Source organism: Camellia sinensis, chromosome 15 (genome assembly GCF_055761805.1).
Source record: "Camellia sinensis isolate YWXY chromosome 15, ASM5576180v1, whole genome shotgun sequence".
NCBI classification, from domain to species: Eukaryota; Viridiplantae; Streptophyta; class Magnoliopsida; order Ericales; family Theaceae; genus Camellia; species Camellia sinensis.
In genome coordinates this window covers 7,626,930-7,699,018 of record NC_138975.1, presented here as the reverse complement: position 1 = coordinate 7,699,018, position 72,089 = coordinate 7,626,930, and the positions used below count along the sequence as shown (strand labels likewise).

Genomic DNA, 72,089 nt, shown 5'->3' with positions numbered 1-72,089 from the left:
ATATGAAACCATCTTTCCTATGTTTATCATTACCATGTTTCCTATAGTGAAATTGAGAACACAAGAAATACTGATGAACTTGAATCATTTGAAGCAAAAACGGCAAGGTTGGAAAGAATGGTTGACCTATTGACCGAGGCTCTGAGGCAACAACAGAACCAACAGCCCCCACCTCCTCCAGTACAGCCAGAACCGAATGTCAATGATGATGTAATTGCCTTGACACAAAAGTTTAACAAAATGAAGCCACCAACATTCCAGGGAGGTCTTGAGCCACTAAAGGCCGAAGCACGGGTTTTAGAAACTGAAAAGCTGTTCGATGTATTTCCCTGCTCAGAGGCACACAAAGTGTTACTGGCTACATTCACTTTACAAGAAGAGGCCAGACGGTGGTGGATGCTCATTTGTGATACCAACAATGCTATGACTTAGGCTCAGTTTAAGGAAGCTTTTTATGAGAAGTATTTCCCGCAGTATGTCAGGGATCGTAAATTAACTGAATTTGAACAATTGAAGCAGGGTACCATGTCAGTAGCAGAATATGAATCCAAGTTCACTGAACTCGCCCGACATACACCACACATGGTTGATGCTGATTATAAAAAGGCTAGGAAGTTTGAAGGCGGGCTTAATGTGGAGATACTTGATCGAATCAATGTCTTGAAACTGCTCTAATATGTGGATGTTCTTGACCGAGCAATTATGGCCGAGGCAAATGTTGCTGCGTTGAAACAAACTAAGACACCAGTGACTGAATGGTGGGGTAAGAGACAATGTTTCAACTTCAAAAAAGGCCGAAACAACTCATTGAATAAAAAACAAAACACAGGGTCAACAAGCGGCTCTAGTCAAGGAAACAATTCTATACCACCTTGTCTCGAATGCGGCAAAAGACATAAAGAGGTTTGCTACAAAATTTCTGGGGGCATTTTACAGGTGTGGCAAGGTGGGCCACATGGTCAAAGATTGCCCTTCCACGTCTCAAGGCACTAGTAGAGCCGCAGCTAGTGCCGTAGCATCAACTGTTACACCAAAACCCAATCCCAAGGCTACCGGAAAGGAACCTTTAAGGCAAGGCCGGGTGTTTGCACTTGTACCGGGAGATGTGCAGAACACTGAGACTGTTGTGTCAGGTATACTCTCAATTTGTGCTCAAAATGCTTACATTCTGATTGATTCGGGGTCTACACATTCGTTTGTCTCGCATGTTTTTTCACGAAAATTAATTAGGCCACTGGAACCCATGAATTATTTATTAGCTGTGTCATCACCTCCTAGGGGATCTATGACTTATGCTTATGTGTATCGTGCATGTGCGATTGTTATTGGAGATGCACTTTTGTATGTTGACTTGCTACCATTGAATATTGATCATTTCGATGTAATTTTGGGAATGGACTGGCTAACAAAATATCATGCCTCTATTGACTGTGTAACAAAGCAAGTTGTTTTTCACCCACCTGGATTGCCTGAATTTTTGTTTAACGAAGTTGGTGTTATGCCTCCCCCATACTTAATTTCGTCTATGAAAGCATTCAAATTGATTAAAAAGGGGTGTAAAGGGTATTCATGTTGTATACTGACTGTACCCACTAATACTAAAGCTAATGTGGACAGTATTCCTATAGTCAGAGAATTCCCAGATGTTTTTCCAGATGACTTGCCAGGGGATTTGATTGATAAGGAGATTGATTTCACCATTGAGGTGTTACCGGGTACACAGCCAATTTCCAAAGCTCCGTACAAAATGGCACCTACTGAATTGAAAGAATTGAAAATCCAGTTACAAGAAATGTTGGACAAAAAGTTTATCAGACCCAGTACTTCACCGTGGGGCGCACCAGTTTTGTTTGTGAAAAAGAAGGATGGCTCATTGAGATTTTGTATTGATTACCGCGAATTGAACAAGGTGACAGTGAAAAACAAGTACCCACTGCCTCGTATTGATGATCTATTTGACCAATTACAAAGTGGTCAGGTCTTTTCCAAAATCGACCTTAGATCCGGATATCACCAATTGAAAGTCAAAGTAGAGGACATTGAAAATACAGCCTTCCGAACAAGGTACGGACATTATGAATTTCTTGTTATGCCTTTCGGAGTTACTAATGCGCCTGCTGCATTTATGGATCATATGAATAGAATTTTCAAACCATTCCTTGATGAATTTATGGTTGTTTTTATAGATGACATTTTGATTTATTCCAAGAGTAAGGAGGAACATGAACATCATTTGAGAATTGCTTTACAAACCTTAAGAGAACAGAAACTATATACAAAACAAAAAAAAAAAGTGTGAATTTTGGCTAGATAGCGTTATGTTTTGGGGGCATGCAATTGGTAAAGATGGTATTTCAGTTGATCCACAGAAGATTGAAGCCGTGGTGAATTGGCCTAGACCGACAAACGTTACCGAGGTTTGGAGTTTCTTGGGTTTAGCCGGGTACTACAGAAGGTTTGTGAAAGATTTCTCCAAAATTGCTTTGCCATTGACTCAGTTGACTCAAAAGGGAATGCCATTTGACTGGACCGATCAGAAAGAATCAGCTTTCCAAGAATTGAAGACTCGACTTGTGACTGCATCGATTCTCACCCTACCCTCAGGTACGGATGGATTTACTATTTTTAGTGATGCTTCTTATAAGGGTTTAGGATATGTGTTAATGCAAAATGGTAAAGTTATTGCATATGCTTCTCGACAACTGAGGCCACATGAAAAGAATTACCCAACTCATGATTTATAACTTGTCGCGGTGGTGTTTGCATTGAAAATTTGGCGTCACTACCTATATGGGGCAACATGTGAAGTGTACACCGATCACAAGAGTGTAAAGTATTTCTTTACACAGAAAGAGTTGAACATGAGACAGATGAGATGGTTAGAACTGATAAAAGATTATGACTTACAAATTTTATACCATCCGAGGAAAGCTAACACCGTTGCTGATGCACTTAGTGAGAAATCAATTGGGAATTTAGTCTGTTTACTCACCGGACAGAAAGAACTGCTACATGCCTTTGAGAAATTTGAGGTTGAGATTGTTTTGCGTGAACAAGGTGGAATATTGGCTGTTATTTCTGCTCAACCGGCACTTATTGGGGAAATTAAATAGAAGCAACAACAAGACGAATTTCTAAAAAAGATCATCGATGAACGGGAATTCAAATCAAGGCCAGATTTCAGATTTGAGAATGATGTGTTAAAATTCTAAGGGAGGTTGTGTGTACCAAATGATCCTGAATTGAAAAAGTGAGTTCTGCAGGAAGGCCACAGTTCGAAACTTTCTATCCATCCAGGAAATACAAAAATGTTCCAAGATTTGAAGCTTAATTTCTGGTGGCCGGGAATGAAGAAAGAAATTGCCGAGTTTGTGTCGAAATGCCTACATTGCCAACAAGTCAAAGCTGAACATCAACGACCCGCAGGTTTACTTCAACCCTTGCCAATACCAGAGTGGAAATGGGAACATATCACTATAGATTTCATTATTGGTTTCCCTCACTCCAGTAGAGGTATGGATTCTATTTGGGTTATTGTTGATCGACTAACTAAATCTGCTCATTTCTTACCTGTCAAAACAATTTACAATGTGGATAAGTTGGCTACAATTTATATTAATGAGATTGTTAGACTGCATGGAGTGCCCGTGTCCATTGTTTCTGATAGGGACTCAAAGTTTACATCAAGAATTTGGCAAAGTCTACAAACAGCATTGGGTTCCGAATTGAGATTGAGTAGTGCCTACCATCCTTAGACAGATGGACAATCAGAGAGAACAATCCAAACTTTGGAAAACTTACTGCGTATGTGCGTGCTTGATTTCCAAGGGAATTGGGAAAGTCATTTACCTTTGGCTGAGTTTGCCTACAACAACAGTTTTCATTCGAGTATTGGTATGGCGCCTTTCGAGGCTTTGTATGGAAGAAAATGTCAGTCTCCTATTTGTTGGGCAGAAGTTGGAGATGGACCCTTACTTAGGCCCGAGATTGTGCATGAAACAACGCAAAAAGTGAAATTAATTCAACAAAGACTGAAAACCGCGCAAAGTCGACAGAAAAGCTACGCGGATGTGTAAAGGTGAGACAGGGAATATGAAGTGGGTGATCATGTTTTTGTTAAAGTGACACCGATGAAAGGACAGACTTGCTTTGGAGCTAAGGGTAAACTAGCACCAAAATATGTTGGGCCGTATGAAATCATTGAAAAGATCAATCCGGTGGCATACCAAGTATTACTTCCTCCTAAAATGGAACATATGCATAATGTCTTTCATATTTTGATGTTACGGGATTACATTCGGGATCCTTTCCATGTTATTGAGCCTACCCATGTAGTATTGAGTGATGATTACACTTATGAAGAACGGCCTATTCAGATTTTAACCCGACAAATCAAAAGGTTGAGAAACAATGAAATCCCGTTAGTGAAAGTGGATTGGAAAAATCATAGTGGCATGTACGCGACACAGGAAAGGAAAGACGATATGATGAAAATATATCCTGAATTGTTCCCCCTGAATCCGGTATTCTTCCAAAATGAAGGTAATTCGAGTTTGGAGGACCAAACTCTTTTTAAGGAGGGAAGACTATGACAACCCTCACCTCTGATTAGCGTTAACTCTTGATTAAGCATGATAAGTAATTGATTAGGATGACATCCTAAATTCATTATGTGAGTGCGTTGTTTGAATTGCATTTCTATCTGTTTGTTACAGAAGATCTGTTCATGTCTTGAGTTCAAATTACGAATTGAAAGCCCTATCGGCAACCGATTCAGAAATTGACTTGTGTTATGTGCTAATTAGGATTTATATAATTTTATGGTAGGTTAAACCGAAATTTGATTTGGAATGAATAAATTAGAATAAATAATGCTAAATTAATTGAATATAGGTTATCTACATTTTTGCCATTGAGTGGATTAGTACAAGATCAACTCTTATTACACTTCATATATGTTTGACACATCATCTTTGGCCTCCTCCTTGTACACACACGTAAGAGAGGGAGAGACTTGAGGGAAATGGAATTCAACAAGAGTTTTTGCCTGAAATTTAGAAGAATTGAAGAAAATTTTGAAGACTTGTCTACATTGTTCAAGGATTTGGCTTAGGTGAAGTTTGATTGAGACGCCTAAGTAAAAGCTCAACCTTTTAATCTTGTTATTGAACCATCTAGGACTTGTATGTGAATTAAATAGGTGAATTAATGGGAGAATTGAGCTAGAATTTAAGGAAGATAAGTTAATTCATGAATGCATGTCCATACCATGGAGTTTGAAGTTTATTTTTATGAAATTCTCATATGCATGTTCTTATCATAGTTAAAATCCAAGAATTCACCATGTTTTGAGTTGAATGTTGCATATGATCATGGTTTGAGAAGCTCAAGATCAAGAAACTTCATGCATGTTTTGTTCTTGTATTGTTCATAAAAGTTACATCGAAATTGTATTCAATTGGCATACTTTTGGGCTTTGATTTTATAAATGATCTTCAAAACATGTTGTATTATGAGTTTCTAAGTGTTTTCCAGAAATTTGGTCCAAAAGGATGAGTTTTGGCATGTTTGATTCTTAGTTTGAGGCTTGGAAGCAAATCTGGAAAACCCAGAATTTGGCTTCCTCACTCGAGCAAAGGATTCCACGCTCGAGCGACTACCTTTGTTTTCAGACTTCTGTTCGAGCAACGGAATGCTGGCTCGAGCGTAAATTGCAAGCTCTCAGGTTTTTGCATGTGCAGGCGCACGCTCAAGCGACAAGACCTATGCTCGAGTGAAGAACTGTGTCTCACGCTCGAGCGAGCATCGAATGGAGAATTTCATCAACTAGTACTTTTCACACTTTTGCAGATCGCTCAAGCGAGGGATTCTACGTTCAAGCGACCTCTCTCATTCGGTAAGCTCGCTCGAGCGAAGAAGTCTACGCTCGAGCAAGACCCCTATTTTCAGCAAGTTTTGAAAAATATTTTTATGTACCTTTTTGCATCCTCATCCCACCCTAGGCATTCCTAGGCCATGTTTAAGGCTTCATAATGAGGATAATGATATAGAACCACACCAAGCAAGATAGGGGCTAAGTTATTAATCCCGAGTGTGTGATTTAGTGTGTGTTCGTTCTGTAGCTGTGTATGTTTGGCATCCAAGGACGCTGATTAGCCTACCTGTAGCCCAGTAATCTGTGAGTAACAATGTTGTAAAGCTGTGTTCAATTATAATTATTTTCTAAACGATTGACTGTACTGTTTTCTGAAATGATATAGTTTACCAAATGAATGTTTGTCCTATTTTGTAAACTGTACTCGTGGCATCCATAGCAACTGACTGGTACTGGTACTGGTACTGTTACTGCTACTGCTACTGCTACTATTACTGTTACTGTTACTGTTACTACTACTGTTTACAGAGATCTCTGTTAATTCCTATCATTGGAACTACTGTTACTGTATTAATGGCCATCAACTGACTGTTCGGTCTATTAAGACCTACTGTACTGTTTTGCTATTGGATGTACCACGTATGACTGTCATGATTTCTAAATGACTGATATTACATGAAATATGAGTCATTGATTAAATGACTGATCTACTGATGTAAATGATTGTTTCAAATACTGAAAGGGCATCCATTCTAAAACTCTTTACACATTCATTATTCACTGGGCTTTAGCTCACAGTTTATATATGTATGTAGGTGGCCAGGCACTGGACCCAAGCTAGAAGCGTCAAGTTAAACTCATGTTTTGTCTAGCCAACCATTGTGCCTCACTTCGAGGTTCTGAGTCTGCTCGAGCCAAGGCTGTTTTTGGGGTGTTTCGGATTCACCATTTTTGTCCCTGCCAATGTAATGAATGTTTATGACATTGGACTATACAGTTATGGTGAAAGGATTAGGTCCCTAACCTGTATGTTACTGAATATAAGTGTTTTGATATGTATATATATGCGTATGGCTATGAGTATGGTTATGTTCATAAAAGTTTTTCCCATTCAAGTTTTCACAGCTCATTGGACATCTTTTTATTACTGATTGGCTTCCGCCAGCCTCTTTATATTGTATTACGGTTAATCAGGCCTTCGATAATCGCAGAATACTGGCCGGTTACGGTGCTAAACCCCTAGGCGCGGGTTTGGGTCGTGACAGAACCCCCCGAGCCATAGGTTCACACATTTTTCTGACAATATCAGCAATTTGGTCCCTATAAACCATATTTTATGCTTGTTGGACTACCACTGGAGAAACAAACACAGGATTTGGTGGAAAACCTTGTCCTGGGGTCCTCTTGGTCCATAGGGAGGTATATTTGAGACTGGTTGTCCCTGTGGTACTGCTGCTATTGAGAGTATGGTTAACCTCTCTGAGCCTGTCTTGCGAAAGAACCTGCGAAAGGTGCTATAATAGGAGGAACAAGTGTTGTTTCTCTTCCAGCAGCAGGAAACCTTTCCAACCCCCCGGGTGTGAATTCGAACAAGGGATTAGTAAACCCTCTTGTGCCAGGTATGGCTTCGAACATGGGATTTGGAAACATTCTCATGCCATTTTCTTGTGTTGGCTTAGATCCACCAATTTGTATGGCTTCGCTGTTAGGTAATGAGGCATTTTGATTTACCATAGGTCTTGAAAAAGGCTCATACCAAGACTGAGATATAGGTGATTATCTTTCATAATTTTGATTACTAGTCTGACTATTAGTATATCCATTACTTTGCATAGGTTGTTTATTTCTAGTCAATCTTTGCTGAGGAACATTTGAATTTTCCTCCATATGCCTTGTGTTAGTTGGTTGATGGGAATTCATCTAATCCATAAAGGATATTGCCCATATTTCCATTGTGTTCATTAACTGTTATCCCATGGCATCTACTAGGCCTCCCCATGGATTCATTGGCTGAGTAGATGGAACAGTGGATGGTCCAATTCCATAGCCTCGTCCAATATTTTGAACATATGTTGCATGTTCTAAATTACTAGTCTGTTCGACCATAGGTTTTGATGAGGTAGGTGTTGGAAAAAAAATAGTTTTTTGGTGACTTTAATTAAGTATTAAAGTGGGTCCCAACCATCTATTGAGTTGGGTCTAAGTGGGTCTAGATACTTTGCAATGAGATCTTTACACCACAAATAGAATTGCCAAAAACCATTGAGATTTGAATGAGAAATTGCCTCATGAAGTTAGCTTCATGAAAGAGGTAATGGGGTTTGTAACTTCTGGCTTTATTACAGAGTTGAATAGAGCATTAATGAGGTTTGTAACTCCTGCATTAATGGGGTTTGTAACTCCTGCCTTTATTGCAGAGGTTAATGATGCATTAATGACCAGCCATAAAAGGCTGGAGGCTTCTCCTCTCTCCCCCATACATATATAAATTGAGACCTTCCTGTCAAGTCTCAAACACAGAAATTGTTTCTTCCATTTTTCAGTCAGTTTGCTAGAAATTTCTACAGTGAGAGAGTACTGCCACTGTTTTGTTCGCTAAGCTAGACAGAGAGTGCTTCTGCCGTAGCTAGTTTTGACCATCGTATCCTGGGAGACAGACGCCGGGATTCCTCAAGCACTCGACCCGTGAGGCAGCGAAATCTGTTTTAAGGAAACTGCTATCGTGCAGGCTTCAGTTTGGTTTCTTTATCATTTTATTGTTTTGTATTTTTCTGTTGAAATTTAGTTGTAATTATCAGCATGTGTTCTTAGTATATATTTAATTATGTTTTCTTCATAAATTTATTTATTAATTTCACAAGATGAACAATAAGCTTAAAACAAATTTCTATATATTTTTTTTATGAAATTGATCGAATAGATTTATATAGACAATTGTATAATGTTACTAGGAACTGTTGCGGAATTGCTCCCTATTTCAATGATTGTAAATTATGCAATGTGATTCTCTAATTGTTTAGTTTAATTAGAATGCTCTATCATAATTTGTATACTTAATTGTATTAATCTGATCTTATTTTATGCGTATGGTTCATCATTCCACTACCATGATTTGCATGATTTAATCTTTAGAATTTTTTGCATGTTAATTGTTAAATGGTTATATACTTGAAGTGCTTGGTTATTAGTTTATTACATATAAACAATTCAAATTATTTACATAAACTGCATGCTACTTATTTGGTTTCATCCTATTTGACTAATGTTGCATATGTATATTTTGGTTTTGCATGCTTCTAGCTTTACTATCTAATTTGCATGTAAAATTGCTTCTAGTTTTCTAGAGTTATACACATAAGTTATTTCCATGTTTATTATTTAAATTCTTGTATAATTTTTAAGATTTGTAATGTGTGGTTTTATTTCCATGAATAGTGTGTGATGTAATTGGATGAATTAAAGTTTGAATTAAATGTAGTTCTTTGGAATTATAAAGTTTGTGTAACTTGCCTATATTTATTTACATGGTTATTGTGAATTAAATTCTTATATAATTTATGGCAATTAATTTTTAATTTAATGTAGAAGTTATAAGGTTTTGTAACTTGTATAGTATCTTAATTCCTTAGTTATTTTGTTATTCTATGATTTGCTAGAAGGTTAAAAAAATATATATATATTTGATTGTATGCACAATTGCTTTAGATTAGTTGCCTTATATTATGTTGTCGTTTGCTACTAACTATCTTTGTAGGCATACCTAAGCGTAGAAAGGAATTGTATGGACTACTTATAATCCTCAATTGGATTGGTTTATTTTTCCTTTATATTTGAAGAACTTTTTTGCCAGAGGGCATGAGTTGAACAAAGCCAGTAGGCTTCATTTTAGCAAGAGGGCTTCATTTTCTACAAGAGAGCATGAGAACATTTGAAGTTTGCAAATAATGCATTAGACGGAGGGCTACAGTTTGCCAGAGGGCTTCAGCTAAAGTGTCTTAAGGTTTGAGTTTGCTAGAGAGCAACAGCCAAGAGGGCTTCAGAGATTTAGTTGGTTTGTTTACCAATTTGAAGAAGCAAGTTTTATTTGCTTATATTATTAGAAGCATTTTATATGCATGTATTTGGTTGTAGCAATTTTTAAATTGCTTGTAAGTTTGGAACTTAGTTTGGTTTTCTGGAATAGAAACCAAAGTGTTTAGCCTTGGCTAAAGAGTAGTTCTTATTTGTTCAGAAATGATAACTAAGACAGATTTAGTTTCAAACTTTTGGAGTTTGAGGAAGTCTTTGGTTTAATCATTTTATTCCCAAAGTGTTGGAAAACCATGTTTGGAGAAAGTCTTTGGTTATAATTTGATTATGTCCAAAGTGGTTTGGTTTTTGAGAAAGGAAACCAAATTTTAGCATTAGCTAAAATATCTCTGATTTTTATTCAGAAATCATGGGCTCAGTTTCGGGAGTACCGGTTAACTTTCATGGGCTCAGTTCCGGGAAAACCGGTTAATTTTTATAAGTGGTGTAATTCTGGTAGCAAATTTTATTTACTTGGGAATTGGTTTGTTATAACCTATAACATGGTTTATCCCCTGGAAATCTTAATTTTAAAATTGTTTCCTATGGACTAGGAGTCAGCATGCTCTTGAATGTGTTGTCAAAAGGTTAACTGGGTTTTAAGTGGGACCGATGTGATCCCTCCAGTCTTCCTGGGAACATTCCTGACCATGTTCGATTCTAGGTTAAATGGTGAGACTAGTTTTGAATTAAATTTCCATCTGAGGGATTTTCTAAGGGTTAAGTTTAATTTCTGGAATCACAGAAGTGAAATTCTGTTGTGATTTTTCAGACATGGCTTCAAGAGGTGACAACAGAAATGTTGTTCGACCTGACAACGTTAAGCCTTACGAGATTCTTAAAAGAAGATCTAGAGAGATCGAGTATGATTAAAGGAAATCATAAGATTACATGATAACATTTCTAAATTAATCAGAGGCAATTAGTATGTTATCCTTGTGTCAATTATAGCATATATGATTGCTATGTGACTTTGCTTGAAAGCAAAAATGAGACAACCCATTAGGGTGGGTGAATATATTTTTGAATTTTTAAATTCCAAATATATTCTTAAATTGGTGGCTCCTAGTGAGTATAAGATCACTGATCACAGAGATAGAAAACTAGTAGTTCCTAGGAGGTGTTAGACCACTGGCTACTCAGTTATGAGATTGTGATTCCTAGTAGTGAACAGATTACTGATCACATGTCAAGACATGATGGTTCCTAGTAGTAGAGAGGCTACTGATCATATGTCAAGACATGCTGATTCCGAGTAATGAAAGAGTCTATTGATCCTATGTCAGGACGTTGTGATTCCTAGTAGTAAAGTGACTACTGATCACAGGTTAAGACATTGTGATTCCTAGTAGTAGAAAGTCTACTGACCACATGCTAAGAAATTAGTGATTCCTAATGATAAGACTATTGGCCATGTTATGAAGTTTCATATGGTAGACTATTGAACATTGGATTTGTGTTTCCTAATAGTAAGGCTATTGGCTTCAGAGTGATAGGTTGGACCAAATATATTTGGGTGCCTAATTCGGTTGATGACATTCTGGGAATGTATTTACTGTGATATGATTTTGAGAGTTTCATAATCATTGTGACACAAGGAATTGTTTAAAGACCCTGTATGAATTTTCAAAAAAAAGGCCAAAAGCCTTTGTATAAATTCTACAAATGTGGAGGTGTCATGGAAAAGGTAGGGTTAGGATAAGCCTAAAAATCCGTTGACTTTGTATTCAACAGTTATGCACAATATAGCAGTGCATATCGATTTCTTTTGGTTCAGTCTTCTATTCCAGATATACACAAGAATACTATCATGGAATCAAGAAATGCATCTTTCTTTGAAAATGTATTCCGAGTTCCATGAAAGAGGTTGAAGGTGACAATGATTACATAGCTAATCAAACAAATGATCACTTGCATGATCAAGTTGATGATTAAGCTGAAGATGTAGATGAGCTAAGAAGGAGTAAGAGGGCTAGGACTGCAAAGTCCTTTGGTCCGGATTTTTTGACTTATATGTTAGAGAGAGAACCTCGAACTTTTCATGAAGCAGTGACTTCACCAGAGAGTCCTTTGTGGAAAGAAGCAATTAAGAGTAAGATTGACTCCATCTTGCAGAATCATACTTGGGAGTTGGTTGATCTACCCCCAGGCAGTAAGGCCTTAGGGAGTAAGTGGATCTTTAAAAGAAAGATTAAAGCTGATGGGTCAATTGATAAGTATAAAGCTAGACTCGTTATCAAAGGATACAGGCAGAGAGAAGGCCTGGATTACTTTGATACGTATTCACCTGTGACAAGGATTACATCCATTCGCATGGTGATTGCGATAGCAATGCTACGTGGTCTAGAGATACATCAGATGGACATAAAGACAACTTTCTTAAATGGAGATTTGAATGAAGAAATCTACATGGAGCAACCCGAGGGGTTTTCAGCTCCAGGACATGAGAAGTTTGACAATGCTATGTTGTCAAATAGATTTAGAATCAATGAGTGTGACAAATACATATATGTTAAAGACACTGACAGTGGTTATGTCATTTTGTATCTATACGTTGATGACTTACTCATTGTTGGTAATAATTATGAAATAATTAAAACTACTAAGAGATTGTTAAACTCTAAGTTTGACATGAAAGATATGGGTCTTGCAGATGTTATTCTAGGTATTAAGATTACCAGAACATCTAGTGGAATTGTGCTTTCTCTGTCTCACTAAGTTGAGAAAATACTTAAGAAACTTAGTAAATCAAATACAAGCGTGTCTAAGACACCAGTAGACGTGAGTCTACACTTGACCAAGAATATTGGTGAGAGTGTCTCTCAACTAGAATATTCTTGGGTCATTAGTAGTTTGATGTATTTGATGAGCTGTACAAGGCCAGATATAGCCTACTCTATTAGCAGGCTTAGTAGATACACGAGTAATCTGAATGCTACTCATTGGAAGGGCATTATGCGGGTGTTAAGGTATTTACACTACACTCGGGATTATGGGCTGCATTATACTCGATATCCAGCGGTGCTTGAAGGCCATAGTGACGCAAATTGGATATCAGATATAAAGGACTCAAAGTCCACTAGTGGATATGTGTTTACTCTTGGTGGGGCAACCGTGTCTTGGAAATCTTCCAAGCAAACATGTATATCTAGATCAACGATGGAATCAGAGTTTATTGCTTTGGATAAAGCAACGGAAGTAGCTGAATGGCTTTGCAATTTCCTTGAAGATATTCCACGTTGGTCTAAACTTGTGCCTGCTATTTGTATTCATTGTGATAGTCAATCTGCAATTGGTAGGGCACAGAGTAATATGTACAATGGAAAGTCTAGACGTATCCGTCGTAGACATAATTCCATACAATAACTACTCTCGAATGGAGTTGTCTCTTTAGACTTTGTAAAGTCTAAGGACAACTTTGCGGATCCGCTAACCAAAGAGTTAAATCGAGTGTTAGTCGAAACGTCGTCAAAAGGAATGGGGTTAAGGCCTTTGAAAGTTACCGGAATGGGAACCCAACCTAGTTGACTGGAGATTCAACCTAATTGCGTGTAACGGTGGTATGTCACTGAGGAGGTTAAACCTCCAGCCATTCCTTATATCAGTGATGCCTGCAAGTGTAGAGGTTAAGCTGAGCTTTTAATGACTCTAGTGTGTTAAGCTCTTGAGTTGAGTATAGCAAGATACTCAAGTAGAGTCACTTATGTGAGTGTGAAGTGGGGCCGCTTCTAGAAGAATTGGACAGGCCAAGATTCTTTGAAACCACTAGCTGAACCAGGCTAGTGTCCAGGGCCATAAAGGGCACACCAGTGAGAACAGAAATGTGGTAGGAGTAATTCCCGTGTGAGATCTATTGTCTCAGTTTACATAAACGGCAGAGCAGTTCAAGATGTCATATTCACTGATCAACCAGTAAACTCGATAGGTTTTCACTGGGAGAGGTTCAAAGCCAAAAGCTACCTTCTCTGATGTCGGGGTTAGTTCGTTGTATTCTCTCTCCGAGTCTTTATTGTTGAACGGTGTCCATTTGTTGAGTCATTCGGTCAATTTTTATTCATGTGGGGGATTGTTGGGGAAAAAAATGGTTTTTTTGTGACTTTAATTAAATATTAAAGTGGGTCCCAACCATCTATTGAATTGGGTCTAAGTGGGTCTAGATACTTTGCAATGAGATCTTTACACCACAAATAGAATGGCCAAAAACCATTGAGATTTGAATGAGAAATTGCCTCATAAAGTTAGCTTCATGAAAGAGGTAATGGGGTTTGTAACTTCTGACTTTATTACAGAGTTGAATAGAGCATTAATGAGGTTTGTAACTCCTGCATTAATGGGGTTTGTAGCTTCTACCGTTATTGCAGAGGTTAATGATGCATTAATGACCAGCCATAAAGGCTGGAGGCTTCTCCTCTCTCCCCCATACATGTATAAATTGAGACCCTCCTGTCAAGTCTCAAACACAGAAATTGTTTCTTCCATTTTTCAGTCAGCTTGTTTGGACTTTGCCACTTCCAAGGCCAAATCCTGACGGAGACGCTCGTTCTCAGCGATCATGCTTTCCAACCTCTGCTCGTTTTGCTTTGCGTGTTCCATGATCGCTTGCATGGTCTCATGTGTTGAAGTCGAAGGTGAGGTATGGGCAACTGAGTCGAATTGCGGTGATATTCTCCGGTCCTAGCATGTTTGTTGGAGTGAGGTCATCTCTTGGTATGGTTTCGTCAGCGACTATCGGAGGAACTTCCGTTACACCGGCCATAGATGTAGTTAAGTATTCCCACAAACGGCGTCAATTGTGGGGAAGTGGTTTGGAAATACTCCTTGGATCCAATGGGACGCTCGTGATCCTCAGCTAAAAACCTGAAAAGAAATGAACACTCTGGTCGGGGGTGTCGGAATTAGCACTCCGACGAACAAGTCAGTATATGCTCTCTTTGTTACTTGTATCTTAAGTAAAATGTATTAATTCCCACATACCTCTCTTTGATTGTTATTCTTCTATTTATATACGCTCCTGGTCCTTAGGATACGGCCCACTCTTGACCCGTCATGTGATTGTTCACTCGGCCCTCCCTTTTGCCGTATTCCAACTTTCAATCGGCCCCTCGCTCAACTGATCTTTATGGCTGATTAAGTTATTTGGCATCCAGAACGTACGAGACGAGAGCGAGTATAATATATACCGATTAGCCAAATGTGCACTCGGCCTAACTGCGTCTCCTATTATTCGGCTCCCACATATTATTATATTTTATCTATTAAAATGTATTTTCATCCTTATTTTTTTTAATATTTTCATGTCATCCACATTAGTTTTAGTTGAATTACACTTATTAAAAAGAAAGTCATTATTATTTTATTATATTAAAAGTGTAAAAATGTACTTTTTTAAAAAAAATGTACTTTTTTAAAAAAAAAATGAGACAGTGAAAGAAATCTTATTAATTGCATGTAAGCTGAATGGCAAAAATAATATGCTATTATTATTATATACTTTGCTCTATGTATAGGGCTGAGCAAGGAATCCGTGAAATCCGTAATCCGATCCAGTCCAGTCCAATCCGATAGGTTTGGATTGATTTTTTGAATCCATGGTTCGGTTCTGGATTGAAAAATTAAAAATCCCTAGTACACGGATTGGTTCCGGATTGAACCCCACGGTTCCAGATTGGAACCGATCCGAACCGTATACAAATAGTATATATTTTTATTATACATCATCTCCCATAGTATCTTCTCTTATTCTATATAAAATCTAAACTCAAACCTAAAACCGTATAATATCTTTTTTTATTACTTTTGTTTGTTAGTTTTTAGTTTTAATTTGTAATGGTCTAAATACTTATGGTGAAACCAGTTTTCTTATGGTTGTTTAAATTCTAGCACAGTATGTTGCTATTATAGAAATAGATGTTGCTATTGTGGAATTAATATAGCGCTATGTTTATATTTTTATGAAATTAAAGTATTATATATATTTTTTTGTTATTTAATTATGTGAATCCGTGGTCCTAAACCGATCCAATCCGTATTTAAATGGATTGGTTTGGATTGGTTCCATGATTTAAACGGATTGGATTGGTTCCAATTTTTCAGGAACCGTAGATAACGGATTGGTCCTAGTTTTACCCCAATCCGATTCAATCCGAACCATGCTCACCCCTACCTATGTATAGTAATAGGCTAATATATGCGAAAATCTAGCTGTCTCACCAAGTTCAATGGTACGCCCCATATATATTTAAAAAAATAAAATATTCCCCCTTCTGATTATTATTATTTAATCTAAGCAAACCTTCCAATCATTTTATAATCATATATATTGTTTTCTATGGGTCTTGCTTCAGTAGTATTAGAGTAGTGTGTAATTATTTATGTGAAATTTTCAATTAATAATGTAACAAAAAAATTTACTAGTAAAACAATTTCTGATTCACCTAAGTTTCATTTGACTATATATGGATTAGCTAATTGGTTTAAAATATATTAAAATTTATTTAAAATTTTTATTTTTTGTCTAAAAATTCACTTTATTAATCACTCTAAAAGGTCATTTTTATTTTGTGCCAAACAAACTAGCATGTCTAACATTTAAATTTTTCTTGTAAGCTTTTTTTTTTTTTTTTTTTTTGTGTGCATATAAGCTAACATTAAGTGTGTTTTGTGTTAGATCAGTAATTTCACATGGTATACCAAGACTACTTAATTATTTTGCCATGACAAGTGCTCCATTCCATTGAATTTAATTATTTCAAAATAATTAAAAATGAAAAACACAAGTAATTTTTTATTAATTTCGAAAAAAAATTCATTGAATTTAATTATTTATACTTTTTTATCATTTAAAAATATTTTTTCATGAAAAAAATGAACCAACATCACTTGTTAGTGTTTAGTTTTTTCTAATGCTATTCTAATTTGATACTTCTTCCAAGGAGTAGAGTCTTATCAGGTGTTGTGTTAGCTACCTAGGCTAAGAGAATCTTAACCACCAAACAGAAAAATTAATATAATTAAAAATATATCACCTTGAAACTGTTCCTTTATTTTTTATTATTGAGTATCTTTTAGCGTCAAAATGGGTTTGCTTTATTAAAATCACCACATTAGATTGAGCACCTAATAGTGATTAAAAGGTTTATATTGAATGTTTGATTGTTGAAAAATTGAATCAGCTAAACTACTTTTACAAGTCACTTTTGAAAGTTTTAATAGACAAATCACAAAATTTATGAACCAATTATATATATATATATATATTTAAAATTTCAAATATAGGGTGTTGGTTCACCGACAGTATCCTTACTCATAGGGAACCAATGGAATTTCTATAAAATAAAAAAAAATAAATAAATAAAAACTTTATGAAAAATCTATTTCAGTCAAAAAAAAAATCATTAAGGTAACTTTAGTAACAGGAAAAAAATGTAGAGTATTTTTTTAAAAAAACAATTAATAAAAAAGAAATTCAAGTATCTTGTCCCCTAGCTTATCGCCGTCCATCCACCTTTTCCTTTGTTTTTCTACCCTTACCACCTCCTTCCTAAAGATTGGCTTGCCCGTTCCCTCTTACCAACCTCTTTACCGTCCTTTCCTTTCAACCAACTTTCTTCGCATGCAATTGCTCTTCCTCAGTACCCCTCCCCCACTGCTAGCCTCTTTTCGATTCCCTCACCTCTTCCCTCACCGTTAGCATTCTTCCTTCCACATTCCATTTTCTTCACCATTTTTTTTTTATTTTCAATTTCTCTCTTCCACCCCCATCCCATCTCACCCACAACCCTCAAAGCACCACTCATTGTAGTGAGGTAGCCTACGCCACCCCCACATTGCCACAACCCAGCTTCTATCGCCACAACCATGTCTTTATTGCTACGCCCACCAAACCAAAAAAGATAAGTACAAAACAAATAGGATTGACTTTCTCTCAAATTCAAATATGAACTTGATCATGATATTTGGGGTGATAAGAGATAACAAGAGTCCCTTTTTAATATTTCGAACGACATTTTGTACGATTATCTATAATCATAATCCTTTCATTTTTATCATAATTGTCTTCAAAAAAATAAATAAATGTATTTTAATCTAATATATAGAAAATGAGATAAAAAAAAAAAAGTGTGCTTAATTGTTTTGAGTTGGGTTTGAGTCAAGGTGGGTACAGGTGTGGATTGGGTTAAATTTAGGGGGTGTTTGAGAAGAAGCTTTTTTAGCTTTTTTGGTTAAAATAACACTAAAAGACAAAATAGGTTAAAATAGTTAATAAGACAAAATGTCACATCAAATACATAATTATTTCACTTTTTCTCTCACAAACATTACATTCAACTACAAAAAAAACTAATTATCTTTTAAAACACAAAAAATTTAGCCTCCTAAAATAGCCAAAAACTAAGATAACCTACTAAAATAATAACTTCCCAAACACCCACTTACTCTAAGGTCATGTTTATTTACCGACCTGGGTGGCTGAATTGGATTGTTATAGTTATGGATCTCACTTACAACATGTTTGGTGATGATTTGGGATGAGAGATTAACAGTACGAGGGGTTTAGTAATCCCTCTCACTAGGGTGATTAGTTTGGCTGGATTTTTGGTGAGATTAAGAAAACAGTGAATGAATTGAGAAATAAAAACTATTTTTTTAATTTAATTTTTTTTTACCAAGTGCACCTGTTTATTTTAATAATTATTTTAGTTTTTTTAATGTAGAAATAATTTATTTATTTATTTTATATAAACATAATTGAACAATCTCATCACTAATTATTTCTCACACTATCATCAAAATAAGCACATTTTTACTTAATCTCCTTATTAATAATCTACATATTAACAATCTTTTTATTAATTATTCTTTCACTAACAATTTCATCCAATCTAATTTGTTAAACAAACGTGACCTAATGAAATTGTTAACTGATGTATTAACATTGTCAGATGCTATCTCGCCCATAACTGTGGTCAGAGATTAGCCTTCGTTTTGCTAACTTAGGGTCCGTTTGGCAAGCAAGATTGGGGCTAAAATAGTCACAAAAGACAAAATATGCTATTTTAGCCACAACAAACAAAACATCACATTCAACCCATAATTATTACACTCTTCTCTCACAAAAAAAATCAAAAAAGCCAAAAAGTCAAAAAGCTCTTCCCAAACTAAGCTTTTTAGCACAGGCTAAAATAGCCAAAAAAACTAAAAAGTCAAAAAGTCAACTCACTTCCCAAACGGAGGCTTAGTTGGGCTAAAAAAACATAAAAGATAAAATAGGTTAAATAAGCTAATAAGACAAAATAGTATTTTAGAAAGTTGGTAAAAAATTAACTTTTTGACTTTTTTAGTTTTTGATGGCTTTTTTGGCCAAAAAAACTAACTTTTTTTTGTAAAAAAGTCAAAAAGTTGACTTTTTTAGCAAGTTTTCAAAAATTTCAAAAATGTCACATTCAAACCATAATTATTTTATTTTTATTTTTTTCACAAAAGTCCAAAAAAGTAAAACCAAATAAACTTTTTAATTCCAAGCTAAAAAAGTCCTAACTCAAAAAAAACCAACTAAAAAAACTAATACCAAATGACGACTTAACAGTTAAGAGAGAGAAAGAGAGAGTGTGGAGAAGAGAGAGCATATCTCACGTATTCTTTTAAGAGGCATTTATATATAAGTCTTAATTTATTAACATATTATTTTAGTAATTTTTTAATTTTTTATGAAAAAATATAAAGAAAAATAGAGAGAGTGATGTAATAACTTATAATGACTTTTTGACTAAAACTACAGGTTGCCAAATGAGGCCTTATACTTTATTAAGTCCTAATTAAGTTTTTTTGGACCTTCAAGTCCCATTAAATTTTTAATAATCGAAATTGCCTTTTAAATAATGATTGTTCATCATTTATGATTATTTATAAATATATATATATATATGATGATTTGACATTTATTTTGATTTTTAAATTTTAAAATATCAACTTTCAGATTGAAAAAACTAAAAAAAAAAATTATGTACTAAAAAAAAACTAAATTATTTTTTGCGTAAAACTGAAAATTTTGTAATTATACAAGAGTATGATAATGAAACATTAATGTGCAAAACTGAAAAAAAAAAACACTAAAAATGAAAAAAACTAATAATGTTCTCAGTTTCAAAACTGAAAAAAAAAAAAAAAAAAAAAAACTAATAATGTTATCGGTTTTATTAGATAATTGAATCAAACCAATAAATAGAAAAGTAAAACCGTTTAATCTCATACTCTATTTTTTTTATCAGTTAGTGAAACAATTATCTGAAATATTACTATGCAAAATTGATAATATTCTCAATTTCACTAAATATGACCTATTATTTCAAAAAATCTTAAATAAAACCTGAACTATCATAACATTTATAAATAAAACTTTTAAATAATTAACTCTTTTTTTAATAGTACATTTTATTATTTAAATTTATAATCATACAATTCCCGTCCTAACTTAACACACAATTTTAGCGAATAACGTTTTCATTAAAACATCTATTCACTCACCAAATTAATAAATAAGCAATACACAAAAAGACTCCATTTGTTTTTAGAGATAGAATTGAGGGGATTAATAGTAAGGGGATTAATAGTGAGGGGATTGTTAGTGAAAAGATTGATAGTGAAGAGATTAAGTAAAATTGTGTTTGTTTTGATGATAGTGTAGGAATTGTTAAATTATTTTTATATAAAATAATAAAACAAAAAAAATATAAAAAATTAAACATTAATATTTTTAAAAAAATCCCAATATATAAAAAATAAAAAAAATAAAAAATTTCTAATCTCCTCACTATTTTTCTAATACAATCTCCACCTCCATCTCAATCCTCCTTCCAATCTCTATCTATATCATATCTTCCATCATAATCTCCTCCCCAACTCTACAAATAAACACAACACTAACCCTACCTCCATCCTAATCTCCTCGCATCTATTTAACCCCTAAACAAACGAAGCCAAAAGGATTTTATATCACTTTCTATCATGTACTACATTTCAACACATGATTTTAGAATGATTTGAGAAGTTAATTAAAAGTTAATTTTTTTATTTTTTATTCTTTTTTATAAAAAATACAAAAAACAATATGACCAAAAATAAATTAAAAATTAAAAACTAACTTCTAATAAACTTTCCACATTTGCCCTTCACAAATTTGATTAGAAATGATTTTGCACGGGCACAAGATAAAAAGTCCCAATTTAGCTCATTATTGGAGATGCTGAAAGCCAGTTTTTACTTGGGATCTGCATTTTGTGTAGTTATTCTTTCTCGATCTATTAACTTGTCCTTTAGTAATAATTATGTTTCGCTGATTAATTTAACTTAGGTTAACTTGTTTTGTAATCTTTTTATTTTTAACCTCAAAGAGAAGCCCATCTTTGACTGTCACTTCCGCAACTTCTCTTCACAGTTCAAACCCTTTCTTTTCTACCCAAAAAACAAAGAATAGAAAAGAAAGTGCTCTTTCTTTAAAAAGATAAAAGCTGTATCTCTTCATTCTCACATGCTCTGGTAGTTTCTTGTTAATGGGTTCTCTCAGTTTATCACTTTTATTTCCTTTAATATCTTTCTTATTTTTGCTAATTATTATTAAATTTTTGCTCCCAATAGAATTTATTCTATCCAGTCCATTCCAGTCCACACCCCCATGGTAATATTAATAAGAAAGTTAAAAGTGAAGGTGTGTGTTTGGATTTTATTGTTTTCTTGACAATATAGCCCATGGATTAGGGTTTTATAAGCTCATCAAGCTTTTCCCCATATTGGTAATTTCCACAATCTTAGGTTAACTTGGAGAGCTTTTTGGAAGTAGCAAGAAAGAACCCCACACACCCTACTCACCCACTCACACCCCCACTCTTCAATCTGGCTTTTTCTTTGCTGCATTTGGGTGTGGAATGCAAGAGACATGAGGTGGGGTTTTAAATCCTTCACCAGTGGATCTGCCTTTTAATATTTTGTTTTGGGGGGGTTAGTTTTTCAAGATTTGATATCTGGGTTCTGAACTCATTGTAGAGTTGAGGGGGGTTTTGAGCTCCAACTTCCAATCTCCCTCAAATGGGTTTATGAGTTTCTTCATTTTTTTAAGATCTGGCTTCTAAATGATGCCCTGTTCATCTTCTTGACCTTCTTTTGTTAATTCATTGGATTCAGAGTCCATTGTTTTTTTTAGAAAATTTGTCATTGTGAGTGTGAATTGAGTTCAATTTTGACTCTGAAAAAATGCCTCCAAGCAAGTGGTGGCAAAAGGACACAAGAAAGGGAACTCCAGTGGTTGTAACCATGGAGAACCCTAATTACTCTGTAGTCGAAATCGATGGGCCTGACTCTGCATTCCGGCCAGTAGACAAGGATAGGGGCAAGAATGCTAAGCAATTCACATGGGTTTTGCTTCTCAAAGCTCACCAAGCTGTCGGTTGCGTCGCGTGGCTCGGCAATGCTCTGTGGGCATTGCTTGGTGCCATCAAGAAAAGATTGATACTAAGGCAAGGTGTGACAGTGGAAAATGAAAAATCTGGGAAAGGAAAGCTATTGTTTAGGGTCATTTTAGCTTTCTTAGTGACTGCTCTTGCATTTCTTGCATTTGAAGTGATTGCCCACTTCAAAGGTTGGCCGTATTTCCAAAACCCCAATTTGCACATCCCACAAACCTTGGAGATTCAAGGTTGGCTCCACACTGTGTATGTTACTTGGTTGAATTTCCGTGAAAACTACATAGCTCCTCCAATTCAAGCCCTCTCTAGCTTCTGTGTTGTTCTCTTCTTGATTCAATCCGCCGACAGGCTTGTACTTTGTCTAGGCTGCTTCTGGATCAAGTACAAGAAGATCAAGCCACAAATCAATGGGGATCCATTTAAATCAGAGGATGTGGAGAGCCCTGAATGTAACTATCCCAGGGTTCTTGTCCAGATTCCAATGTGTAATGAGAGAGAAGTAAGTATTGCAAGAATTTTCTTGATTAGATCTTGAATTGTCTTTTTGTTTCTTTAATCAAGTAGTTTAAGCTCACTATTCAAGTTTGTGAGTACCAATTTGAGTAGTAGAAGTAACAACACTAGAAAGTGATAGAGAGGTAAGTATATAGCTTATAAGAATTGATTGCAGCACTTGAGTTGTTTTTTTCTTGATTAGATCTTTTTTTTAAGATTATTATTTTTCTGTGGAACATGTAAGTTTAAGCTCACTATCCAATTTGTTTGTAAATTGACACTTTATAGTAAAAGTGACATTAACAGTAGAAAATGATAGAATGAAATAAAAGTTCGGCAGTGCCATGACAATTGGCATTCAAGTTCTTCGCGATAGTGATGATGATGATGATGACACTGGTATTGACATTTGTAGGTATATGAACAATCTATTTCGGCAGTTTGCGAACTTGATTGGCCGAAAGACCGATTGTTGATTCAAGTTCTTGACGACTCTGATGATGAAAGCATTCAGTGGTTAATCAAGGAAGAGGTCTCCAAGTGGAGCCAAAAGGGTGTCAACATTATCTATCGGCATCGATTGGTTAGAACCGGTTATAAAGCCGGAAACCTTAAATCCGCAATGAATTGTGACTATGTCAAGGCGTACGAGTTTGTCGCAATCTTTGATGCTGATTTCCAACCAAATTCCGATTTCCTCACACAGACAATTCCACATTTTAAGGTGGGTACCATGTAGTATTCATGTTGGTTTTCCCAATGAGTTCCCGTCTTGTTGGAGGTTGTCTCACTCGTTCATTTTGTGTTGTAGGACAATCCAGAGTTGGGTTTGGTTCAAGCTAGGTGGGCGTTTGTGAACAAGGATGAAAATCTATTGACGCGGTTACAAAACATTAATTTGTGCTTCCACTTTGAGGTGGAGCAACAGGTAAATGGAGTCTTTCTCAATTTCTTTGGTTTCAATGGGACTGCCGGTGTGTGGAGAATCAAAGCATTGGAAGACTCTGGTGGCTGGCTTGAGAGGACAACCGTAGAGGATATGGACATTGCTGTTCGCGCTCATCTTAACGGCTGGAAATTCATTTTCCTTAATGATGTCAAGGTAATTTCTTGTCAATTGTTTTTTTTTTTTTTCACAATTTGAATACTAGTATCATATTAATTACTTTTTGACAATCCTGAAATGTTGATAATCATATGAATTCAAAAGAATTTGAATACTTTTGGAAACTCCCACAAGATAAGTTGGGTACAATCTAAAGCGTCTCTTGAAGTTGGAGAATATTGCATAATGTTGTGTATATGGAACTAATTTTCAGGTACTTTGTGAAGTTCCCGAGTCATATGAAGCTTACAAGAAACAACAACATCGTTGGCATTCGGGTCCAATGCACCTCTTTCGGTTGTGCCTTCCATCCATCATTACTTCTAAGGTTCGCCTCACTTCGCTTTTTGTGTCTTGCTTTCCTTTCTATGTAGATTTCTTGATCTGGTGTCTCTAAATTTTGCTTCTTGCCATGGTATTGCAGATATCATTTTGGAATAAAGCAAACTTAATTCTACTATTCTTTCTCTTGAGGAAACTCATCCTCCCATTCTATTCGTTCACATTGTTTTGCATCATTCTTCCTTTAACCATGTTTGTTCCTGAAGCCGAGCTACCCATCTGGGTTATTTGTTACGTCCCCGTATTCATGTCATTCCTAAGCATTCTTCCATCACCAAGATCATTCCCATTTGTTGCCCCATACCTTCTATTTGAGAACACAATGTCCGTGACCAAATTCAATGCTATGGTATCTGGACTCTTCCAATTGGGAAGCTCCTACGAATGGGTGGTCACAAAAAAGGCAGGTCGGGCATCAGAGCCTGACCTACTGGCCGCAGAAGAGAGGGTAACTAAGGCAATGAATCACCCACAGCTCTCTCGTGGCGCATCTGATAGCGGGCTCTCTGAACTCAACAAATTGAAAGAGCATCAAGAAGCAGTTCCCAAACCACCAAAGAAGAAAATGAACAAGATATTCAAGAAAGAGCTTGCCTTGGCGTTCTTGTTACTCACTGCAGCGCTCAGGAGCCTTTTATCAGCTCAAGGTGTACACTTCTACTTCTTGCTTTTCCAAGGTGTGTCGTTCCTCCTTGTGGGTCTCGACCTTATTGGTGAACAAGTAAGTTGAGCTGACACTAGGGAAAAAGAAAAAGGAAAAGAAAAAAAAGTAGATAAAAATAAATTCTATCAGTTTGAAGCTGCGAAATTCATACCGGCCTATTTATTTAAGGTGTTCAGTTAATCCTCTGCCTTTGGTGCCCCATGCAGGTGAAAGCTAACCGGCCTGCAATTTCCAAAATAAGTTCTTTTCTTCTCACTCACAATTGCGCATATAGATTTTTTATTTTTATTTTTTTCCCATTTTCGTTCATCGATTGGCCTTTGATCTTGCTATAATTTTTTGGGTAAATTGTGACATATAGGCCAATCTTCAACATTAGGCCATCATTGTTGTCATCATCGTAAATGTTCTTCTTTCTCTTCCACTTATTTGGTTCTTTAATTGGTGATGTTGTTTGTTATTATAATGTAAGGACAGAGGGTATTTTTATTTTTTTTTCATTTGTTTAATTTTCTTTGTATTGTGGATTAAAGTGTGGTTTGTGTTTATATTAGATTAGCTCATCTTTGTATTCAAAGAAACCATCAAGGCTTAGCCATTTGGTTTCCCTGAGATTACATTACATGTAACTAATATGTAAATTTGCACCAGTTATATATCTATTTGATTGGCTTAGCCATTTTATTTGATTGAAGATTCAAAAAATTGTATCCATGTACTCCTTGCACTATTATGTTTGGGCATTTGAGCAGTGGTTAATTTTTGGAGAAATATTAGAAATAAACTACGGTCATGTCTAAGTAGTCTAAATTAGATGAGGATAATATTTTTATGGTTAGTTTTAAAATTATAAATATCTCTTCATTGTATATTCGATTCTATGTTTAAATTAGGAAAAATTAGTGAAATATTCTTCTTCAACTTTGTGTAGTAGGAGAGGTTTAATATTTTTTTTATTAGTTAAGGCTCATCGATGAAATTTATGTCAGGACTAAAATTTCTCTGAGTTAAGTCGAAATTTCTCTGAATTGGACATAAATTTCTCTGAATCAAATTTTTTTTATAAAAATTTGATTGGAAGGATTAAAACATGGGATTGGAATTATTAATTCGTGGGCTCAATCATTTGTTTTGACATTTTGGTTTAGGATTATTAATTTAATGGATAATTAATTCAATAAATTTATAAGATTATTAGTAATGGGGTAGGGGTGGGATAGTTAATACCACACTAATTTGATAGAATTATTAATACCTTATTGTTAATGTCGTGAATCAAACATAACCATAGGTGATAGGTGACGTTACTGGTACCTCGACGATACGTCTCTTTTTATAAGTTGGAGTAAATCAGGACTACGAACCTGAGCCTCGGGTGTGCCCTGATGACTTCCCTTTTTTCTTAACTCAAACTGATTTATTATGTGTCGGTGATGATTTTTTCTATTTTTTATTTTATTTAGTGGGAAATGAATGAGAAAATAGTGTCGGCAGCAACAGAGAGTTGAGGATTCTTATTAATAGGAAGAAAAGGATGTCACGTGTGACCACTGTGGACCCTACACCCACACTATGACCCCTCATTGACCATCATCGATTCCATTCATTTCTATCGCTATCCACCCCTTTAATTATGAATGTAGCATTATACCGTATTTGTTAGGGGATTTAAAAAGAAAATAAATAAATAAATAAATAAAATATATTTATATTTCATTTAGGTATTATTTGGAATAAATTAAAAAGTTAAAAAATTATTAAAAAAATAAAAAAACTAATACTATTTAAGGGTAGTTTATAGGGAAATTACTAGGGCAAAATTATTATTTTGCCTTTTGAATTATATTACCTAGAAGTCAAAAAGTTAAAAGTTAAAAAGTCAAAAGGATAAAATGGTTATTTTGATTTTACAATAATATTTTATTACACATCTTTTTTTATAAAAAGTCAAAAAATTATTTTAAACATACATCTTTTTTCTCTATTTTTTTAACAAAAAAGTCAAAAAATACACTTATATCACACATTTCAAACAACTATTTAGTTTCATACTCCTTTTTCTTTTTCATTTCTAAATATCTCTTTAAATTTCTCAGCTAAACACAATATTATAATTTCTAAATTTCAAACCTTGAATCGCAATTATAGGTTAAGCAAGATAAATTCTATATAATTTAATAATCACAAATTAAAAATTGACGTTTATGTCTCATCATTGTAAATTTTGTCGTGAAAAAATAAAAAAATAAAAAAAATTTGGGAATCTTCAATATTTTTCTTTATCATGTGCTGCATGATGAACTGAGACCACATAAGACTCCTACTTCTTACATATAATAATTGAATAATGTCAAATTAAAAATTAAATAATATTATAAAAGAATTGTTTATGAATCTTAAATAATTTCTTTAATTATGGGTTATATGATGGGCTGAGCCCACATAGGACAGCTACCTCCTACCTCTCGTGTACTGTCTCATGTGTTGGCTGCCTCTCCCCTCCTCTCTTTTAATTTGTTTTCACCTACATTTTATTATTTTTATGAGTATTCAAAATCAAAATTTAGATTATTTTTTAAATTTAATGATGTCATTCTACTTTACAATATCTAAGATAACTATTTCTTTCACATTTTCTCTGACTATTAACATATCATATCTTATACACATCCAATGCTGGCGTTTGAAAAGTGGGTTGGCTTTTTAATTTTTTCACTTTTTTAACTATTTTAGCTTGGGTTAAAAAGTTTGGTTTTAGAAGGATTTTTTGAATTTTTAACTTTTTTGACTTTTTTTATGAGAGAATAGTGTAATGATTATGAGTTGAATGTGATATTTTGGTTTTTGTGACTAAAATAATCTATTTTATCTTTTATAACTAAAATAGTCAAAAAAAACCCTAAATAACTCTTCCCAAATGGAGCCAATGGCTAAAAAACATGCAAAAAACATTTTATGTCAAATAACTCTTCCCAAACGGAGCCAATGGCTAAAAAACGGAGCCAATAGCCTATTTTGTCTATTATTAAATTTAGAAAGTGGATATAAAAATGAACTTTTATATCATTTTTTTAAAAAAACATTTTGTTAAATAAAATGTAAATAAAATATTTAAAAATGGTTTTCACATAGTATAAAAAATAACTTAAAGTTGTTTTGAAAAATTGACTATTTTAGTTTGTTTTAAATTTTCTTACTAAAAAACATGCAAAAAATTAATAATAATAATTGACTTTTTTGTAGATTTTTTTCCTTACTTTTTAATTATTATAATCAATTGCCAAAACAAGGCTTATTATTAAAAAAATTGTAAATTAATTATCAAAAAGTTTACTCCCAATTCTTTCATCACATTTGATATTTTTACATAAATATTTTAACTCACTAAAAAATAATAAAAGACGCTTTATTGAATCAATTTTTTTCCTAATAGAAAATTTGTGTTTTAAATATCAACAAAACGTCTATAAAACACAAACAAATTGTTTTGTTTATGAAAAATCAATTTAAAGATTTACGTGGCTATTTGTTGAGGCTGGCTTGAATTCCTAATGCGATTGTAAATTTCATATACATCATGTTATGTATTTTTGTATTATAGGTTATGTAATATCGTTTTTTAATAGAATTATGATAATTTATGATTCAAAATAAAATTATGTATTTATGTGATAATGTTATATATTTTATAATTAAAAAATATTTGAATATAAAAATGTGTAATATTAGGCTATTTTGGCATGAACTTTTTGGGATAAAATAGTCACAAAATAGGTTAAAAAATTAATAAGACAAAATGTCATATTAAAATCATAATCATTTCAAAAAAATTTCTCACAAAAGTCAAAAAAATTAAAAAAATTCATTCTAAATAAGACTTTTTAACTTTAGATTTAAATAATTAAAAAAATTAAAAATTAAAAAATCAACTCGCATCCAAACGAATACTTATACAAAAATATGTAATTTCATTTTCAATTACAAACATATTATAAAAATAAGCATAGGGGTGTAAATTTGGCCCGGCCCATGTTGGGCCTCGCGGACTCCCGTGAAAATTCGGGCCAGACCATGTGCCAAAAAATTAGGCCTAAGCCCAGGGAGTATTCGGACCTTGGGCGGACCGGTGAGTTTGGGCTCTGGCTTGGGTAGGCCTGAACAATTTTTTTATTTTTATACCAAAATTTTATTATTTTTCATAAAAATATATATATATATATATATATTGGGCCTCGGGTGGGCAAGGCCTTGAATAGGCCTTAAGCGGGCCGATTGGCCGAGCGATGGGTCGAGTCAAAGCGGCCTGGATCGGGTTTCAAAATAATGGAGCAAACCTAAGGTCTCGAACTGAGCTCAGACCCGGGCCCAAACTAATCGGACTCACCCGAGGTTGTAAACCATTTTTACACTCCTAAATAAGCATGACTTGTAATGTAACCCATGATGTGATTGATTGTATTACAACTGTTTGCTTTGAATTCTCATATTACTTATTTTTTTTAAAAAAAATTATTACAAAAATATGTATAAAAAATTAAAAAAATAATGTGATATAAACAAGTCAATAAATTAATAAATAACTTATTTGAGGTGTTTCCATTATTCAACATAGTTAACTATGTGGCATATTAAAAAATAAAAAATATTTGAGACACCTAATTTATCACTCTTTAAAATCACTCATAATAATATGTATGACAAGTATCAAATTTTAATTTATTAAACATGCTATGAGGTTTAATCTCAAAACCATGTCATTCGGGATGCTAAATCAGATGGATATAACATTATTGTTAAAAAATTTGAAATGGTCATATATTTTGCATAAAATTATGTGTAATAAAAAATATATAATTTTTTAAATTTTTATTAACATGTGTCAAAGTATAATATGAATTTTATTTTTTGAAATTTAACTAAAACTATATACATTTTTTCATAACTTATATAATTCAAAATGATAGAGATCCAAATTAATTATCAAATATCATGAGTATTTATTAGTTAGAAAATTTGATAATTAATTTGAAATTTCTAACATTACCCTATATAATTAAACAAAAATACTAAAGATTCAAATAAATTATCAAATTTTTTACACCATACACAAAGACTCATATAAATATGGGTAATGTTAGGAATACCAACATTTTTACCAAATAAATGACTAAATGTCTCACATAGGTGTATAGTCTATAATTTTATAAATTTCATACATAAATAGGATATTTAATTATTTATTTAATAAAAAATTTAAATTTTATATTATTTTTTTATAAATATTATATAAAATATTTAATAATTCATTTAAGATGCGTGGTACAGTGGGTACATTAACTGCAACTAACAAAGAGAAACTTCATTGAATGAGTGAATACACCGAAAACATACGGTTCTGCACAGCCTTTTATTTTCACCCACAACACACAGGGTCATCTATTAAAGCCTGCTCATCGTCACTAATTTAGTTAAAAAAATGAATTACACTTTTTGTTTTTAATATTTTAAAAAATATAATAGATTTTATAATTTTGATATAATTATACTAATTTTTTTAATAAAATTAAAGGGATGAGAGCTAATGTGAAGCACAAAATAAATAAAGTAAGATTTTAATTTCAGTGTAAAGGAAAACATAATACTACTATTTTTTATATCACTAATAAAAAAATTAAATATTATATAAATTAAAAAATTTAACAATTATGTATAATTTATTTAAAAAATTAATATAAAAAAGAGGTAAACATAAGGTTTTGTTTGGCATATAGAGTTTGGGCTAAAATAGTCACAAAAAGACAAAATAAATTTTTTAGCTTAATAAGACAAAATATCACATTCAAATCATAATTATTTCAATTTTTCTCTCATAAAAATTAAAAAAACCAAAAAAATATATCCCAAACAAAATATTTTAACTCTAAAAAATAATTAAAAAATCAAAATGTCAATCTGTGTCAAACGATGGTTAAAATTCAATCTTGCTACAGACCTCTAATTAGAGGTCATTCCGTACAGTTCTATGAGCTGTCTGAGAATTAAAAAAAAAAAAAAAAACTGTGAAATAAAAGACAAAAATAGGAGAAGAAAAAGACAAATTAAAAATGCATTAGAGGTGTTTTTCTAGAGATACAAATCATTTTTCATTAAAACTACCAATTAAAAAACAGTTTTGGGACATCTATGGCAGCTGTACCTGTAAGTAGATTCGTGTCATTGGAACAATGTTAAAGTAAATCTTTCTGATGGGACAATCGAACCACCTACCCCTGGTCTCTCTCTTTCTCACGTTTGTATACTTATCCCAAATGAAAGAATCTTAAGAGTAAATAATTTTTTTTTTTAAAAAAGACAGCTGTGATTCTGTGAGTTCATAGCATTAACTAGAGGTACACACTCTCATTTGTATTTGTCTGCAGTTAGGCTCCGTTTGGCAAAGCATTTTAGGACTATGTTAGTCAAAAAATATATAAAATAAGTTTAAAAATTTAATAAGATAAAATGTCATATCTAAATCATAATTATTTTATTTTATTTTTTTAAATTAAAAAAGTCAAAAAATCTATCCCAAATAAGATTTTTAAATCCCAGATTAAAATAGTCAAAAAATTAACCAATATTCCAAATGAATGCTTAGGGCTGATTTGACATCCATGAAAAAGATAAAAAACCAAAAAATTATTAAAAAAATTAAAAAGTTATCACTATTCAAAAAAATAAAAAAATAAATTTACAAAAAAAAAGTACAAGTCAAAAAGTGTATTGAAGTCATGTGCTGTCTGCAGTGCTGCTAATGCACATTAGATAGTCGGATGCACTTCTCATGATACATAGGACAATGCAATTCGGACCATAGGGGCCCATCACGAGTCCCGTTTTGATAATTTGAACCGTTCAATGTGTAAAACTCGTCAAGTACTATATACCTGTAAAAAATTATGTTGATCGGATATCGATGACTATATGATCAAATCAGTTTTGTATAAAAAAAAAATATACGGTACACAAAGTGACAGCTGATAAAAAACTAATCCAATCAGATAGTGATCGATAATAGATTAACGTGATTTTTTAGAAGCATAAAGTACTCGACGAGTTCTACACATTGCACGGTTCAATTATCAAAACGGGACACGTGGTGGGCCCCCACAGGGCTGAACATCACTGTCCAGTTCGAACAACACCATAAGCAATCTGGTCCTATACATTTTGCTACCAACCATATGCATAACGGTACCATCACTGTCAGTAGGCAATTATATATTTAGGGGTAATATGGTAATTTTGTTATTTTATACAATATTTTAATACACATTTTTTCATAAAAAGTAAAAAAGTTATTACAAACAACCTTTTTTTTTTTCTTCTATTTTTTAGTCCAAAAATTCAAAAAGTACATTATTTAGTTCATCCCAAACAACCCCTTAGACTAATAAAGGTCTTTTTAGTTTTGTTTTAGAATTATAATTTAAGTATAGAGTTAGTATTTTAAATTTTGAATTTTTGAATTATAATTTAAAAGAAAAAATTTATTTAGTTATGAGTTTTGAAAATAATTTTAAGATGATTTGTAATTTTTTTTAATTGATTAATGTATAAGATGTGAGAGAATATAGGAAAAGAGATGAGAGATGAGAGAGAAAAAATGATTGATTAATAATAATAAAAAACAGAAGAGATGAGTTTTAAAAATATGTTTGGTTAACATATTTCATCCAGATATAATTTAAAAACAGAGTTAAGTTTTGAAAAGTAAACTAAACGCTACCAAATTCTTTCACTTAGCTTTCGTTTGGGATGTGAATTGTCTCTTTGGCTTTTTAATTTTTTTTGACTAGTTTAATTTGGAACTAAAAAGTTTCATTTAAAATAGGCTTTTTATTTTTTAAACTTTTATAAGAGAAAAAATAAAATAATTATGATTTGAATGTGCTATTTTATCTTATTAATTTTTTAACTTATTTTATCTTTTTATAACTATTTTAGTCGAAAAAATTCATGCCAAACATAGCCTTAATTAGTGGGGTAGGTTGCACGGGTTGTGTAGGTTGAGTCTAGATCCTCGACTGCACATTCCTGCGGCCATTCCTGTGGCACCCTCAAAACGACGTCGTTTTGGGGAAAAATCCAATTTTTTTTTAAAAAAAAGGACAAAACAAAGGCCAAATGGGGAGAAGAAGGAAGACAGTGGCAGATCCAAGCAAACCAGAGAGAGAGAAGAAGGAAGGAAGAAGAGAGAAGAAGGAAAGCAGTTAACTTTCACCCACCACCATCGCTGCCTACCTGTCCCTCTCTGTCTCTTTCTCAATCAACGTTGAGGCTCCGATCCGGCCCCCCTGCGTCCTCTCTCTCTGCAACTTTCTATTTCTCATTTTTCTCTCACTCTCTACATATACATGCATGTACATATGTAAGCCAATTCATGTGTCTGAAAGTGAAAAATTTACAAAGCAAAAACTCTTCAAGTTTGATTTTTTATTTAATTTTTCTCCAGTATTCTAATGAACGAATCACAAAACTGATATTTTTTATTTTTGAAAATTTTCTTCAATATTCTAATGAGTGAATCACAAAAATGAATATATTCATGGCTATTTCAATTCAAGCCTTAGGATTAGAAAAGACCCAAAATCATAGTCAATGAGATAATCTGGACAAAACCCAAAAATCTTGCTTTTGTAGAGAGAATCAAAGGAGATGTGGGGTTGTTTGTGTGGTTAAGAGGGAAAACAAAGTTGATTTGGGTTTGTGTAAAGAGCAAAGAGCTAGGGTGGGTTTGATAGTTTTTTTTTATAAAGAAGAATGAGGAAAACATAGCAGATCCTTTTCTTTCCCTTTGGTTTCTGTTCTGCCTTCTTCTTTTTTTTTTAAATTGAATTTTTTCCCAAAACGACATCGTTTTGGGGGAGCCGCAGGAATGGCCGCATGAATGCTCGGCCGCTAAGCAATCCTGAATGGAGAACTATGTTTCCAGAAGCAACTGTGAGGGTCCTTCCTCGCACCTACTCAGACCACTCCCCTCTGCTAGTCTATACCCAAGGTATGCATCCTCTTAATCCTACTCAGAGGCCTTTCAGGTTTGAAGTTGCCTGGATGTCTCACTCTGGCCTTATTGATATCATTCACTCTTCTTGGACTAATATGCATCATAACCTCCTTGAATCTATTGATGAATTCACGTGTAGAGTGATTGTGTGGAATAGAGAAGTCTTTGGGAATATATTTAAGAGGAAAAGACATCTCCTTGCGAGGATAGAGGGCATTCAAAAATCTCTAGCTAGTAACTTTTCTCATAATCTGCATGTCCTTGAACAAGATCTTCTAAAACAATATAATGTGACTCTGTTCCAAGAAGAAACTCTTTGGTTTCAGAAATCTAGGGCTAAGCACATCACTCTTAGAGAAAGCCTATGATAGACTTTCTTGGACCTTCATTAAAGATACTCTTCTGGAATTTAAACTTAATGGTACTTGGGTTGACCTGATAATGAGCTGTGTTACCAATAATCACTCTTCCATCCTATGGAATGGAGAAATCATTGATGGGATTCAAAATAGGAGAGGTCTCCGACAAGGAGATCCTCTCTCCTCTTACCTCTTTGTTCTCTGTATGGAAAGATTATCAAATATGATTCGTTGTAAGGTTCATGAGGGCTCTTGGAAAGGACTCAAAGCCTCCAGACATAGCCCATCCTTATCCCACCTGTTTTTTGCTGATGATCTTATTCTTTTTGCTCAAGCTACTCCATCTACTTGTGATATCATCATGGATACCCTTTCTGAGTTTTGCAATGTGTCTGGGCAAAAGGTAAATCTTCTCAAATCCAAACTCTTTGTTTCCCCTAATGTTCCTAGGAATAATGCTAAAGCCCTTAGCTTTCAAAGTGGAATTCCCCTCACCCACAACCTTGGCAAATACCTTGGTTCCCCCATTCTTCATCAGAGAGTTACCAGACACTTGTTCAATGACATCTTAGATAAGATAAAAACCAAACTCTCAGGTTGGAAAGCTAGAACCCTTAGCCTAGTTGGTAGAGCAACCCTCATACAAGCTGTAACCTCTGTCATACCCACCTATACCATGCAAACCATGGAACTCCCTAGAAAACTTTATGATGACATTGACAGACTTAATCGAAATTTCCTATGGGGAGATTCTGACACTCAAAAAAAGGTTCACTTGGTTAATTGGGATAACGTGTGTCAAAGCAAGGCTGAGGGTGGTCTTGGTATCAGGAAAGCTAGAGATCAGAATACCACCCTCCTAATCAAACTTGGATGGAAAATCTTGAGTGACAATAATAACCTTTGGTGTCAAGTTCTTCACACCAAGTACCTGCACCAACATAACCTGTTTACTTGGCCTATGAAGAAACACTCTTCTCACTGTTGGAGAAGTATCTGTAAGGTTAGGCACATCTTTAAGAAGGGAATGAAATGGATTGTTGGGGATGAGAAGAACATATCCCTCTGGACTGATTGATGGTGTGGTTCTCAACCTCTATCCCAACAGAATAGCAGATATCCGGTTGATGACTCAGTCAAGGTTAGCTCCATTTTAGATGCAGAAGGTAATTGGGACATCACTACTTTGTCCACTCTTATTTCCAAACAAGACCTCACTGAAATCCTAACGATGCACAGACCCAGATATGTTACCTTCCCTGATATCCTTGCCTGGGCCCCTTCGGAATCTGGTAACTTTACTTGTGCCTCTGCTTTTAAATTCATTACTAATGCTGACTTAGATCACATGAACTGGAAATGGATCTGGAAAATTCAAATCCCACAAAAGTTGAAACTATTTCTCTGGTTGATTTTAAAAGATAGACTATTGACAAACCAGTTAAGATTGGTCAGGAATCTAGCTCCCACTGCTGATTGCCCCAGATGTGGCCATCACAGTGAGAACATGGCACATTTGCTCAGAGACTGTGTAATCTCGAAAGAGTTTTGGACCAACATCCAGAATATTACTTGGTGGGAAGAGGGCCAGAAATTGCCTTTAACTGAATGGGTTATTGTGAATATGAAAAGCAAAAAATTCTTTTATGGAAAAAAATGGTACCTTGTTTTCATTGTTACTCTATGGCATATTTGGAAAGACCGAAACAAACTGATTTTTGACAATCTGCCCAACCCACTTCAGCTCAATCTTAAGAACATCTTCCAATATGTTCAAGAGATTGAGGAGGCCTTTCTATCCCCTCTCTGCCCATCCCCTGCAATTCCTAATCTAATTCATTGGTGTTGCCCCACTGCAGGTAAACTAAAGCTCAATACTGATGGATGTTCGAAAGGCAACCCAGGACAGGCTGGCTATGGGGGACTGCTGCGAGATGAAACTGGTAATTGGGTCTGGGGATACTATGGAAAGCTCGAACATTGCTCCAGCTTGGAGGTAGAGATTTGGGCCATCTACCGAGGCTTGACCATACTCTTTCAGAAAGGATCTAGAGATGTACAAATTGAATATGATTCTGCCCAGGCAATCAACCAAATTCTGCATGGTCCAGACCATAATTCCCCTTACAAAGCTCTCATCGAAGATGCCAAGTTCCTACTTAAAAGAAGCAACAGCTCTCTTCAGCACACCCTGCGTGAGGGAAACAAAGTTGCTGATCTTCTAGCTAACTTGGGAGTGGCTCAAAATGAACATGTTGTTTTTCTTGACAACCCCCCACCTGAAATTACTACTTTCCTTATTGAAGACATGATTGGAGCTAGTGTTGAGAGGGCCTAGCCCTCTGTTTGCTGTATCTGAACTTCTATCTTGTTCTATGTTTCTTATGAATCTAAAAAAAAAAAAAAAAAGAATGCTCGGTCGAGGATCCGGACTCGTGTAGGTTGATGGATAAAATACATATTGATTTGACGTTTTAGACATTATTATTTTATATAATTTTTCAAATTATTTTTCAATACTTCTTTATTTTATTGAGTTCAAAATTTTTGATTGTTTATTTTTTATAATAAAAATAATACGTTCAAATTTCATATTTCATAAATAATAAATATAATTATTAAATAAAATATTTTTTTAACACAAAGTATAAAATTATAGGATAAATTATAAATACACCCCATGAAATTTATTTAAATTATAAATTATCTCTATAATTCTAGAAATTACATTATGTCCCTAAGGTTTCTTATTTCATATTAAATATGTCATTTTATTAATAAATCATCAAGTTAATTAATAGTTTTTAATAATGTTAAAATGTTATTTCAATTAATAATTCAGATAATTTTATTATTTGTACATGTGAACAGTTAGAAATTTCACATTTTCAATTAATTCTGTTAAATAAAAAATTTCGACAATGAGGTATTTGTAATCTTTCAAATCACAGGGGACAATTCATATTTTAAGCAAATCTCATGGAGTGTATTTGTAATTTATCCAAAAATATAGCCTCTTTTTGTTAGGAGTGTTAGTGGATTGGATTAGGTCAGGTGACCTCCTATTTGTCATTTGTTTGAACTTACACGGATTAAAAAAAATACATTTACATTCACCCGTTCAAATTATTAAAATCATCCATCATGTAATGGCTTGGTTTGAATGAATATTTATCCACACCAAGCATTAACATTAATAATAACAAAATTCAAAAAGCTAAAACAGCATCTAATTTGTATTTATTGATTTATCGTTAAAGAGTGAGGAGAGTTGGATTAATACTAAATTAGTAAGTTAGTGTTTGGTAGAGTTTTAAAATTATAATTTGAGAATAAAATTGTATTTTGAGTTTGTGAGTTTTAGAATTATGATTTGAGTGTGAAAAATTTGTTTGGTGTGAGTTTTGAAAAAAATTTTGAATTGAGTTTGAAATTTTTGATGTGACATATGATATTTTATTTAAAAACTTACAACTCAAAACCAAGCACACAACTCAAAATTATATTTAAAGCTCATAAATTTTTTTAAAATACTTCCAAAAATACTTTTTATTTAAAATGTAAAAATAACAAGTGAAAAAAAAAATTGAATACTGATCTGGTCAACCAGCAGTAGGGCTGTGCAAAATACGGCCCAATCCGCTAAAACCGCACCAATTCGCACCGCTCGAACCGCTAACCGCGGTTTAAACTTTAAAATTTATAATCCGCCAACTGAACCGCTCCGCTCCGCTATAGTTAATACATATATATTTTTTAACCTCCAATGAAATATCAATGTAAAAATGAGTGTGAGAGAGATATAAGATATGAAATTTATTACAAATTAGTGGTTATATATATGAAACATATTATGTAAAATTACTTTGTGTTATATATCTAAAAAATATTATACAAATTAGTGTTATATATTATGCAAATGTATGATAGTTAGTTAGAATATTATTCAATCCACCAAAAATCGCCCAAACCGCAATTTGTCAATCCGCTAATCCGCCAACCCGCCATTCGGTTTGTAAATTTACCCTCAAATCGTCCGAACCGCACCGCGCACACCCCTAACTGGCAGGACGTCCGAGAGGATGACCGAGCAAACGTGTTTCAAAATTAGAGCTTCCTATCATTGTTGTTTGAAAAGAATAAAAATTGAGAGCTATAATTTTGGAACTCTAAAGAGAGTTCTAGTGATGTGGCAAAGAGTAGGGCTCACATGCAATGTGATGTGTGTGTCTATGTTTTTTTTTTTTTTTTTTTTTTCTTGGCACATCAATAAACCTCTCTTTAGAGCTCCAAAATTAGAGCTTTCTATCATTGTTGTTTTGAAAAGAATAAAGATTGAGAGCTCTAATTTGGAGCTCTAAAGAGAACTCTAGTGATGTGGTAAGGAGTGAGACCCACATGTGATGTGCTGTGTGTGCCTATGTTTTTTTTTTCTTGTCACATCAATAGAGCTCTCTTTAGAGCTCTAAAATTAGAACTTTCTATCATTGTTGTTTTGAAAATTTTCATCAAACACCACACTCAAACTAAGGAATGCAATTAAATAACAGAGCCTAAATTTTCCTATTAGGTCATCTCTGCATTTATTCATTTTGTAGTCAACTGTAATTTGTAAATAAAATTTTGAATAAAAAACTTTTTATTTAAATATGAAAATTCTTTTCAGTTTATAATTAATAGAAGGAAGACAGGCAGGCAATCAATGTGTGCATGGCTTGTGAAGATCTGATATACACTTTATTTTTATTTTCGTCGAAAGCTGTGTTTGCCTAATTTTCCCATATGTGTGCGTGGGTTTTTAAAGTGGGAAAGGGTAGTAGAGAGATTTCCCAAGTCAATATTTATTGGTTAAAATTGTAAAATTTAATAGTTATTGTTAAGATTTTCATAGATAATTTAATAAGTATTAAGTGATAAGTGGTGTAAAATACTATTTCAAAACAATCAAATAAGAGGGAATAACACACAAATGGAGCAGCAAAAATTAAAAAAATTATAATTATAATTATTAATATTTATAATATTTTTCATTTATTTATAAATATTTTCCACTGATATCATATCAGTGTAATTTCTCCATCAAATAATCACTTGTTTCACTGTGATGATGACAATATACTATGCACTGATTAATACAAATAAAATGCGAGAGTCGTCAGAGCGTGATCAAACACATCCCAGTTTGGCTTTTTGTGTTTGCTACATACACTTCTACTGATTTGATGAAACACACTCCACAGTTAGAGATGGATAAGTCTAATAATAGTTAGGGATTGTTTGAAAATGACTTTTTTATTTTTTTATTTTTAATTTTTTGAAATGGACCTAATTGTCTAGTTAGAACACCATCTGATCTTGTGCAATTAATAATTTTTTGATATCAAAATAGCTTACTTATAATCCATACCTAATATATATATTATAATTAACACACTATAGATTATAGTTTTGAGTGTAATCTTTTAGCATGTTTGATGCAATAATTGAATTATAAATTTAAGTGGTAGAATAGTATTCCTTTTAATATAAATGCATGAAAATAATATTTAAGAAAAATAAAAGAGATTTCGCCAAATAGTCATTTAAAAACAAGTTCCCACATAAGCGAAAAGTTTGAGAAGCATTCCTCGCTAACTTCTTAAAACAAATTTATTTAGCTTCAAATAAACTAAAAGCACTATTTGGTAGGTGACCTTGTTTAGATAAGTGTTTTTATTTAGATTATATTACTTATCTATTTTTTATATTTTTTTCTTAAAAAATAAAAAAATATACTTATTTAGGTTTCGTTTGGGAAGTTGGATTGGCTTTTTAACTTTTTGGTTATTTTAATCTAGACTAAAAAGTTTATTTTGGTTGACTTTTTTTGATTTTTATGAGAGAAAAAATAAAATAATTATAATTTGAATGTGATATTTTGTCTTATTAATTTTTTAACTTATTTTGTGACTAATTTAGCTAAAAAGACAACCCAACCTAATTGCCAAACGACACCTTAGATTATTCCAAACAATCACTAAATAAGATTAAACTGTTTTGTCATAACCTACATCAAACATGTGTTATTTCAACCAAATTAAAGTTAAAAGTTATTTTTAACGAAAACAAACAGTTTAACTCTTGTTTATAGATAATTGATGAATATTATTTGAATGATTAGAAAAAAAATTGATATGACAACCATCAAAACAACTTAGACAAGTCAAGAATGATCATGTAATTGTCATATCCCAATAGTTTGGTTTGAATATCATGACATGTTGGTTCATTTCTAGTGAGATTGATCAATGATACATACTGAATTAATGTACTATCCTCAGCATCCATGTTTTTTTTTTTTTTTGCACCCCAAAATCTACACTTCAAAAGATATTTCAGTCAATAATCATGTGGATGTGTCTGCCATTTATTTTTTCTCAATTATTTTTTTGTGGTTTACTTGAATTCCGGCTGTGAATAATGTGAAATTTTGGGAAAAAAAAGAAAGATCCAAGCATGTTTAAAATATAAATAAAAACAAAAAAAGAAAAACAGACAACCAGATGTACAGTTTTTTGTGTCGGGTTAGGATTGAAACCAGGTACTGGGTTTTGTTTGGTTTTAATTTTAAGTTCATTTTTATTTTATTTTTTTGAAAAAAATAAAAAAAATAAAATGATAAAAAATAAACACCAAAAAAATTATTTTTTAATTTAAAAAAATTATTTTAAAATAATAAATAAAATGGTTAATTACACACTTAGCTCTTACGAGATTTCGAGAAAATATAAAAAAGTCTTATAGTTTTAAGTATAATTACACCAACTTCCATTTTAATGAGTTAGATCATCTCCAATAGTTCATCAATTCTTTCATTAAATTTAAATTTGATAAAAAATAACTTTTTTCTTGCTTCGATTGTTTTTATCAAATTAGTATTAAATCGAGAATATCAAAAAAATTTCACCAAATTGAGGATGCCTGATAGCTTTTACTAAATCACTACTCATAGCCGTTAGATTTTCATCACCGGATGCCCCTCCGAATGTCCTCCGGATGATCACCTTTAGGCAAAAATTTGTGAAAAAATACACTGACTGGTTAACCGGCCAGATATTCGCCCGGTCGACCGGTATTTTGATAAAAATTCAAACTCCTCTGTTGGAGCACTTGATATAAATGGAGTTTTTACTCAAATTTGATAAAAAAATATACACCGTTGAAGATGTTCTTAAATGAACTGAAACTAATGTTGATGACATGAAGATTCAAGGAAAAAAAAAAAAAAACTATGATGAAAAAAGGTTAAGTGTTTTACAAATTAAAATTCAAAAAAATTTAATATAATTATGTCAAAATAATTGTGGTGGGTGGTTGGGGGTGATTGGAGGGGGTCTCAATCATGACTCATAATACAATATAATTTATTATATTTTCTTGAAATTTGCATAGAAGTCAATCAACAATGATTCATCCCCATTTTCTCCCACCCCCACCCCCTCTCTTTTATTGGTTACATTTTCTTTTTCTTTTTCTTTTTTTTCCTACTCCTCCAATCACCACCCGCCACATGGCAAAGGGGGGTGAGGGGTGACCCCCAAAAGGGGGTCCCAAGCATTATTCTAATGATTATTGATTTGAATAATTAAACCATATTAACTAGATACTTGATTTGAATAATTAAACAATATTAACTTGATACTTTAAAAAGAATTTAGGAATAAAATAAATAAAATTAATATTTAAGAAAAATAAATAAATAAATAAAACAGGGATAGGTTGGGGGGAGGGGAGATGATCAGTCCCACCCAAACAGATGATTAGGGTTCGACCCAACTGCCCATCTACCATCCCTCCACAATTTTCCCGCCAGATTCTCTTCCCAACTCCACCGTCACATCTAGGGTTTACAAACCCCAACGGTAACTGCTCGATTACTCTCTTTTGCTTCTCATTTCTCTGTGCACTACATTGATCTATATCTATATGTTTAGGTCAGGGTTCGTACTTTCGGAGATCATTGCGCTCAATTTCTAGGGCAATTGATGAAGGGAAGAGAGCAAAAGCTTCGGTATCTTCTTCTTCACCATGGGATGATAAACCCTACGAATTGCTTCCCGACGGAAAGAGAGCGTATTTGGATGAGCAGGACGTAGTCGCATTTCTTGATCCTCCCAAAGAGCTCATTCCTTTGGACCCCTCTTCTTTCAATCCCGCAGCTTATCTTTGGTTTCAATCCTCCCCCCTTTTTTTTAAAAGTAAATTAATGTTTTTGATTTGGGTTTTTGTTAATTTGATTTGGGTTTTTTTTTTTTTTTTTTTTGGGGTCAGGTTAAAAATTGAAGATGTTCCGGAGGACAGGCGGCACCGACTGCTGCACTTGCTAGAACCCAGGTCATTATATCTCGCTCGAGCATTTGGAGATGTATTTTGTTAAGATTCTTGTATAAGTAGCATCATGAATGGAAGGATTTCAAGTAAATATATTGATCAAGTTATTTGAAATTTATCAATCATTAGCTCTCAAATCCATTCTCGAAAACCATATCTAAGATACTACATTGAATTAAGTTAAAGTCTATACTTCGTTCACGAGTGATGTCAAATCCGTTCATTTTAAATTCATCAATCCAAATATAGCTTAAAAGTTGTTGTGGGTGTGTGCATTTAGGTTTTAGATGGTCATGAGTATCAACAAACACAATTGTGGAATAATTTTCTGAGTCAATTTATTCATCATAGTTGCACAATATATATATATATATATATAGTACAAACATGCCTAAATCATATCCTTAAGTTTAACACTCCCCCTCAAGTTGGAGCATGTATATCGCACGTGCCTAACTTGTCTAAAGAGTAACCAAAAACACTACTAACGACAGCTTTGGTAAGGACATTGACTAGTTGGTTTTCAGACTTCATTGTCTCCTGAGAGTGAACACCCAAATCCCTAAGCAAGTTCTTCAACCATAGTAACTCACATACTCCAAAAGCCATGCTCCTATATTCAGCTTCTGCACTGGACCTGGTTACCACCAGTTGTTTTTTACTCCTCCAAGTCACAAGGTTGCCCCTTACAAAAGTAAAGTATCCTGATGTAGATTTTCTGTCATCAGATGAACCAACCCAATCTGCATCAGTGTAAACTACTACATTCAAGTGATTATTCTTGATGAACAACCCTTTACTCAGAGCAGACTTCAAATATCGCAATATGCGTTCCACAGCATCCATGTGAGGTTTACGAGGATCATGCATAAATTGGCTCACTACGCATACTGATTTTGTTTAATAGGGGTATTCGCAGGCTTACAGCCAAGAATACCTGTTTCAGTTAACAAATCAAGAATGTATTTTCGTTGAGATAAAAAAATACCATTCTTTGAGCAGGCTACCTCTATTCCGAGAAAGTATTTTAAATCTCCAAGTTGTTTCATTTCAAATTCTGGGGCCAAATGTCGTTGTAAGTTCTCAATTTCTTCGTGATCATCTCCTGTCACCACCATATCATCAACGTATATAAGCAAAGCAGTAACCTTACCCATTTGGTGCTTTAAAAATAAAGTATAGTCGGAGTTGCTTTGTTTATATCCGAAGCTCTTCATAGACTTGGTAAATCTCCCGAACCAAGCTCTTGGAGACTGTTTTAACCCATACAACGCCCTTTTGAGTTTGCACACCATTGTAACATCTTTGTATTTTTACACACCTGGAGGGGGGTCCATATACACTTCCTCTGTAAGATCTCCATGTAAAAAAGTATTTTTTACATCAAATTGAAGAAGTGGCCAATCTCGGTTCACCGCCAAAGACAGGAGCACTCGAATTGTATTAAGTTTGGCAACAGGTGCAAAAGCGTCTTGGTAGTCAACCCTATAAGATTGCGTATATCCTTTCGCAACCAATCGAGCTTTATACCTCTCAATCGACCCATCCGCTTTATGCTTGACTGCAAAGACCCATCTACATCCCACGGTTTTTTTTTCTCCTTTCGGTGGAGTCACAAGCTCCCAAGTATCATTTTTCTCAAGCGTTGTCATTTCTTCTGCCATGGCTTGAGTCCATCTATCATCTGCTAGAGCTTCCTGCATTTTACTAGGAATAGGGACAGATGATAACTATAGCACATAAAACGCATATGACTTGGATAGTTTGTGACAAGACACATGATTACTAATGTGATATCTTACTTTGGATTTAGGGTCAGGCTCATATTTAACAGGTGGTATACCATGATTAGAATGAGGTGGAAGACAATATTGAGACACGTGAGATTCAGAAAAAAGATCATTACTATAAGTGGAATTAAGATTAGTGGATACCTCTAGAGGAATCTCAGAAGAAGACTGGCTTAGTGGTTGTGTTGAATTGTTGGGAGGCATTATACTATCATGAAGAGCAGGATCTTCAGTATGAGAAGTCTCTGGTTCAACATTAGCTGCAATATGAGTAGTCTCTGGTTCAACAATTGATAACTTTTCCCTTTCATCTGAAAATTCACCATGTATTGAAGAAGCTCCGGACGAAGAAATATTGTCCGAATTGTTGGTAAAAAATGCCTCCAGTTCTTCATAATTTATCACTCCTTCTAAATTTTCCCCCTGAAATGGTAAACTAGGAGTTGGCGCCCGGTAAAAAAGTTCATTCTTGTGGAAGGTGATATCCATGGAAACATAAAGCCTCCGAGTGGTAGGATCATAGCACTTGTAGCCTTTTTTAGTGTTCCCATAGCCCACAAAAACACACTTCAAAGCCCAAGACTCAAGCTTAGTCCGTTGGCGGGGATGCAAATGAACATAAACTACTCACCCAAAAATTCGTGGAGCCAAAAACACCACCAGTGGAAGAGTGCAATGATTAGGGCATCTAATGGTCTTCGAAAATGAAGAACATTGGATGGCGTACGGTTTATTAAATAAAACGCTGAATTCAAAGTTTCACCCCACAAGTAAATGGGAACATCATCCCCAATTAAAAGAGATCGAGTAACTGCCAATAAATATTGGTTTTTTTGCACGGCAATACCATTTTGTTGAGGAGAATCTGTGCAAGATGTTTGGTGAATAATCCCTTCAGTGTGCATAAATTCCATTAATTCTTTCTTTTCATACTCACCACCATTATCAGAATGAAAGACTTTTATTGGAACACCAAATTGAGTAGTTATCATTTGATGGAATAGGCGAAAAATTGAACAAACATCACTCTTGTATTTCATTTGATAAACCCAAGTCATGCGAGTGCAATCATTAACAAAAGTTATAAACCACTTCATCCCATTAAGAGTAGAAATTGGGGCCGGTCCCCAAACATCTGAATGAACTAATGAAAAAGGTAAATCTGTTTTATGATCACTCAAATGAAAAGTAGTACGATGACTTTTTGCTTTTACACAAGTTTCGCAAACAAAATCTGAAAGATTACAGCCATGAAACAATGATGGAAATAATCTCCTAAGATAGCCAAAGGAAGGGTGCTCCAGTCTCCTATGTCATAGCCAAATTTCCTCCTTTTTCTTATTCACCGAATCTCCATTTACCATAAGAGCTTGTCCCTTTTTATTGGAATGGTGGAACCCGTCTTCAAGATAGTACAACCCTCCCATTTGTCTACCACTGCCAATCTTCTCCCGAGTATGGATGTTCTGAAAGACACAGTGAGTAAGGAAAAATAGAGCAACACAATTATGAGATTTTGCTAATTGATTCACAGAAAGAATATTACAATTTTACGATAGCACAAATAAGACATCCTTGATTTCTAACGTGGAAGATAATGGAACTGTACCAACTCCAATAATCGGAGATGATGCACCATTAGCAGTGGTAATAGTGACTTTGCAACATTTAGAAAATAAATGACTAAACCTACAACGAAACGATCACAAGTCATATGGTCTATTGCGCTAGAGTCAATTATCCAATCATTATTTCTAGAAAAAGACATACCAGACTTAGCAGTGAATGCAAGAGTTGTGGCTAGATTTGCTTTTGGATTAGAGTCCGCCTCCTTATGGGATGCCTTCTTACCCTTTGGATGCCATTCTGGATACCTATGAAGTCGGAAGCACGTGTCCACCGTATGACCAGTACCATGACAATGAGTACATTTTCTATCCTTCTTTGAGATGGTCATTTTCCGAGAAGCCATTACAGCCCCCCCCTTCTCCAATATTTCCTCTAAGCATAGCATCTTGGCGATTAGCTTCCGAACAAACCATAGCGTATGCCGCCTGTATATCAGAAAGTGGTTTTGTCAACAGTACATGACCTCGAACCCCATCTAAGTGAGGATCAAGACCAGCCAAAAACTTATACACACGTTCGGAATTAACTTTCGTGGTGTATATAGCAATATCATTGGTACACTCCATAATACAGGCATCAATATCATCAAGGTCTTGCCATATTTTCTGTAATTTTCCAAAATAAGAAATAACAGAACCTCCATTTTGGCAGATAGAAAATACCTCGCAATGAAGTTGATAAGCTTTTGATGCATCCTGATCAACTGAATACGTATTTTTAACCGCCTCCCATATCTCCTTTGCCGTGGACAATTGAAGAAAGAGAGACCGAATATCCTTTATCATCGCATCAAGAAGCCAAGATTTGACCAAGCAGTTTTTATCCTCCCATTCTTCATACTCTTCCAACTTTTTATTTAATGGAACAACCTTGGTACCCGAAATATAACCCCAACGTTTTCTCCCATGGATTTTATTTCGGGCATTCAAAGACCACTCCACATAATTGGTATTGTCAAGCCGTTTCAGAGTGATGAGAGAGGAAGTTTCTGGCAAATTTAGACCATACTCGGTCTTTGTTAGTGATTTAGCACTACCTACTTCAGTCATGATGGCACTAAAAGAAAAATTTTCAGCGGAATGATATGAACAGAAACAAGAACAATTGTGAATACAGGACCTACTTCAATTCCTAGGGTTAAGAAAAGGATATTGAAGGAGGCTCTGATACCATGTCAACAAACACAATTGTGGAATAATTTACTGAGTCAATTCATCCATCATGGTTGTACAATATATATAGTACAAACATTAACAAGGAAAGAATAAAAGATTATAGAAATTTCCTATAACTAAGGAATTGATAAGGAATTACATAATTAAGGATATTGCCTAAATCATATCCTTAATTTTAGCAGTGCTTTCTAAGGAATTGATAAGGAATTACATAATTAAGGATATTGCCTAAATCATATCCTTAAGTTTAGCAGTGCTTTGTTTTATTGCCTGAGGGCCTTATTTTACTTCTAAGTTTTAGTGATTTGAATCTATGAACCGCGCTTTTAGGAAATGCAAAATGAGCTTCTTTTATAATATCAATGTAACATGGTACATGGCCAAAATAAGAAAGAATAGGAACTGATCTGTGGAACTTCTAGTGAAGTAGGGAATTGTTCTGTGATACGTTTGTTTGATGCAAATGTTCGGTAAATGGGTTTAAAGTTCTTGGACTTGTCTCCAACATGAGCATCTGTGGTTTGATACTGAAGAGTGGTTTTAGCATTGCCAATTATTCATTTATTTACTTTTTCTTCATTGATGCAGGCTTATATCACGAGCTTGGGAGATAGCCGGCACACGATATGAGGATCCTATGTTATTAAAGAAACATGCATCTAGCTTGCTGTCTAATGGAGATGGTGTACCGTCATTGGAATTTTGGAATGGACGAACAAGTGGAGGTGATCCATTGAAATTCTGCACTTTTCACTAAGTTATAAACTAAGTTGATTTTGGCCAGAAACACATGTATTCATGCTAGACAAGAATTTTTTATTGTTCAATTCGTGCTTTTACGCAAGTGATAAAGCTTGGCTGAAAAAACCACTCACTGTCATTTTCTCAGCTAATGTTTAATTTCCAAATGCATTCACAAATTCTTCACAATGATAATATTAATATCGCAAAGCTTTCACAACTTGCTGATGTTTTTTTGTCATAACTATTAATAAGTAAGAGCTGTGTAAAAAACTGCAGAAACTGTCCTTCAAAAAGAAGATGGGGCACCACCATGTCATCAGGGATTACCATGTGGCTAACAGATGGGGCACATGGACACCCGAGCTGAAAGACATCTCAATACCCCTTTTAGGACAACAGCACTACAACACTAAGATCGAGACCAAATGCACTTGGTGTTTGTGTGGGTCAAAATCACCTAATGAGAGTCCTCCTGATGAGGCACTTCTTGATTGTCCTTTGGGAGTCAAGTACTAAGTAACACTGGGATAGTCCTTTGTGGCTAGAGCTAGGTTCTGTGAGGTACTTCACCCCCTTGCAGCTTTCATAAGCAAGGGGGAGAATTGTCCATCTTATTCTTGAAATTTTGATCATTTGGGTTGCAAGGCATGTTTTCACCAAGGGGAGCACATTGGATCCTAATGATCTCTTAAGATTGTGTAGACACCATCACATGTCACTCCTTACCTATTATGAATAGCACGTCCTTGCTCCCCCATCACAAGCAAGAACAGAGCTCTAAATCATTCTATGCCTCTCTTTCTCTTAGGCTGCCTTGTCTCTCACTTAGCCTGCTCCAAAACTCCTGCATGCCATTTCACAAGTTTTACCACCTTCCATTTGAACTCACACACACTGAACAAAGGGCATACCCCAATTTGTTGATGCAATAAAAGCAGATTTGTAAACTTCAAAGGATATGATACAAAAATCTTTGATAAGTGGATGGAACAAAGAATAAAATTAAGGCATGAGTTGACCTATACTATGTTATTGCCCTCAAATAAGAATTACTTATTCTCATCTCAAATTAGTGTTTGATAGATGCATGCCTCATGTTGTTGATCCCTTTCTTCATGTTGTATGCATCATCTGATTCATATCCTGTATCTTAGTAGTTCCCATTCACCTATACATTGATTGATGGATTGACTGATTTAAATTTGAGATTACTAGAAGTATTTTGTAGTTCTTTCTTTAATATCTTTGTTATGATTAACATCTTAAAACTTCTTGAAATTTTGTGACATTTGAATATTTGTAAACTAGGGCCAATTCCTATTGCTTGGATAAATTTCTTCAAGAAGGTGAACTCTCTCTCTCTGTCTCTCTCTCTCTCTCTCATAAGGACCTTTTTTGAGCCATAGTTACTATCTTTTCATTCATTTGAGTTTTCCTTTTCCTTTTTTTTTTCTTCTCTTCTTTCTAATCATTGAGCGACGAACTTAGGGTCATTGTTTCTTTTTATTCTCGTATATGTCAGGCTATATTTCATGTCAAGGATGGGATGACATATGGACGACTCATTGGTATTTTTTTTTACTTCAAATATATATTTTGCTCTACTGCCCAAGACTCAAAAAATCTTTACAACAGTCCATACTAAACTGCTAGAATTTAGGTGCTTTTTTAGTGTTGATATTATTGGATTGATCCATGATGTGGATCAAATAGTGATGTCCATGGCAGCTAAATAGGTCTTCTAGCACTTTCAATCGGACTTTCATTTACTCATACATAAAATGGGCATACTTTCTTCTAGCTTTCATTTTCCCTTAGTGGAGTTCCATTTTTGTAATGTTGTAGTAGCTGAATAGATCATGTAGAGCATAAATGCCAGCTGATGGAACTGGTTAAACAATTTGTTCCAAGTTGTTGTTTTATGATTTTTCAACTTTCGCCCCAGTATATATATATATATTTTAATCGAGAAAAAAAAAATGCCGTCGTGCGCATGTACTCATTGTCATGTTTTCTTTTACTCCTTTTGATTGTTCTTATGCTAAAATGATTTTTCTTCTGCATTTTGCACTTTATTTGCTTATGACTTAATTTATGGGTAATCATTGGTTTTTGTAACAAACACTTGAAACATGTCAGGTAGATCAGTTATTGCTGAATTTGCAAGTTCCCGTTATCCACTGTATTTTGCGGTGAGACAACATAATGAAGTGATGTCAACAGAGCAGCCTTGTGATCTAGCATATGAATTTGGAGATGGATTCTTGGGTATCAATGAGTATCCTCCAGGTTTTCCAAGACCAGGTGCGGAAATTCTTATAACATCTAATGCATGGTTGATTTGAATTATGACTTATTTTGTTCTTTCAATCACCTTGTTTATGGGGACATATTTGAGTCATTTCTTGTACTTGTGCTATTGTTTCTTACATTGGATTTTGTTTTCTTTTATCAACATTAAACACTTGTATATGAATATACTGAAATGTCTGCATGGAATTAAGTAGTTGTGAAGTTTTCGTGGAGGAAAAAGGCTATTTTGTGCTTTTCATTCGACTCAAAAGTATTAAATCTTGGTGATTGGTGAGGAATTTGATTTGCATGGATTAAGTACTTCTGGAATTCTCTCTCTCTCTCCAAATATAAATGCACACATACAGATATTTATGATACTTGTCTAGATCTATAATATATAGGATTTATGCAAACACAACATTCAACCATACCAATTGAAGAAAGCAACTTGGGCTTATACATCAGTGATAGCCTATGAGAGTGCAGTGGAGCCGGCAACATTGTTATGCAAGTGGCGGTGTAGGTAAAGTGTCGACAGGAGCAGGACATGTAGTGCACGGCTGCAGTTCAGGACCATGACTCTTCATTGTTTATATAATAAGTTTATTTATGGGATATCAATAAAATTTACGGTTTTAAATTATTAGCCACAGTCAGTGTTGGGTGGGGAAAAGGTCTTTCCTACCCAACCCCGACCTAAACTGTGATTTGGTTTTTCTTTCATATGTGCTTTTTGCCATTCTAATCATGTCTCTGTGTGGTAGCAGTTACTAATGTTTTTGAGCTTGCAAAGCATGAGATTTTGATCTTTGGACCAATGTGCCTAAATTGTTATAATTCTTTTCATTTTTGCAGCTAAACACCCATGGCCTTTCAACGATCAGGTTGTTATCTATGTTCGGCATTTGGGACCAGGAGTGCTAGTAGGGCAAGCCTGGCAAGAAGGAGAAGCATTAGAAAAACTACCTCAGAAGTTATGTGGTGAGATCCTAATGGTGAAAGATTATGCTGCTCTTTGTGAACATGAGTGTGGGTAGTTTGGTTTAGGACAGTGAAACTGTTGTTTTGAAATCCCATCCATGTCAAAAGCTTGTGATGTTGGTGTTTGCGATTTTTCATGTATCAAAATGTAGTTTTGAGTTTTGAAGTTTTGTAATTGGCTATCTGAAGAATCAATGAAGATGTATCAAAATGCAGGTTTGAGTTTTGAAGTTTTGTAATTTGGCTGTCTAAAGAATCAATGAGAACATTCTCTGGTATGTATATTTAATTATTAGTTATTCTATGCGTACAAAATTCAATCTAGAACTGGACACAACTCTCTCACACCGAGTTGAGACTCAACACGTTTATACTGTGTTTGGTTGGGGGATTTTGGGAGGGATTTGGATAGGGAAAGGGAAAAGGTGTGTAAAATTAGGTGAAATATAGGTATGTTTTATTCACATTTTACTTACTTTTTTCATTTCCCTTTCCAAATCCTTTCCCAAATCCCCCAACCAAACATAACATTAACGTATCTATCTCATATAGAGGACTTTGTCTAGTTCTGTAATTAAATTTTGTGTACTTGAAAATTTTCTTTAATTATGAGAGGAGAGTTTAATAATATCTAGAGATCCTAATAAAAGAAGAAACTGGAAAGAGAGATGTACTCAAAATATACTATTTCATTGGTTAAAACAATGTGATGAATCCCTATTTAATTTTGATTAACCTGTTTAAAATGGAGGAGCTTATTTGTTTAGGAAGTGTGTGGCTAAATTAGTATAAAAAGATGAAATAGGCTATTTAGTCAATAAAATAAAATGTTATATCTAAATCATAATCATTTTAATTTTTTTCTCAAAGCCATCACATTCAAACTGAAAAAGTGAAATTCTTTCTATACAGGGACTAAATTAGTTTTTTCCAAACGAAAGCTAAAAGTATATGTGAACAAATCAGATGAGTGAATGTTTTATGACAGTGAGGTGGGTTAAAACAACGAAATATTAGGATGCTTAGGAAATAAAAAAAAAATAGAAAAAAATAATATTCACTACGTTTGGTGGTTGTTTTTTAAACTCAAATTTTTGAAAATTTTAGAGTATTTGTTTGGTTATTCCGAAAATTGACTTCACTTTTCAAAATGATGTGTTGAGAAATTTAAGGAGAGAGACAATTTTGAATATATATATGTTTGAGGACTTTTCAAGTTGAAGTTTCTCTCTAATTTAAGGAGAGAGACAATTTTGAAAAAAAAAAATTATCACATGAAAAAGTACTCTCATCTTGTGTGTATATATATATATATATATATGTGTACGTACAATATATGTATGAAAACATAATTTGGTATGTATTCATTTATGGATACATATCTTACCATTAAATATGTGATTTTATCATAAAATTTTCATTCATTTCAATCACAGAATTAAATTTTTCCAAATTAGCATTAAAAAATTTCTTTTACTGAATTAAATTTTCATAAGTAAATTTAAACATAAATTTATGATTTTGTAAATAAATTTGTAAACAAATTTACGATTTTGTAAATAAATTTAAACATAAATTTGCAATTTTTTTAAGGGAAAATCGGTCTAAGGTCCCTACCAAACTTTTAGTAATAGATTAGGTCCACAATCTGTTCTTTTGTAATCTAAGGTCCCTCACCCCATTCCCACTCCTAAACTCACCCATCTCACACCACTCTTACCACCACCACCACCGCCGCCGGAATCTGACCCATCAGGAGGACACAACAACTCGAACAGCGAGCTATCACTGAGGGAGGAAGATAGGTTCCTTCCGATCGCGAACGTGAGTCAAATCATGAAAAAAGCTTTACCGGTGAACGCCAAGATCTCCAAGGACGCCAAGGAAACAGTTCAAGAGTGCATTTCAGAGTTCATCAGCTTCATCACCGGCGACGATTTGCTCTGGGCCATGACGACACTAGGGTTTGAAGAATACGTCGAGCCATTGAAGGTGTACTTGCTGAGGTTCAGAGATATGGAAGGGGAGATACGTTGTGTCCTGTTTGGTAATTGATTTATGTGCATTTAAAAAAATTTTATGAAAAAATTTGTTGCAGTTTTAACAAGTCGAAGATGAGTTGAGTATGAATAATTTGATTTTTTTAAAAGTATACACACAAACTAGTTCTTACAAAATTCTCTGGTTTGGTTGGACTGAATTTTCTCTGAGTTGTTGGATTGAATTTTCTCTGGGTTAGATGTGTATATAAGAACCAGTTTGTGAATGTTCATTCATTGACCAACAAAAAGAGCTTGGAATAAACATGAGAAATATAGAAGGCCAAGTCAAACTTGGTGTAAACTGGTTGTTGATTGATATGCAGTTGGTTTTGCAGATTTGGCCAATTCTGCAGACTAATACGAGTTGAGCAGAGCAGAAGTAGAAGCAACAGGAGAACCCAAAAATTTTGAAACAAAGCTACGATTAGAATTGGAAATTGGTTGTGCTATGTTAGGAACAGGTACTGGTATTCTGGTTATAAATGACGAGTTTGCAAGCTTGGAAACTGATATGTTAGACACACATGATGACTTTATTTCTTCTAATGAATCAGAAATAAAAGAATGGGATTTTCCTGAGGAGGAACTAGAATCTAATGATTTGGGAAGCCGCAATTTATCATGAATATCAATAGAAACAGAAGTTATGGCAACAGCAGCTATTGCATCTGGTCATGCCCAGAGAAATTCTTTGGGTTGAGAGAATTTCTCTGGCTGGGATTTTTCTCTGGATTGTGGAGTCCAGAGAAATTCTCTGGGTGAGAGAATCTCTGGAAATGTATGTCTGAGAATTTCTTTGGGTTTGGGGAGTCCAGAGAAATAGAATCCCTTTTCTTTCCCTCCCCTCCTCACAGTAGCTTCCTCCATACCTTCTCCCTTTCCTTTCCTTGTCTCCCCTTCCACCTAATTGGCAGTCATAGTTATATATATATATATATATATATATTCACAATTCCCAGAGAAATTTGAATTTTCTCTGGGTTGAATCCAGAGAAATTCTGAATTTCTCTGGATGAATTTTCTCTGGATCAACCTGAGGGACCTTAGACATTATGAAAATATTTGGTGTCCTTTATGCTAGAAAATGTTAATACCAGGGACCTTAAAAAAAAAAAACCCCTTTTTTTAATGCCAATTTGTAAAAAAAAAAAATTATGTTTTCAGAAAATTTGTAAATAAATTTCCAAAAATTTTGATTTTTTTAAATCGAATTTGTAAATAAATTTTCTATATAACATTTATAAAAATTTAATTCTACGAAAGAAATTTTTTTATGCTAATTTGAAATTTTTTTTTACGTTTGCTGTGGTTGAAATGAGTGAAACTTTTATTATAAAGTCATACAGTTAATGGTAGGAATGGGTACATATCAAATTATGTTTTCGTACGTATATAACATGTATATATATATAAACCTAAAATGAGAGTATTTTTTGATGTAATCAATTTTTTTTTTTAATTGTCTCTTCTTAAATTGGAAGGAACGTTGAAATTGTAATGATTCATCTTTTTGAAAACAAAACAAAGATTTTTTTCAAAATAGAGTTTTCAAATCACTTTTTAAAAAAAAAAATTCAAAAAAATTGAAAAATTGTTTGGTTTGTGTTTGTAGAATAATTTTTGAGATAAAAAGTACGAAAACTTGTTTGGTTTGCCTTTTTTCAGAAATGGTTTTAGAAAATTGTTTTGGAGAGAGTTTTAAAAAAAGTGATTGATTTGATGTGTATGAGAGTGAGAGAGTGATTTTGGAAAGTAGGTAATCAAACAAAATTTTGAGATTTTTTTTGAAAAAATTTGTTTGGTTTGATTACTCTTGAAAATTTATTTGTAGAGAATTTTTTCCAAAAAATTTTCTGAAAAACAAACCAAACAAGGCCTATATTTTTTTAAAACACCTTCGCAAAATTGAAAAAGCAATATGACAATAAAAAAAATAAAAATTAATCTATCACATCTTTTGCATGGTAAACAAACACTATAGGATCTTCGCAATTGGTCATTTCCTTGCCAAATTCATCAGATATAGAGGTTCAAGAGAGTCTCCCCATATATAAAAAACTTTCATGTGACTTGGGAACTGATTCTGTGGTGTTGATATGATATCTCACTTTTTATTGGACACGTTTTTTCTTGACAAATCGATTTTTAAGAATGAATTTTACTCACAAATTGCATTGTTTGATATCAAAGCTATTAGTTACGAGACAATTTATAAGCTAAATTAAGATAATGTCTAAATTTATTCATGTAAATATAAACTTCTTCGCTCGTGGTCTGATTGTGGACTTGTACCAAATGAGGGTGACAAACGGATATTTTGATTTGTCTAAATCATCGAACTAAATTGATTTTCTGTATTTTGGACAGATACATGATGACAAACTGTCGGTTACGGATTGATTTTTTTCAATCTGCCTAGTTTTAGACGGTTGGTGGATTTGAAATTTTTTTTATCGCAATCGAATCACCAAACCTCGAGCACCCCTAGTAATTTATAAGATTTCGTATTTTTAATTTAGTTAGATATTCTATTTGTATTTTCAATTGAAAAAAAGTTGAGATATTCTGTTGTGTTTTTAATTTGAAAATCTTTTTATCATATGGCAAGTGTTGATATTTTAGTATTTTTGTGTACAAAATATAAGGTTTAATTTTGTCATTGTAAAAACAAAAATCAAATTAAATACTTTTTTTTAAAAAATGAAATAGTTTTGATAATGTATAGTTTTTTTTATACGTATTTATTATTAGTATTTAACAATTTACTTGATAATTTTTTGATTATATTAAGTTAGATTGTTATAAAAAAAAATATTAATAAGTTATATTGTATTCAAAATTTGTAAAAATTTAAATTGCCAAACCAATTCGCATTTATCTGTCAATCCGCATACATCAATCTGATAGACGGATGCGAATTGATTTTTTCTAATCTGTCAATCTAACGGACGAATGACAAATTTGAAATTTTATGACTGCAACCGAATTGCCAATACCCTAGTACCAAATTAAAAGAAGAAGGATCAAATTGACATTTTAGACAACAAAAATGATTGAGAGCTTTAATAAAAGAGTTCTAATGGAGGTGAATCCCACTGTGATGTGATGTGATGTGATGTTTTGATTTTAATTTTTTTATAATTTTTTTTTATTTTTTACTATATCATTAAAACCCAATTAAAACTTTAAAATTAGGAGATGTATTACTGATAAATTTATTCTCCTTTTTGTTAATATATATTTTTTAATCTTGATTTTTTCAACTTGTTATCAGCACGGCGGCACTTTTCTCTTCTCATAAGCGCGCTCTCTCTCTTTCTCTCTCCTCCGTCCGTGTCCAACTCGTTCCAAATTTCTCAAGACTTGATCAGAAATCTCAAAAACCCAAAGAGCTTTCACAAAAAATGTTTCCACAAACCCCGACTCTCACATCCCACCTTCCACCTTCAATCCTCCTCCCCACCAGTACCCACTTCTTCAAATCCAATTTCTTCCCTTTAAAACCATACCCATTTCTCAAATCCTCGTTTCAGCCTCTGAAATGCTCAGTTTCAGTGGTTCCAGAGCCCACCCATTTGGAATTGAACACAAACAATCACAAACCATTCCCAGCTGAGGTTTCAAGAACAATCATGGAGTTGTCTTCTGTGGGAACTCTCTCTACCTTGACCCAAGATGGTTGGCCTCTTGGTATCGGTGTTCGCTTCGCTGTCGATTCCCAAGGCACTCCTGTTTTGTGCTTGAATGCCTCCAACAGGCAATTCTCTATGGATAGGTCTACCCTCCATGTTCAGGTACTTCTTTCACTATTAAATTCAATTTAATTGAAAAGTTTCAATCTTTGTTGAGTTAGTTGATTGGTGGTTTAGTTGGGTTTTCACTATTATCTATATTTTTGTTTATGGAAAATCCTAACTATTGACCTGCGGCATTGTTTAATTAATATCAGTATTTACGTGAAAAGTGTTGTGAAAATAGGGGAAAAGATTATAAGTGTTATGAAATTACTGAAAATTGTTTTGTTATGTTAGTTGTTTAGTGGTTTAATTGGGTTTGTCTATATCTATGTTTATGCTTATGGCAAATGCTAACTTGAAAGTGTTTTGTTGTGTTAGTTGTTTGGTGGTTTAGTTGGGTTTTTGTTAATATATGATATATATATTATTCTTTGTATTCCTTATTTAGACTATAGGCTCCTCTCCCTATTAGGTATGTTCAAATCTTGCCTTATTCTCTCCCTGCCTTATTCTTTCCTTTTCTTATTCTTTCCCTTGTACAGCACACCTTATAGTCCTATATATATATACCCATAGCTTTGTATTGTATAGATATCAATTGAATACAATCTCTTTTCTCTCTTATGTTTCTTCTCATGAATATTCTGCTTTCATGGTATCCGAGCAAGGTCAAAATCCTTGATCCTCTTCATTCCTGCAGGCTGCAGTACACAAATACTACTCCATCCACTACACACAGTTTAGCAACACATCATCTCTATTCTCCTCAACTTGCCCAGTAACCAAAATTGTCGAAATCAACTTGTGAATACATCAAACTCTTCCTCTCATTACCAGGAGTGCAACGGTGCAAAAATCAAGGCCCATTGACCCTTCACGCGCTTCCATGTGCTGCCTCAATTTTTGCGCATAATTCTACGCGCCGCACTTACCTTCTCTGCGCACCTCTGTCCTTTCGCTGACGTCAGCCGTACGCGTCAGCCTCCTGCTCTCTGATGTTAGCCCCCTCAGCTTCCGCATCAGCCAGACTCTGCGCCTCTCCTACGTGCGCAGTGCCTCACTATGCTAACGTGTGCCGCGCCTCACTCTGCCAATGTGCGCCGCTTTGATGAACCCCACTCATTTTCTTATTTCTTTGCTACTGTTAAATTTAATGTTCTCTTAAAACAAAATTAAAAGAAAAAACTTGTTATTTTTCTGTTGCTTTATATGGATCGTTTTGACATGGCCCAACCAATTTCCATCATTCTTGATGGTTCTAATTACACCATTTGGGTTCAAGCCATGTCTAGTTTTTTCAAAGGGAAGAAGTTGTGGCGTCTTGTTACTGGTGATACTATCAAACCTGTCAAAAATGCGGATGAACTTGCCACTAAATATGAAGACCGACTTGATGATTGGAATAGTAAAAATCATCAAGTCATCACATGGTGCCGTAATACTTCCATTGTCTCCATTAATCTTCAATTTGGGCGCTTTGACACAACAAAGGAAAGCTGGGATTTTCTAAAGACTCGTTATAGCACTACTGCCTATGAAGCACGGATACTTCAAAAAGGGTGATATATCCGTATCGGATACTTATCGGATACCGATACTCCTCGGATACTTGCGGATACGTATCGGATACTTCTTAAAAGTATCGGATACTTCTTAATTAATTTTTTATTAATTTTGAAGTATCGGATACTTAATTTTGAAGTATCGGATACTCGAAGTTACATATTATTTATAATATTTTGTTTAGTTCTTTCATAAGAGGAATATAGTGAGAGCTTAAGTAATAGAATTTGTCAAATTGATGTATCCTTGTTGTCTCTCTCACTTCTCTCTCGCTTTCTCACTCTCTCACGTTTCTTCTCTTTGTTCTCATTCTTTTTTTGGTGTTGGCATGTAAGGATGATGTTTAATTTGCATTTGCATTTGCTTTTGCTTTTGCTTTTAGTTTTGGATGTTTTATGAATGTTTGAGCACTTTTAGGTTAATAGGAATCCCTCTCTTTATTTATTAATTTACTTCAAGTTTTATTTTCATGCATATTACATTATTAAAATCACAAAAAAAAAAAAAAAATTATGAATGTATCCCCGCTGTACCCGTATCATACTTTTTCAAATTTTGACATATCGCCATATCCACATCCCCATTTCACCATATTCGTATCCGTGCTTCCTAGGCTATCATTGATGACTTAAAAAAGTATATTTGCTAAAATTTTTATTTAAGAATGGTTTTTTGGCTTTGGCTTTAGCTAAGGTCTTGTGATATTCACTGATGAAGGGGAACAAGTGGAAACTATTGACCTTGACGACTCTTAGTTTTGTAGAAATCTTTCTTCTTTATCAAGTTGTCTTTTGCTTTAAGTTTTATTTTTATGCATACTGCATTACTAAAAATTGTTAAAATAATATTTTTTACGAACGTATCCCCGCCGTACCCGTATCTTAGTTTTTCAAATTTTGTCGTATCGCCGTATCATATCGTATCCGTATCCGTATCCGTATCTCGTATCCGTATCCGTGCTTCCTAGACTACTGCTCTTGCTCACCAATATCAACTTCTTAGCCAACTTCATCACATGCGCCAATAGTCCGGTCAAATCTATCAATGTTTTTCTGTACCAGATGTATGCTGTTCGGGATCAATTGTCTCTGTCTAAACCTGAATGGAACTGCAAAGCTGGTGCTAGTCAGTTCTCCACATATCAAGATGAACAACGCTTGATACCCTTTCTGGTGGCTCTTCAGGATGATTTTGAACCGGTTCAAGCTTCTCTTCTCCACTGCCATTCATTTCCAACTTTAGAACATGCCATCTCTGAGCTTCTTTCTGAAGAAACTCGTCTTGGCTCTCTCAAGTCTCCACAGACTCATAATGTTCTTGCTACTTCTTATCAGTCTAGCAAACCGTCTGTTGCCAAATCATGCACTTATTGCCATAACGCTCATCATGGTTTACTTACATGCCCAATCTGGATTTGTAAGTGGTGCAACAAGACTGGTCCTGGCCATTATCAGAGTGATTGCTTCAAAAATCCCAATTGCCAACCTCGTGACAATCGTTCCAAAGGAGGTCAATCTTGACCCCATTATTGCTATCGATCAGCTGCTCATTCTCATTCTACTGCTGTTACTGCTACTGCTGCCACATCTTCCTTCGATGTTGCTCCTCCTGAGCCCAACCAAATGTTCACACTTCATGACATTGAATCCATAATCAAACAAGTTCTCTCTACTTCTAGTACACCATCTACTGCTCTTTCAGTCACCTCAGATACCTCCTCATGGTTCTTTGATTCTGCTTGTTGCAATCATATGACATCTGATTCTACTATTTTCTCTTCTACCATGCCTACTTCTAATATTCCTGCCATTTACACTGCTGATGGCTCTCCCATGCGTGTTAGCCATATAGGCCATGTCTCTACTTCTACTGCTTCTCTTCCTAGCACTTATTTAATTCCTCACCTTACTCTCAATTTAATCTCTATTGGGCAACTTTGTGATCTTGGTCTTACTGTTCTTTTCTCTTCCTCTGGTTATGTTGTTTAGGACCCTCGGACGGGACAGACTCTTGGAATCAACCGTAAAACTAGACGTTTATACAAGCTCATTCATCTTCACATTCCATCTCAACTCTCTCCTTCTACAGTCGCCGCCTCCACTATTTGTACTCTCGACCTTTGGCATTCCCGTCTTGGCCATGTGTCATTTAGTCATTTACGTAGTTTAGTGTCAAGTGGTCAGTTAGGTCATGTTACAAATAATTTAGTGGATTGTTTATCTTGTTAACTTGCTAAACAACCATCTTTACCATTTAATAAAAGTGTTTCTATCTCCCATGCATTCTGATGTCTGGGGGCCTTCACTACATCCTACCATGGGGGGATCTCCGTATTTTGTAATTTTTGTGGATGATTTTAGTTGATTTACCTGGTTATTTCTAATGAAAAATCGTTCTGAATTACCACAATACTAGTATGATTTTGCTAATATGGTCAAGACACAATTTTCTCGCACCATCAAAAATTTTCTTACCGACAATGCCCAAGAATATAAAGAAACTAATTTTTTAAAAATTTCTCCATCACCATGGTACAATTCCTCACTCCTCTTGTCCTAGCACATCTCAACGGAATGGTCGTGCCGAACGCAAACATCATCACCTTCTTGACACTGTTCGTGCCTTTTTAATATCTGCCTCTTGTCTTGAACGTTTTTGGGGGAGGCTGTCCTCACTGCTGCTTACACTATTAATCATGTTCCCTCTCCCATCATCAACAATCAAACTCCATATGAGCGTCTCTATGGTAAGTCCCCAGCTTATAATCATCTTCGTGTTTTTGGTTGTGCATGTTTTATCTTATTACAACAACATGAACGTAACAAATTAGAACCTCGGGCTTGTCTTTGTTGCTTCTTGGGATATGGCATTGAACACAAAGATTATCGCTGTTGGGATCCCATCTCTAAACGCCTTCATGTCTCTAGACTTGTCGTCTTTTGGGAACATAAAATGTTCTCTTCCATGTCTCCATTCCACAACTCTGATTCTCCCACTACACCATTTTTCACGGATCCCTCCATTCCTCTATTTTCTGATGATGAGTTTGAAACAGATGCTACTAATAAGCTTCCTACAGTGTGGCTCTCCCGACGGTCCTGCATATCCATCTCCTATTATTCTTAGTCCTCCCGCTTCTCTTGAAGTCCATGTATCCACTGATCCTCCGGAGCTTCCCACTGAATCCTCTGTGCTTCCTAATACATCTCTTCGTCAATCTACCCGGGTACAAGAACCTTCTATCTTGCTTTGTGACTATCATTGTTGTTCTACTATTTTCTCTCAACATGAACCTCACTCTTATCGTGAGGCTAGTGCCAAACCCCTTTGGCAGCAAGCAATGGTAGAAGAGTTACAAACCTTGGACCAAATTGGCACATGGGAGTTGGTTGACCTTCCTCATAACAAGCCTTTGGTTGGTTGCAAATGGGTCTACAAGATTAAGACACACTCCGATGGGATTGTTGAACGTTATAAAACCCGTCTGGTTGCTAAGGGCTTTACACAAGAATATGGAATCGACCATGAAGAAACCTTTGCACCTGTGGCTCGTCTCACCTCTGTTCGAAGTTTAATTGTTGTTGCTGCCATTCAAAAATGGACATTATTTCAGATGGATGTCAAAAATGCATTCTTGAATGGTGATCTTCAAGAAGAAGTCTATATGCAACCACCTCCTAGATATCCTCACTCATCTAATCAGGTCTGTAAACTTCGAAAGGCACTCTATGGACTCAAACAAGCTCCTCGCGCATGGTTTTCAAAGTTTAGTTCCACCATCCAGGCCCTTGGTTTTTCTTCCAGCTCTTATGATTTTGCTCTCTTTATCCGCAAATCTCAACATGGTATTGTTCTTTTTCATCTTTATGTGGACGATATGATTCTTACTGGTGATGAAGTTCATGGAATTTCTGCACTCAAAAAGTCTATTAGTGAACACTTTGAGATGAAGGATTTGGGTACTTTCACGTATTTCTTAGGCCTTGAGATCTCTTCTAGTGCCGATGGCTATTATCTCTTTCAAGCCAAATATGTTTTTGATCTTCTAGCAAAGGCTGGCCTCATTGACAACAAAACTGTCTCTACTCCTCTCGAGCCTAATGAACACCTAACACCACTGGACGACACTCCTCTTCCCAATGCCACCTTGTATCAACAATTAGTCGGCAGTCTTGTTTATCTCACTGTTACTCGACCTGACATTGCACATGTTGTTCACCTTGTTAGCCAATTTTTGTCAGCTCCTCGATCTACACATTGTGTTGCTGTGCTTCGCATTCTTCGCTATGTTAAAGGCACTTTATTTCATGGTCTTCACTACTCCTCTAGTTCTGCACTCTTATTACGTGCCTATTCTGGTGTTGATTGGGCTGGTGATCCGACTGATCGTCGCTCTACCACGGGATTCTGTTTCTTCTTGGGTGATTCTCTTATATGTTGGCGTAGCAAGAAACAAACCTTGGTCTCTCGCTCCAGCACCGAATTCGAATATCGTGCTCTTACTGATACCGCTCACGAGCTCCTTTGGCTTCGTTGGTTACTTTTAGATATGGGTGTTACTTCTTCTGTTGCCACTCCTCTATACTGTGACAATCGTAGTGCTGTACAAATTGCGCATAATGATGTTTTTCATGATCGAACCAAACACATTGAGATTGATTGTCATTTTGTTCGCCAACATGACACTCAAGGCAGTGGCACTATTCATCTTCTTCCTATTTCTATTGTTGATCAAATTGCTGACATCTTCACCATGACCCTTCCACCTGGACGTTTCCAAGATTTGGTTTCCAAACACAAGTTGATTTCTACCTTGCCACCTTGAGTTTGAGGGGGGATGTCAATATATGATATATATATTATTCTTTGTATTCCATATTTAGATTATAGGCTCCTCCCTATTAGGTATGTTCAAATATTGCCTTATTCTCTCCATACCTTATTCTTTCCTTTTCTTATTCTTTCCCTTGTACAGCACTGCTCATAGTCCTATATATATACCCATAGCTTTGTATTGTATAGATATCAATTGAATACAATCTCTTTTCTCTCTTCTGTTTCTTCTCATATGAATATTCTGCTTTCAGTCTATATCTATATTTACGTTTATGGCAAATGCTAATGAGTGACTTGGGTTGTTGTTTAATAGCAGGATTGGTGAGAAGAGTGCTTTGAAAGTGTTTTGTTATGTTGGTTGGTGGTTTAGGTGGGTTTGTCTATATCAATAGTTATGTTTATGGCAGATGCTAAGAGTGATGATCTGCTCATTGTTTAATATCAGGATTAGTGTGAAAAGTGCTTTGGAATTTGCCGAAAAGGTTGAAAATGTTATGAAATTAGTAAAAATTATTTTGAACTAGGTGAAAAAATGTCTCGTGTTCTTCAATTTTTTGATTTTTCTTGTCCCAGGGGCCCTTGTTAGCAAATTATGAAATTTGGAGAGACTGATATATTGTGATTATGATTGTGATCTGCTTTCAAACAGTTAGAACAGACTGGATTGCGGACTCCGCAGTGCACAATTCAAGGTAGCCTTGACAAACCAGAAGACAGAATGCTTCTCAAGGTAAATATTCGTCTGAGTAAATCAATGTAGTAAGGTAGGTTGTTTTGGTTCTTCTGCTAATTAATTGTGTTTTATATTATACTAGTTAGTTCTACTAGTTTCTCTGCAATTAGAACTCAGAAGTAGTCTGTATTAAATGAAATCGTAAGACCACATTGACAAATTTCAGCTCAATTAAACTCAACTAAGCCTTATTATGTCAGTTTGATCAAACAAATTATGTTCTGCCATACTTCTGCGCCTATAGCAATATCATTCTTTGTGGAATTCCCCAAAATACACCTATTCAAGAACGCTTGTGTGTACTTTGTGATAACTTTTTCTCGTGTACATATTGTTTCAGTAATCACAATCATGCTCTCTCTCTCTCTCTCTCTCTCTCTCTCTCTCTCTCTCTCTCTCGTGTGTGCGTGCACTTGTGTGCCCATGCACGTGCTTGTAAATGTTTAATTATTGAAGGAGTTCCTAGTGACAAGCTTGTTGCCTGAGTGTGACCTTTATGATGTATTGCTCAGTTAAGTATAGGCACTGGAACTTGACTTAAATTTTGGTTAGTAAAATAGTCTTACAACTGCACGACCAAATTCTTGACCATTTTCCCAAGAAGTTTTCATAATTGCACAAGGAGTTTTTATCTTCTTGTCTGGCACACAATGTTTTGACAGGAGAAAATTGTCATTACCATTCTGAAATGACATGTAATAAGAGACTAGATTTAATTATGAACTAATATGGCTAAAAACTATTATAGGTCATGAATTAGTTTTTGAATCAAAATTTGAAGTTTATTTGTACGAAGTCAACATGTCAACCTCCAAATTTAATTTTGTAATATTTGGACAAAAGAAATTTTTGTCAATTTGTGGCATTTTGTAAATGCAGACGGTGAGGGAACTGTACAACACTCTTATTCTTACAAATGGAACTATACACGGAGGAATGGCTCAACTGTGAACACACCCATGAGCAGTAATTTTAGTTGGTTTTGGTTATTTCTGTGTGATATTGTTGCTGTGTTAAAGGAATAATGGCATAACCTTGTAAAATAGGGTTTAACCATTTTAAGGGTTGGAAACAAAGGCTGGGTAGAATTGATGAACTTTAAAAGGCTGCAAATTGCAAGAGAAGAAGAAGAAACTCGAGGCATCACAACCAAATTCCAAAATTTGCCACTTTTTTAACATTACTTTTTCTTAATTTTCTTATGGTCTACATCAACATATGATCTCTAAATGCTCTACATGACTGGTTTATTACTTTGTAATATGTTTCAATTTTTTTTGATCCTTATAATAGAATATACTGAGTGCATTTGTTGTTATCTGTTCATTGCACTGATAAAAGGTTATGACTTTGATTGACTTCTCATTTGGTTGTTCAAGCTTCTTCTTTTGACAGAAGCTTCATTCCATATGGAAAACGAGGTTTGGAGAAGAAGTGAATGAAGACTATATATATATCGTTGCTGTTGAACGGGTATTTCAGATGGAAGATTTTACTGAGGTGTGTTGGGTTATTCACTATCGTTACTTACTATTATGTGGGCAATTTTATTGAACATTTGAGTGTGCTGTATGGCTTGTAGGATGGCACGTGGGTCACATCATCAGATTATAGAATGGCAAACCCTGATCCACTCCGGGACTTTGCAGAAAGACTTGTGGATGAGATTAACACTCACAACATGGAAGATGTTCATCGCTTTTCCAACATCTATGTTGATTTGGATTTCCCGGTTTGTACCCAATTCAGTTTTCTATTTTTTTAATCTCTCTTTATTACATTCATTTCCTCTTCCTGACATATAGGGTCGGAAACAAACTTCTAAATTGATGGAAGATTGTTCCAAGTGTAGGGTTTTTTATTATTTTGTTTTTAAATGTTTGGTTTTGCAGGTATTAGAAGCAAAATTGGTTTGGGTTGACCGGTTAGGCTTTGACATGCATCTCACCTCTCCCCAAAACGATACATTTGAGGCCCGAATTCCTTTCCCTAGAGAAGTGACAGACGAGAAGGGTGTAAAATCATCTTTCAACGGTATGTCTCAACTTGCTTGGGAGGTGGAAAAGAATTATCACGTCCCCGATTTCAAGAAGGTGAAACAACTGAAGAAGATCACATCCAGAGGATATTAACTAGTAAGTAACTATGTTTTTGTGTATTATTTATGCATAGGATAAACTTGGCCTTTCTCTTCTGTCTTGAACTATAGATTTCTCTAAGAGAAATGCCCAAACATCATTAGTTTCATGTTTTTGTGAGAGGTTTTCATTCTGGCTGATCAAAATTGATGTGTTCTGATTCTTTGAAGTTGAAAAGATGTTTGTAGGGGATTGGATTAATGCCCACAAGAATGTAACTTTGTAGTCATGTCTTTTTCTTCTAGATATCTTCTGCTTGGTCTTACCTCATATATGTAGACAAACAGAGGCTTCCAGTAGAATTATAATCTCATCAAGATTTTCTCCCCACTTCAGACACTTCTAAAGTTATGATGTGGTTTGTTTATGTTGTTTTTCTTTTTTGGTTTGATTCTTCATATATATATATATATATATATTTTGGGAAAGACTAGGGATCAATTGTAGGATGGCTATTACCAAATCAGTTTTGGCTCCTGTCACAAGTTATAACAAGTTGATGCTTAGATGCGTTTGGTTTAGATTATTGGCTTAAAAGGGTCAAAATAAATTGTAAGTTTGTTTGGTACATCTTTTGATAATTTGTGAAAAAGTTGAACTTGTTTGGTTAAATAGACGGTAATTTTTTTTTTATTTTGTGTGCAAATATTTGACTAATATTTGACTAACAAAATGACCTTTAATAGGGCCGTGTGGAGAAGAAGGATTCATGTGGCCGACCCCATTTGATGGGATTCAAGGCTTGATTTGGTTTGGTTTGTTGTGCAAATATTTAGAATACCATTAAAAAAAATTTTACGCCCATAATTAAGATGAAAAGATAGGAGCTTATTTTGTTCCCATGTATTTAATGTTTCAAATAAGTTAGAAAAAGCTCCCTATTGTAGATTAAGAAAAAAAATCATTTTTTGTAATATATGTTGAAAAAATTAATTAAGTTATTTAAAATTACAACGAAATACAACTAGTCAACTTTTATTTTACTTTTATGCTAAACAAGTTGAGTTATAAATGTTGGATAATTTTTATTGTAATTAATTAATTCTGTTTGTGTACTTAACAACAAACAGAATACAAAAGAAATAAAGGAAAGGAGAGAGAATTGTTTGATTACAAAAATTAAACTAGAAATAAAATTAAATAAATAAAAAATAGATTTTCTTTTGTTATAAAAATAAAAATAAAATTTGATTTATTAAATAAATAAAATAAAATAATAAATTAAACAACTTATTTGATTAATTTCTTCGAATAATAATTTGATCAAGTCCAGTGTTTGACACTGTGTCCTTGAGATAGATTCGTCCTCTCCTTGGTACTTTCAGAATATGGACGTCTATCTTTCAGGATGAAATGATCAACAATAAATAAATGTAGCATTACAATTTATTTGTTCAACGAACAAACTTAGTGTATACACTCTTTCTCACAAAAAAATAATGGAATAAATGCAGCAAAATGCAGAGATGAATTGCAGCAAAAGAGGGACGAAAATTGGAGAGAATCTGATCAATGAGGGTTGGTCTATTTATAGAAGTAATGGCACCTTTTAATTTTGAATTGAACAGGTAGCATACTTGTTGGGTTTGAATTTGAACAGATAACAGAATGTGTTTGAATTTCAAATCTGTTTGGGTGGATTTAAATTTGAACCGAACAGATTCAGTTTTGGATAGATCTGAACCTGTACAGAATTTCTAAAGAGGTGCAAATAAAATTACCCAACCTCACACCACGCACTCGCGCCCAGTCCAGCCTGCTCGTGTGTGTGGTGATTTTTGAGTCCAATGGGTCTAGCCCATTTTGCCCATAACCTCTTCTTTCTACAAACTTGAGGTGCCCCTTGGGGCCCTCCATAAGTCCAAGCTATATAAATCCATTCAAAACTTCCCACCAAATCAATGTAGGACAAGCCATTTGCACAAACCTTAAGGAATTTCTACCAAAACTCCATTTTCATGAAACGCACTTTGGTTTCAATTTCCCATTCACTCGATAATGGTTTTGAGTAACCAAATATACTATGTGAATCACAACGCGGTATAGAACGCGTTACCACTTAGACCCGCCAATTTTGGCGCATGGATCCCACCTAAATAATTGACCAAAGATAGGAAAAAAAATTCTGGTTTTACCCAGAATTTCAAACCATTTCTAACAATCTTCCATATGAATGGAATTTGATGACAATGAAAATGCAACAATATCCAGAATATGTCGAAAGAATATAAATCGAAAATATCTTGCATCAGGATAGGTAGCTTTTGGCCTTGAACCTTCCCTAGTGATAATCTATCGGACTTACTAGCTAACCAATGGACGCAATGCCTTGAATTGTTCAGCAGTTTGTGTAAGCCAAGACAATAGATTTCACACAAAATATCTTCTAACGCATCGTTGTTCTTACTGTTGTGTTCATTTTGGCATTGAACGCTTTTGGTTTTCATGAGTGTTTCTAGAAAATTTAGCCTCTTTATTCTCATAGAACCGGCCCCAGTTCGACACTCATATAGGTGATTCTTATTGTGAGTATCTCCTTATATTCGTTTTAATTTTCATGCCTAAATTAAGATATAAGTAATCATTAAAAGTTAAGCTTATCCTTATACCTCTGCAGACAACACATGCTGCAGATATCACTCTCACCATAGGAATGGGTAGGGAAATTTAATCCCTTGGTGATTTTGGCGAGCCACACATAACTTAATTGTCCCTTTGAACTTAGTTCTTGGGATATCCAGTCATATAAGTAGGGTTACCATTATGATGACTCTTATGTAATAGGCTTTAATCGCATCCCCTTCGATGAACTATACACTAGCTCTTTTGTCAAACCTTTTGTTAACGGATCCGCAATATTCTCTTTAGATTTTATATAATCTATTGAGATTATTCCATTTGACAACAATTGCCTTACGGTATTATGTCGACGACGAATATGTCGTGACTTACAGTTATACGTATGATTCTGTGTCCTGCCTATTGCAGATTGACTATTACAATGAATGCAAATAGCTGGCACATGTTTTGGCCACATTGGAATATCTTCTAAGAAGTGACGAAGTCATTCTGCTTCTTCTCCTGCTTTATCTAAAGCAATGAACTCAAATTCCATTGTGGATCGTGTGATGCATGTTTATTTTATGGACTTCCAAGAAATAGTAGCGCCTCCTAGAGTAAAGACATATTCATTAGTGGATTTTGAATCTTTAGTATCCGATATCCAATTGGCATCACAATAACCTTCGAGCACTGCTGGATATCGAGTAAAGTTCAAACCATGATCACAGGTAAATCTTAGATATCTAAGAACCCGAATGGTCTCTTTCTTCGTGCCGGCTTCCTCTGTCTTGTATTTCTTTCCCAAAGAATCCCACAATTCTTTTACTATTTTTAGAGAACTGTAAACATTATACAGCATATTGTCAAGGCCATTAAGGATGTAGTTTCTGCACAGGAAATCTGAATGTTTCCAAGCATCTACAGCGACAACAACTTACCGATCACTTTCACCCTCTTTAAGTGCTGGAGCCTATTCACGAAGAAACCGAGCCAAATTAAGAGTTGTAAGATACAACAACATCTTCTGCTGCCATCTTTTAAACTTAGTACCGTTAAATTTTTTCGATTTTTCTGCATGATTGATTGGTTACTTGAACATGGTTCTGGATAGGGATCGGTGTTGGTGTAACAATTGGAGTACCACTACCAATTGCAGTAGCCATAATCTCTTATTACAAAAATCAGAAAAAATTAAAACACAAATTAATTTTCTAGATACTAAAACCAGAAAATAAATTATAACACAAAATAATTTTATTTTCCTTGTTACTAAAACTAGAAAAATAAAATACCACAATAATTTTCTGTAACACAAATTAATATTCTGCAATTGTTAATGACACCAGTATATTATTACTAGCTGTCAAAGAAAATAAACAGTATATTACTACTATCTGTCAAATAGCATAAACCACTATTTGTTTTTCCAACCAGAATATGTCTTTATGAAATCACAGAAAATTAAATACAATTAAGACACCAAAAATAGTCTGTCTTAAGATTGTTAGACAATCTTCACTGTAATTAATTAGTTCTGTTTGTGTACTTAACAACAAACAAAATACAAAAGAAATAAAGGAAATGAGAAAAAATTGTTTGATTACAAAAATTAAACTAGAAATAAAATTAAATAAATAAAAAAAAGATTTTATTTTGTTACAAAAATAAAATTAAAATCTGATTTAAATAAACAAATAAAACAAAATAATAAATTAAACAACCTACTTGATTAATTTCTTCGAATAATAATCTGATCAAGTCCAGTGTTTGACACTGTGTCCTTAAGACAGATTCGTCATCTCCTCGGTGCTTTCAGAATATGGACGTCTATCTCCCAGGATGAAATGATCAACAACAAATAAATGCAGCACTACAATTTATTTGTTCAACGAACAAACTTAGTGTATACACTCTTTCTCACAGAAAAATAATGGAATAAATGCAACAAAATGCAGAGATGAATTGCAGCAAAAGAGGAAAGAAAATTGGAGAGAATCTGATCAAATGAGGGCTGGTCTATTTATAAAAATAATGACAGCCTTTAATTTTGAATTGAACAGGTAGCATACCTGTTGGGTTTGAATTTGAACAGATAACCGAATCTGTTTGAATTTCAAATCTGTTTGGGTGGATTTAAATTTGAGCCGAACAGATTCGGTTTTGGACAGATCCGAACCTGTACAGAATTTCTGAAGAGGTGCAAATAAAATTACCCAACCTCACACCACGCACTCGCGCCCAGCCCAGGCCGCTCGTGTGTGTGGTGATTTTTGGGTCCAATGGGTCTAGCCTATTTTGCCCATAACCTCTCCCTTCTACAAACTTGAGGTGCCCCTTGGGGCCCTCCACAAGTTATAAGTCCAAGCCATATAAACTAATTCAAAACTTCCCACCAAATCAATGTGGGACAAGCCATTTACACAAACCTTAAGGAATTTTCACCAAAACTCCATTTCCATGGCGCAGACTTGGGCTTCAATTTCCCATTCACTCGATAATGGTTTTGAGCAACCAATATACCACGTGAATCACAACGTGGCATAAAACGCATTACCACTTAAACTCGCCAATTTTGGCGCATGGGTCCCACCTAAATAATTGACCAAAGATAGAAAAAAAAAAATCTGGTTTTACCCAGAATTTCAAACCATTTCTAATAATCCATCACATAAATGGAATTTGATGACAACGAAAATGCAACAATATGCAGAATTTGTCGAAAGAGTATAAATCGAAAATATCTTGCATCAGGATAGGTAGCTTTCGGCCTTGAACCTTCCCTAGTAATAACCTATCGGACTTACTAGCTAACCAATGGACGCGATACCTTGAATTGTTCAGCCGTTTGTGTAAGCCAAGACAATGGATTTCACACAAAATATCTTCTAACACATCGTTGTTCTTACTGTTGTGTTCATTTTGGCCTTGAACGCTCCTGGTTTTCATTAGTGTTTCTAGAGAATTTAGCCTCTTCATTCTCATAGAACAGGCCCTAATTCGACACTAATATAGGTGATTCTTATTGTGAGTATCTCCTTATACTCGTCTTGATTTTCATGCCTAAATCAAGATATAAGTAATC

At 34.3% G+C, this 72,089-nt stretch overlaps 4 protein-coding genes across 8 annotated transcripts; all 4 read left to right on the top strand.

The window, feature by feature from the left end:
• Positions 1-21,245: 21,245 nt before the first annotated feature.
• On the top strand, positions 21,246-25,677 carry LOC114304365 (putative xyloglucan glycosyltransferase 5). Its single transcript, XM_028249524.2, has 5 exons — positions 21,246-22,900; positions 23,312-23,620; positions 23,708-23,998; positions 24,216-24,329; positions 24,426-25,677. The coding sequence occupies exons 1-5, from the start codon at positions 22,190-22,192 to the stop codon at positions 25,071-25,073; spliced, it is 2,073 nt and encodes a 690-aa protein (XP_028105325.2). The 5' UTR covers positions 21,246-22,189; the 3' UTR covers positions 25,074-25,677.
• Positions 25,678-33,971: 8,294 nt separating this feature from the next.
• Positions 33,972-34,421, top strand: LOC145813839 (uncharacterized). Its single transcript, XM_082909964.1, has one exon. The coding sequence runs from the start codon at positions 33,972-33,974 to the stop codon at positions 34,419-34,421; it is 450 nt and encodes a 149-aa protein (XP_082766090.1).
• A 7,661-nt stretch (positions 34,422-42,082) lies between these two features.
• Positions 42,083-51,635, top strand: LOC114304372 (uncharacterized). Of its 3 annotated transcripts, XM_028249535.2 has the most exons (9): positions 42,150-42,313; positions 42,386-42,620; positions 42,723-42,785; positions 47,965-48,101; positions 49,429-49,466; positions 49,643-49,688; positions 50,260-50,424; positions 50,817-50,938; positions 51,271-51,635. In XM_028249535.2, exons 1-8 carry the CDS (start codon positions 42,208-42,210, stop codon positions 50,891-50,893), a joined length of 867 nt encoding a protein of 288 aa, XP_028105336.2. In that variant the 5' UTR covers positions 42,150-42,207; the 3' UTR covers positions 50,894-50,938; positions 51,271-51,635. The 3 variants fall into 3 exon arrangements, with proteins under 3 accessions (XP_028105334.2, XP_028105336.2, XP_028105335.2); XM_028249533.2 differs by lacking the exon at positions 50,817-50,938 and having other exon boundaries at positions 42,083-42,313; XM_028249534.2 differs by lacking the exons at positions 49,429-49,466; positions 49,643-49,688; positions 50,817-50,938.
• Positions 51,636-56,670: 5,035 nt separating this feature from the next.
• On the top strand, positions 56,671-70,077 carry PGR7 (proton gradient regulation 7). 3 transcript variants are annotated; one of them, XM_082910326.1, is made up of 6 exons: positions 56,671-57,232; positions 64,224-64,304; positions 65,703-65,807; positions 65,890-66,039; positions 66,200-66,442; positions 69,434-70,077. In XM_082910326.1, exons 1-5 carry the CDS (start codon positions 56,843-56,845, stop codon positions 66,437-66,439), a joined length of 966 nt encoding a protein of 321 aa, XP_082766452.1. In that variant the 5' UTR covers positions 56,671-56,842; the 3' UTR covers positions 66,440-66,442; positions 69,434-70,077. The 3 variants fall into 3 exon arrangements, with proteins under 3 accessions (XP_082766452.1, XP_082766451.1, XP_028105330.2); XM_082910325.1 differs by lacking the exon at positions 69,434-70,077 and adding an exon at positions 67,132-67,270; XM_028249529.2 differs by lacking the exon at positions 69,434-70,077 and having other exon boundaries at positions 66,200-66,812.
• The last annotated feature ends 2,012 nt before the right edge of the window (positions 70,078-72,089 follow it).

Excerpts from the sequence above, each read along its gene's own strand:
- LOC114304372 (XM_028249533.2), top strand. The coding sequence starts at position 42,208 with ATGATTAGGGTTCGACCCAACTGCCCATCTACCATCCCTCCACAATTT. Across the intron at positions 42,314-42,385 it reads AGGGTTTACAAACCCCAACG|GTCAGGGTTCGTACTTTCGG; the intron begins GTAACTGCTCGA and ends CTATATGTTTAG. Across the intron at positions 48,102-49,428 it reads GAATGGACGAACAAGTGGAG|GGCCAATTCCTATTGCTTGG; the intron begins GTGATCCATTGA and ends TTTGTAAACTAG.
- LOC114304365 (XM_028249524.2), top strand. The coding sequence starts at position 22,190 with ATGCCTCCAAGCAAGTGGTGGCAAAAGGACACAAGAAAGGGAACTCCA. Across the intron at positions 22,901-23,311 it reads CAATGTGTAATGAGAGAGAA|GTATATGAACAATCTATTTC; the intron begins GTAAGTATTGCA and ends TGACATTTGTAG. Across the intron at positions 24,330-24,425 it reads CATCCATCATTACTTCTAAG|ATATCATTTTGGAATAAAGC; the intron begins GTTCGCCTCACT and ends ATGGTATTGCAG.
- LOC145813839 (XM_082909964.1), top strand. The coding sequence starts at position 33,972 with ATGTTTCCAGAAGCAACTGTGAGGGTCCTTCCTCGCACCTACTCAGAC.
- PGR7 (XM_082910326.1), top strand. The coding sequence starts at position 56,843 with ATGTTTCCACAAACCCCGACTCTCACATCCCACCTTCCACCTTCAATC. Across the intron at positions 64,305-65,702 it reads AAGACAGAATGCTTCTCAAG|AAGCTTCATTCCATATGGAA; the intron begins GTAAATATTCGT and ends TTCTTTTGACAG. Across the intron at positions 66,040-66,199 it reads ATGTTGATTTGGATTTCCCG|GTATTAGAAGCAAAATTGGT; the intron begins GTTTGTACCCAA and ends TTGGTTTTGCAG.